General features: G+C 37.1%; 1 protein-coding gene across 1 annotated transcript; it reads left to right on the forward strand.

The window, feature by feature from the left end:
• The first annotated feature begins 18,513 nt into the window (after positions 1-18,513).
• ST6GAL2 (ST6 beta-galactoside alpha-2,6-sialyltransferase 2) lies at positions 18,514-58,600 on the forward strand. The gene is made up of 6 exons (XM_007437246.3): positions 18,514-18,693; positions 25,426-26,419; positions 35,176-35,273; positions 37,657-37,758; positions 43,218-43,392; positions 51,137-58,600. Exons 2-6 carry the CDS (start codon positions 25,483-25,485, stop codon positions 51,397-51,399), a joined length of 1,575 nt encoding a protein of 524 aa, XP_007437308.1. The 5' UTR covers positions 18,514-18,693; positions 25,426-25,482; the 3' UTR covers positions 51,400-58,600.
• Positions 58,601-72,089: the final 13,489 nt, after the last annotated feature.

Genomic DNA, 72,089 nt, shown 5'->3' on the forward strand with positions numbered 1-72,089 from the left:
ATGCTGAGCAGGCATTCTTTATTACCCTTTTGCAAAATGACTTCAGTTTGCTTTGGTGAAGCAGTTTGTGTCATGGAAGAGACATAATTTGCTCCAACCTGATTCATCTTAGTGAAGCAATTCAAGTGGCCCCAAACCACTTCAGGTCAGAGCTGCAACAAAAGGATTCTTCAGCCTTTTCTCCAGTGTTGGCTGAAGTGCTTCTAAGATAGGCAGTTCAAGACTGTCCAGTGTGCACCAAAGCAACCCAGCCTAAAAGATCTTCACCTGAATGGACTCCTAGTTTGAGCAACTGCTGCGGGCCAGTTGCCTTTGTCAAGTGTAGTTAAGGATATACTGCTCCCTGCTCTCAACTCATTCACCAAAGAGATATGGTGGCTTTTAGTAAGTGGTCTGAGGATGCTCCAGGCTGAGCAGCTTCAATGTATGTTGCTTTTGAAAGACCTTTGGACTGCACCAAGGTCAATCCTGGATAGCCGTCTTCAGTGCATGCTGCAGACATTCCCACAGTGCTTAATGAAGCTGCAACATTTTGGGCAGTGCTGTAACAGAAGCTCTTCTCAGCTTATTTAGTCTCCTCAGAACAAACCTCGGAAGAGATCTGAAGCAGAGCAAAAGGATGTAAAACAGTTAAAAGTGAGGAATCTACACTGCTTCATGAAGCAACTTCAGGTTGGAAGCTTCATACAGTCCTGTTAGTTATTTCCGAGTTTATAACCTCTTTTCTGCCAATAAATGACACTCAAAGCAGCAAATCAAAAATTTATAATAGATATTAATGGCATATTAAAACATAAAAAAGAGCATAAGTATACTATTAATTTTTCTGGGTTTGGTGGCAGGACTAAGCCTTCTATCTTCTAACATAATATGCCATGATTATATTATGCTATGTTTATTCTGGATGTATAAACCCTCCATTTTTGTTAATGTCAATACGTTTTTATTCTTGTATTATAATTTTGAATTTTTGATTTTTTTAAATGTGCGTTTGCATCAGCTGTACCACCAGAAAACCAGAGCATAGCCAGAATAATAAAAGTGAGTGAGTGAGTGAGTGAGTGAAAGAAAGAAAGAAAGAAAGAAAGAAAGAAAGAAAGAAAGAAAGAAAGAGAGAGAGAGAGAGAAAGAAAGAAAGAAAGAAAGAAAGAAAGAAAGAAAGAAAGAAAGAAAGAGAAAGAAAGAAAGAACGAAAAAGAAAGAAAGCCTCCACAGAATTTTTTTCCCACTGAGAGCTCATTCATGCAATGGGTTGATGCTATATCTACAAAAGAGAAAACAAATTAAAGGGATCCGACTGAAAATGGCCATAGATGACAATTCTCCCTCATAGCAGGTAAGTTAATGGAGGTGTTCTCTAAGTAAGTAAGCTTTGAGAGATGGGTCTATCTACCAACCAAAATTTATTAATATTTAGTTTTATAAATTGATAATTCATTTATCATTTATGGTATCTCAGAGTTTGAAAATCTCTGGACTACTGGATTGGAAGGATTTGCATCAAATCACACCATTTTGAACATAGAAGTTCAAGAGAGAGAATTTAATATTATCTGTCTCCAATATAAAGAAATAAGCCCAATGGAGTTATGTCATTTTGAACTGATGACTCCAAGTTTGGAGGTATAAGTGCGTGTTCATTAATTTAGTAATGGGGAACTTCTGTGGGAGAAAAAGGTTACCCCAGATGAACAGTTAAAACTAACAACAATATCACTACTAGTGTTGTTCTTGTGCTTGTTCTCAGAAGCTGTATGCATGTGCCATGCAGGATTCCACATATGAAAACTCATTAGGAGCCTTAAGTCAGTCCAGCAACTGAAGGGTCAAGGCATGCCACACTTAAGCCAAGTGGAGAAATCTTATATGACTCCGTGGAATATCCCATGCGCTTTGAGCCACATGAAAGTGGCTGACTATGCCTCCTGTCTGTTTTCACTCTTTGGAAATATGAGAAAACTGTGCGTCTGCTGTTATTAGATATTATTCAGTGTGTTGAGCACAAGCTCAGGAATAAACATGCTGTCTCCAGTAAGAAGAGCAGAAAACTTTGACATCCAAGTCTTCTTCCGTCATGCATTGCTGAAAACATAAAGGAGCACATCACGCATTCCACTCTATCTGGTTTTGTTGCTAGCCAAGCACTGATGTTACATCGTTTCTTGCAGGATGACAGCAGGGGCATAGGAAGCAAAATGAAGGAAATGTAGAGAAGAGGCAATATGTTTTTCTCCATAGGCAGCCAAGCAGCCACCCAACACTGACAAGCAAAGATTTTCTCCTATTTAAAACAAAATGCCATCATCATCATCATCATCAAATGTATACCCCATCTTTCTGCTTTTATAAATAAATAAAATGGCTTATGTTCTTTACCATAATGCATGATACTAAACAGCGGTAACAACCGGCATGGAGATGAAATGATCAAAGATTGAACAGGAGTCTGCCCTTGTCATCCTAGATAAAAGTATATTGCTATTCTGGGATTGGATATCATAGCTCTCTCTGTTGCTTTTAAAACTCAGAATATAATTCCTATGTTTCAGCTTTGTTTCAGAGCAGTTGGCAGATAGAGTTCCTGCACTATGATAAATTTTCATCTCCCCAATCTTCCAGAGAGGGCACTTAATGGGATAAAGATACCTTTTGCATAATTTGTAACTTTGTGTGAGATATGCTTATGTTTCCTGAAGCTAAAAAGTTTATTGACAGCTTCATCCAAGAAGAAATATAATTACTAATACAATAAAGCTTCCTACTTTTAAAACCCCAAACACATTTAAAATAAGTCATGACTCTTAACAGGTAAAAAGCAGCTTAAAACCAGTATCAGAATGTGAGTTTAGCCACCAGTTTATTCAAAGCAAGCATATTGGGACTCCAAGCTGCAAAATGAGTCCATCAGAGTGTGCAGGTCCCTCGGAATCAGTCAGCGCATCCATCCATCCAGTAAGTCTATTTTCTGTTATCCTTTACCTCTGTCTTACATGGATTAAGTTTCAGTGTAGTTAATGATTGAAACAGCAGCAAGGAGAAGTCCAATAGTCCCTTTGCTTTCCCCTCCTAACTTCCCTGTTCCCAATGATTGCTGCTGTTGTCTGACTGATGCAATTTGGCTGCATGAATTAGAACAAAATTACAAGCCTGTTGGGTAAATTGCATTTATTTCATACCAACTAATGGAATTTGTGGAAGATACACCTGGATGAGCTTCATCTTAGGAAGACAGTGTACTTAGTCCATTGATCTAAAATGAATGAATCATGGACGACTCCTGTTCTCCTTATGCTGTTTTCTGTGGAGGAGGAGTTGTGGTTTCTACTTTTGTTGCTTCGGCCCTTTCCATCTTATTAAATTGTTGTTTTCAGCCATAAATTTGCTCCAAAATTGGCTTTGCTTAGATGGAGGCTGCATGAACGTATCGTATTTGTCACAATACTCTTTCCCGCTGATGTACTTGTTAGTTATCAAGGTGACATTTCATGACCTTGCTGTTATAGCTTCTTCCTTCATTGGGTCAATCTTTTTCTCTTCATTACAAAAAACCCAGGCGGCATGCAGTATTATTGCCATTTTTTTAAAAACTCTTGCAGGTGAATCAAATCTTTCCCCGGGAGAACCTGTCCTATATATGTTCTGCATACAGGTTTTATTTCAGTCATTGAGCTGTATAAGTGGTTGACTTTTGTGACTAGAATGAAATTGCTGTAGACCCCCCTTTTTTTCCCAGTGTGGTTTATTTTTTAGGTAACATTACTTGAAACTCTCTTGAGAACCCCTACAGTGTTTGTCTTTAGGAATGGGCTACTGTACTTATGTTCATTTTCAAAATAACTTGGATTTTTTAAAGCCAATTGAAAGCATGAGCATAAGTATTGATTAATCTTGTAAGTTTTAGAGGTTCTGCTGATAAACTTGTAATTATTCAGGAAACATTAATTAAAGGTTTTATGTCTATGCTTTTGTACAAATATAATATGGAATTAAACTTGCCTGTATAAGATTCTGGCCCATAGCCATACCCAACCAGGAGCTAGCATTTATAGCTGGACATTTATTTGTTTGTTTGTTTGTTTATGGACATATGTGTGCATACCTCTCCTACATAGAAGAAATAACAAGAAGCCTGTTAATGACCAGGTAGAATAATTTAACAGTCAGTCCATTAAATCAAAATTGTATTGTACTGTATTGTATTGTATTGTATTGTATTGTATTGTATTGTATTGTATTGTATTGTATTGTATTGTATTGTATTGTATTGTTTTATTTATTTATTTATTTTAATTTTTTTTTTTTTATTTATTTAGCTTTTGAATCAATGTTGACTCCTGGCAACTGCCTATACATTACTGTATGTATTTTCACTGCTTATCTTAGGGCTGATATTCAAATAGTGGATATAAAACTTTTGTAAGCTATCTTAGGAAAACTCTTGTTTTAAGGGTTGGCCTAAAAAATAAAAGTGAAATAAATGGTGACCACAAAACTTACGTGAAGCAATTGATTCTGCTTATATTACTTTAGACACTTGGAGAAGCAGTCAAGATAACAGCTGTAGTAGAAAAGAAAAGCAAGATTCTAAAGTGACTTTGCCAATGGTTTAAAAGTTTGCTTTCCCCCAATACAGCTATGATATCATGCTCCCATTTTTTCCAGCTGCGAATGAAAATGAAATTCTGAATCCAGTTTTCTGTATCTAATTTGGTCTCAGTTCTTAGCCAATATTCTCATTCATCATTTTGAGTTAGCCATTTTTCACCAACCTGGAGTGGTTCTGATCTTCACAAGTGCTTCAATCTTTGATGTATTCCCTCATGATTTCATGCCTCTAAACAGCATTTGCAAAATATAAATTTGTAATAAATAATGCCATAGTGTCAGCTGTGATTTTGCTGGGAGGGCTGAAGTCCTTCATTTAAAAGGGAGAGTCACTATGGGGGATCAATGGGGTAGATATAATTGTGGGTGTTTCTTTTGAAAACTGAGCAAGCCCAAAGTATCTGCCACCCCATTCTTCTGGGTCTGTGGCTGAAGAACCCGATTCACTACTAGTTGCTCATATTTCCTTGCTGTTGTTTCTTCCTTTACATTAGCTTAAAAATGTACAAGAACCTGAGTTCCCATATCAAATAGGTATTGTATTGGTTCATTTTACTAGCAGATCGCCTATAGACATAGACTTTGTATGGACAAATATAATGAAGTATGGGACTCATTTATACAGAATACAGTAGATTAAAAAAAACAGGATAGTCATATAAATATATTAGAAATATATACATACTTGAATAATATTTGCATTAGATAAGTATATATAGAATTGTAATTGTTTATTGTTATAATGACATATTAAGATTTTTTTTTGTATTTCACTTTTTTGTTAAAGCATTTTCTATGTGTTTTTTCTTCTTCTCAATAATAAAAAATAAATAATACAAAGTATTCTGGTTCATACTGAAAGCAATAACTGGCATTTTTGCTGGGGCAAGCAAATAACAAGATTAAAATGGATACAAAACATATTGCAGTCTGTGTTGAGAAATGCCTCTTTGAACTATACAGTAATTAGTGGTTCTCCTAGGAACTGGGATTGGGTAAAAATTATTTCAACATGGGGAACTTTGCCTGAACTACTAACATAGCACATTGTGAGCAATAATGACTGGATTTGAAAACGGGAATACTGTTCTCTTCTGAGACCCGTCATAGTTGTATGCTTTAAATGCAGAAATAGTTACATAGTATTTAAGCCATACACAGAAAACATCTTTGGTAAATGCATCATTAGTTAAACAAGAGATGAGATAAAGGTTTTGCAGTTTATTCTTTTATATAAGTAATGTGAATTATATGGGTTTTGTAGGCTTTGAGACATACATTTAATATTATTTAAATGTAAGAATTTCTTGAGCGTGCTCAACTATAATAGTGTATTGATTTTTGAAAATGCAATAGATAATTGCAAATACGTCTGTGTTATTTTCCTTTCAATGCATCTTGTAGTATCCATCATTGGCAATCATGCATGCATGGATTTGTAAAGAATAGGAACCTTTAAATCTCACATTTTTTACTATATATCTGCCAAAATGAAAAGAGAATCTAAATTAAAATGGAATCTGAGATTTTTTTTGTCAACTGATTTTCTCTGTACATCCTAAATGGGTAATTCTTAATTTTTTAGCTGTTTTCCTTTCACCTCTACTGCCTTTGTTTGGTGAGAATTGGGAATGAGGGAAAATTAATAGTTACTTGTTTTGATGGTTGTATTAACAAACGGACACTATTTCTAGATAATCTTTTTCATTTCACTGAAGCTCAGAATTGTACATATGAGTGTTCTAATGGAAACATACACAATGAATGGATGACTGAGGAATTGTTTGTTCTAATAGAAAACAATGCTGGTTAGAACAGGATGAATCTTAAGACGTTTGCTACCAGTTTCAATTGTTTTATGATTATGTTCTCTTCAGCATTGTCTTTTGATTTTTGTCTATAACTGATAGAGCAGTCGTTAACAAATCACATATTAAGGGAAATAAATATCTGCTGAACCCAAAACATTTGCAAAGGAGTCTAGCTGCTTAATGTGATATATTGCTGCTTTAGTATACTTCTGTCTAGTCAGCCTTAGCTGGAAGCAGGTAATTCTATTACTCAGATTCCTGCCCTTAGAGAAGGCAGCTTAGGTTTCCCCAACCTAAATGCCTTCCAGTCAGTTGGACTTCAGTTCCCAGAATTCTCAACACTGGGAATTCTGGGAATTGAAGTTCCAGATGCTCTGGAGAGCATCTAAGTTGAAGAGTTAAGCTGTTCCCTCTGTAGAGTAGGGAGGAAAATGCCTTTCTTCAACAATTAATATTGAAAATAATGAAGCATGCAAAAATGCAAAGCCAAATTCTACGGTAATTATTTCTTTGCACTTTAAGAAGGGTACTATTTGGATTTATTTCTTCTGGGAATTTGCACTTGATGTGGATAAATCACAGTTTCAGATGTATATCAATGAGTCATGTGGGCTAAGTGACATAAGCTCAGTTGGAGCCAATTCTAGATCATATCTCTAAGAAGCATCTGAACTTCAGAGCACTGTAAAATGACAGTGCTCTTAGAAAAAGTCCTTGGAAACTAGTGGAGAGGGAAGGTAATAGTGAATTGAGAGGTCATTAGATTACCATAACTTGGGCTGACCCTTCAAATCAGGGACTCCTTATGAACAAACTGAAACAATTTATTTTGTGCTTATGCTTTCAATAAATTTGTTCTGCAGGTGATTTATTGTTGAATTTCTTCTGGTCCTTCCTGCTTCAGCCCCTTTGGCCTTTCAATCACCATCCAGTTTGTTTGATAAATGCAATCAGAGTTTTCCCTTATATTCCACCGCAGTACCTGAGAAAACCAATTCCACCACATTCCAAAATGGACTTAGGGATATTCCTTTCCTTTGCAAAAACTCAAACAAATAAGCTTCCAAATGCTCTCTGAAATATGGCATGAGTGTTCCCTATCTTAGAGTTACTGTTTGGTGCAGTTGTCACCAAATTATATCCCAGTGCCACCAAAGCATATCTTGGAAACACCATCACCAATTTGGTGAAATTTAGCAGGCTAGTTCCTATTATAAAAATGTAGTCTGCTTGCAATAACAACAACAAACCAACCCTTTGTGTTTCTCTCATGCTAGATAATGAACAAAGGTTTCTCTGGATTCAGGCAACAAATTGGATTGGAAAATCTGGTTCAGTCCAGAGTATATTAAACTAATCTTGAAGCTTTGAATTGGATCTTTTAACAGTTTTAACTAGTTGGTCTGGTGGTTCTCTTGTGATCAGTTTGGTCTAGTGGTTAAGGCACCAGGCTGGAAAGCAGGAGACTCTGAGTTTTAGTCCTGCCTTAGGCATGAATGCCGTCTGGTTGACTTTGGGCCAGTTACTCTCTCTCAGCCCAACTCACCTCACAGGGTTGTTGTGGGGAAAACAGGAGGAGGAAGGAGTATTAGGTATGTTCACCACCTTGAGTTATAAAAATAATAAAGATGGTATAAAAAAAATCTTTAAAAACCCAGAACATTGAGTTTAATGCACAGCAACATTTTATTTCCAATTGGAAGAGTAAATCTCCAGTAAATATGTGGTTCTGCAGTCCTCATAATTGGCAGGATGGGACTGATGGGAGTTGGGAGTACAAGAGTGTCTAGAAAACTCTTGGTTTCCCACCTTTCTCTCTCTCTTTCACTGTACGGTATTTTGAAATAATTTCTGATTATGTCACCTGCTGTTCTATAGCAAAAATTCACAAAGCTTACATTGTTAATGGTCCTTTAAAGCCAGGAATTATTTTTGAAACTAAAAGTTATTCAAATTTGCTTAAATAATAAGGGCTTGGTTTGGCCTTAGATAAATATATTTAGAATTGAAGCTGGGACATGGAAAAGGATTGATTGCTTGCTTATGTGCCATCAAACCCTTCTCAATTCCTAGTGACCACATAGATAGATTTTCTCCATGACTGAAAAGGAGCAGAGAAATAATAGAAAGGTAAGGAAAGAGGTGTTGGGCAGGTAAAATATGATCTGCAGAGCAGTGTGGCATCCAGCTAAGATTCTGTGGCATGTATTTAAGCATCACAAAAATTCAGTTACTTTTTGCTTTCTGAAATTTTGTTGACTATACTACAGTTTTTAATCGACAGTAGTCTTTATCTTTTTTTTTATGAGCACTTGAACTATTTATTGAGATGAAAGACAAAATCTACAACCTCCCACCACCTTTCCAATTGCTGCTGAGTCTGCAGTGGGGTGGGGTGGGGTGGGGTGGGGTGGGGTGGGGTGGAGTGGGAATGGAAAATGTGGTTCAGTTTGTAGACTACAAATTAAGTGTGGTTTCATTATTTCAAGACTATTGATGCTTCCCAAAGGGATTAAGTCTACTTAATGAACTTGAGCTGTCACTTCATGCTATGGATTGACTGTTCAAGTTCTTTTCAGTCAGATAATGACCATGATAAGATCCCACTGCTGAACAATATAGTCTTTTTTCCTATCCAGGTGCTATAAATAAATAGATAAATAAATTATATGGTTATAGTCTGATTATTTGGTGGAAGTATAGTTTTTGGATTTGTAATTATGCCTATGAAATATTAGAGGAGAGAGAGAAGAGATGGGGAAAAATTTGTCTAAATTGCCTAAGAACCATAAATTCATAATATGCACAAATAACTTTTACAGTATTGGTGTCGGCAATAAGGTAGTGTTTATACTGCTTCAGTAACACAACACAGTCACATTAGTAAGTATTAGATGTTGCCAAGATAATTTTAAAACAAGTTTTAATTTTTTCAGCCAAATCATTTTAAAGTACAAGCCAGTGAAAATTAGGAAAATATCCAAGAATTGAACACCTCATATTCTGGAACTCTTTTATCTCTGGAATGCTCAATCCAATTTATCTCAATTTGAATAAGTAAAATGAAACCCCAGCTCCACCTTGGCACAAAGTTATGTCAGAAACTTGACCATATATAAAATACACCCTGGAAGACCAACTTGTAAGCTAAGGTTCCAGCAATTTGTTTTATCATGGATTTTGCAGATTAAAACTATGGGTTTATTAAAGAATTTATATCCCACTTTTAAAAAAAAGCTTCCTGATAATAGCTTGCAAACTTAATAAAATACAAATTAAAATAGATGTATGAAAATAAAGTAGTAATTGCAGAACAGCAAATTAAATCTGAAAAACATTTGCTTCCCACAGATATCATAACGAAAAGAAGTTCTCTCTTTGGTTAGGATACCTGATGAAGAGCTTCTGACAGAGATTTTATTAAACAAGCTTACTGCTGATAACAGATTTATACCAGTCTGTTTTGGCACATTTTGGTTGGTATGTCACCAATCAAACCCCAAGCATGCTCATGCTCTTGTCTGGAAACTAGGATCTCTATTCCACAAATTACCTGTCAAGTCAGTTATATTGTTGCTTGCATCCCATCAGCTCTGAGGTACATACAATATATTGACATACTCATTAGTTTAATTATATTAATATTAATTTGATTTTAATTGTATTCCTTTTTTGATTGATTGATTATGCACTATCAAGTCATTGATGACTCTTAGTTGTCCACATAGATAGATTTTCTCCATGACAATCTGTCCCTAACCTGGTCCTTCAGGATTTCCAACAGTGCACTTCTCAGAACTGTAACTGAGTATCTGCCTTGCTGCTGGTCATCCTCTTCTTCTCTTTCCTTCCATCTTCCCCAGTATTAGAACCTTCTCTAGACAGGTAATATGTCCGAAGTAGAATAATTTGAGCCTGGTCACTTGTACCTCTAGTGAGAACTCTGGGTTGATTTGTTCGATTTATTTGTTTTCTTGGCTGTCCACAGTATTCTCAAGAGTCTTCAACATCAAAGTTCAAAAGCATCAATACTCTTCCTACCCTGTGCCTTCAAAGTCCAACTTTTGCTTCCATAGAATGTCACAGGGAATACCGTGACTTACACGATTCTGGACTTGGTAGGCATTGTTGATCTCACAGTCAGCCAGAAGTTTAGACTGGATTTGGCATTTTTATCCACCTATCGAGTCCTTCCCAAGGACCTGGAATAGGTAGGTATTGTTGTTTGATGGTGTTAAAGGTATCCTCGCAGGATATAAGCTGTTCCAAGTAAAGCTGCCTTTTGCAATTGACTGATGGTGATTTTGTCAATGCTGATGGTGTTCAGGGGGTGCTCCAGTTGTTTTGGGATTGCACCGAAAGCACCTATTACTATTGGTACTGTCTTTTTTCTTTTGCCACAGTCATTCTACTTCTATTTGCAGGCCTTTGTATTTTGTGATATTATTATTATTATTATTCCAGTGGACTCTGGGCAGCTTACAAAATATAGACACATCATGGCATTTGAATATATTTTCCAAATTTCATGGCTGCTCTACCAAGTCTGTAGCATATTTTATAGCTCTACCAAGTCTGTAGCTTAGTCTGTAGCATATTTCTTGACTGCTTGTTCTTTTACTGTTGATGGTTGATCCTAAAAGGCAGAAGCTATCCACCACTTCGATATCTTCATTGTCAACTCTAAAGCTAGCTGTTGTATCTGTTGTCATTGGTTTTGCTTTCTTTATATTTAATTTTAGTCCCATTTTTTTCACTGTGCTCCTTGACTTTTATAACTAGAGTTTGTAGATCCTTTGTATTTTTGGCAGTCAGAGTAGTGTCATCAGCATAGTGCAGGTTGATGTTTCTTCCTCCAATTGTAAAAACACACTTATCTTCTTCCAGTCCAGTTTCCCTTAATATATATTCAGCTTATAAAAAGATGAGAGTATACAGCCTTGTCATGCTCCTTTGCCATATATATTGATTATTTTTATTTATTTATTCATCAAGTTTGTCACCGCCCATCTCATTAAATGACTCTTATAAGTCACTTTGTATGCTTTATGTATTCAATAATAATTTTATAATTTATTGCTAGAGTTTCACTTCTTTTCAACTCCCTTGCTGTTTGTTTAGGAGGTTGATGCAATGTTCCTATCTCAAGTTATTTTCTTCATAAGTCTCAGAACCAAGGAGAAATATTGCAGACAGTGGGCAAGGGGTGGGAGAGAAGAGGATCAAGCTTTGCATAGCTTGTGGAGAAACTGAAAGGTGCTTAATTGAGGAGCGAGTGTAGCAGGAGCTTATACAGAGGCTGGGAAATCACTGCTGAGCCACCCTGCTAGAGTTTAAAAAGGTTTTATTATATTATATGGGCAGACATGCTCCGGTGTAATGTCTATAAAGAGTAAGCTGATTATTTGTTTTTTGGAATTAACATGATTTATATCCCATCTTGCTTCTAAGGGCTAAAAGCAAAATACACCCCCTACCCCCGGTTTTTCCCCACAACAGCAAGTTTGGCTTTGGTATAGTGACAGGCCCAAAGTCACCCAGTGAATTCCCATAGTTGAGGGTGGATCTGAAACTGGATCTTCCTGATCCTAGTTCAATACCACTTTGGTTCAAATAGCATCCTCTATGGTAGGGAAATAAGCTTCCTTTTTTCCATTCATTGAAAACCAGAAAGATCAGGCTAGGTTTATTAAAAAAAAAAAAAAATACACTTGCTGTACTTAAAATAAATGATACCTGATTTATCTTTTAAAACATTCCAAAGTGATGCACAGTTATACATTGTCATCTATATGTGCTAGTGCTTTTAAGATGAACACAGATACTCAGTTTCTGATTCTCGTAATCATATCTCCTCCACCCTCTTCTCTTTGAAATGCAATACTTTTCTAATCAAAATACTTGTTCGCTTTTTTTTAATCCTTGGCTGAAAGATAAGAAGAAAATAACAAAGTGCATGACATGAGATATTTCAACTATTTATAAAATAAAAATAAACTATACTTTGTGACTGACTAAGCTGAGGGTTAGAAGTGTCCTGATGGCTTCCTTGAACCCTACTTTTAAGTTGTAATTTGAAGCCAAACATATTACCAGTAGAAAACTGTTTTGACGATATGTTAATGAAAGTCAATTTAGTACAGTGGTTAAGCCACCAGTTAGACCAAAGTTTTAGTTGACTCTCAGCAGTAGAAGCTCACAGGATGACTTTGGGCCAGTCGTTCCCTCTCAGTCCAGTTGATTGTTGGAAGGAGCAACCTGAGGAGGGAGCGCCCTGTACATCTAATAAGCAAACAAATAAGTAAAATTTAGCTCTGGAACACATACTATTTTTAAAGAAGTGTATTAGAGCACGTACAACATAATTTTTCTACCAATACAAAAAGCCTCCAAACTTCTTTTCTTAGGAATAAGATGATGGTATGATTTCCATGTCAGGTAAGAACAAATGAAGCTGTTAGAACATTGCTGCTGCTGTCTCGGTGCTCCCTTGCAAGACTATCCAAGGTTTTTGTCAGAAAATGTGAAATAGCTGTGACTGGGGTAATAGATGTCAAACCTGATGTTCTCTGCATGCATGGTACTTTCCATTATAACTAGAGGATAATAGTTTAGAACTTTAAGGCCTTATACTTTAACATAGTTTCTTATTTTTATTGGTTGTGGATGGGCAGATGACTTTCACTCTGATTGTGAATTTATCTGAGTTAGTAAAATGTGCGTTCCTGGCACGTGCAGTCAGTATGTGCGTCACGTTGTTGATTAATTCTCTCCATAGAAGTTATGCTGGCTAGGCTCAGCAAAAGAAATCTATTACAATCTCATATTCTTGTTATAAATTGAATCGACAAATTAAATAATAGATGTTGTAAAATTCTTGTATGTTGTATCAAGTCTCTTGGAGGAATTTGTGGATTAGACAAAGGGAAAAGAAATAGCCCATTCTAAAACAGTCATGAAAGACATTTCCTGATTCAGGCATGAATGAAGTTGCCATGTTGTGCCCCCAGGAACACAAAAGCATATTGGTTGTGAAGCCAGAGAATGGGCACGTGTAGTAGTACTAGGATGCAAGAAAAGCCCCTTGAGAATATGTCCCATGCTGGTAGTTCTTCTGACCAGTAGTGTGCTAAAGATGATCATCTGAATCAAAATGAGATCTTTCAGGCCATTGTCAGTTATTCTCTCTTTGTGTTTGATCCATGTCTGATCTTGCTGTGCTGCTTAGCATCCTGGTACCTTAAATCATGTTTTGGAGCCTAACCCTGCTAATTTGCCTCCTTTAATTTAAAAAGCTATGAGGTTTGACTGTGTGCCTTTCAGATTCCTGGTGTTTGACACTACATAGCAGGACACAGCTAACTGTAACATTTCTCATCCATTTTAAAAAACATGTAAGTTCTACAAGTTAGGATTGGAAGTGAGGATGAATGTATACCTTCCTGTCACTTCCCACTATGGTTTCACCTGGCCAGCATTGCTGACTATTGCTATTTTTCCACCTGTTTTATGAGATATTTTAAGGCTTTGATTTGCCAGAGGCAACCAGGGACAAAACCACTGGATCTTAGTATACTAAGTTAACAAAAGAAACTATTGTTTCCCAGATTGGGAACAAATAAAACAGGGATATGCAACCAATGTTGGACTGAGGACTTACCCAGTCATTGTGGCTCATATTGAAGGCCAAACTTTAAAAGTTGAATGCAAGGCTTAAAGAATGTAAATCTGTAAATATTTTAATAGATTCCAAAGACAGGCGCAAGACTCAAGGCCCTATTTTCTCCTTCAAAATCCAAGAGGGGTTAAATGTTTTTGACCCCAGCCATTTTGGGGGTCTCTGTTAACTTCAAAACAGAGAGTCTGATAATCACATTGTTCCAATTCAGGTATAACAGGAAGCTAAGGTTAATAGGACTTCCTGATTTATCATGGAGAGCTGAAGAGGGAAAGCTTAAGCTTTTGGGCACAAGTCTTATGTGTAGTTCACCTTATTAAGAATAAATATTTACATATCATCTGTTCCATGGACTGCAAGAGAAGCTAATTTCTACAGTCAAACATCTACTGTAGGTAGATAATCTGGAAAAAAATAGTATATACACAGCCCCACCAACCTTTGCAACTCAGCAGTTCAAATTTTTGTGGTGTTTCATCATTCTGATAGGGGGGAAAAAATCTCTTACAGATCTGAGCTAAAACTGTTAGTTCAAATTACCAGAATTCTTCATTCCAGGGCCTAAAGTCATTAGAATTTTTCATTAATAGGAATTATCATTCCACGCTAAGCATTTATTCTATACATCTTGGGATCAGACTTCAAATAAACTTTTTTGAACATTTGAAAGGAAATTACAGATTGTCTCATGGGCAGGGAAGAATGTTAGCTGTAGAACTCAGAGACCCAGGTTCAAAATTCTTTGTTGTTATGATTAATAACACAGCTTTCTGTGTTACTGCCTTTCTGTTTAAGCTTTCTCTTTAGATTTGTAGGCAGAATAAAATAAGAGATATTTTAACTGTTTTCTGGCTCAGTAGTACAGTGAGGAAATACTGCTAGTAAATTCAGAATGAAGATTTGCGTGGTTCTGTGTGAAAATGGGGAAGTGTAATGGTATGTGGAAAAGACCTTGGGAGATGGGATGAAGAGATGCAACCTAGGGAATGGTCAGATAAGAGAGAGCATAGCCTGCAGCTGCATAATGGGTAGCGCAAGAGGCTCAGGAGGGACCCTCCCTAATTTTGGGGGATGTAAAGGTGATGGCGGGAGAATTGTACTTTCAGACTTTCAAGATTCTGTTAATGTAGCTTTACAATAAAGTAGAATTAGTTCTTCTGGTCGTGTTTCCTGTCTGGTCTACTGGTAAGGCTGACAGGAAGTAAACTTACCAGCCAAAATACCTGGTAATAATTTCAAATGAAAATAGTAATTTCACATCCTGATACAGTCCTTTTATTTTCAGCACTCCTTATTCAACATGCTCTTGTATTTTGTATGGATTGTATATAATGGATATAGTTAGTGTACTGAGGATAAAAGAATAAGCTTTAGGAATTAAAGTAGGGATAGACAGTGCTTGCAAAATTATGTCCATCAGCTCACAAAGAATTGGAAGTGACTGAATGACTAAGCAACAAAATAATGATACATATTTTTAAAGCCTCCCACAGGAAAATGATTTCTTTAATATATGATTTAAAGAAAAATGCTGAAAGTAGTATATATTAGAGAAATGTCTAATGGATCAACTCTTTGTTCAACCAGAGTGAAGTGAAACTCTCCTTTATACTTTTTGTGATAATGATTTATAGACACACAGTGTAAATACAGATTTTTCTAGCCAAGTAAAACCCATGACTAATTCTAGTGTCTAGATGCTAAAAAAAAAAAACCCCAAGCTCTTTTGATCAAACTGACTTGTCTCAGCTGAACATGAAAACGTCAGAAAACACATACATTATTTTATATGGAAAAGGTAATTAAGTTATCTTGTTTAGAATTTATTGGCTTGTCAGTGAACCATGCAAACTAATTTCATATTGTTTTTGTTAAATCATGAAAGAAAAACAATACTGATCTAGGAATTTCAGATTGTAATTGTTACAAATTATTCAGCTTCTAAACAGGTTTTTAAAATCTTAGTTTGTCACTTTTTCTCAGAGATGGCAATATTGTAGATGAATCTTCAGTCTCAATACAACTTTAAATTAAATTCCCTGAATAAATTTAAATTCCCAGAATAATTTAGGGATATACACCACCACCAGTGATAGTATCATATCTACAAAAATATGAATGGCAGCCTGTCATGGCATTTTCAAGCATATGATAGCTAAATAATATAAATATATATCTAAAGCTAGAGTAATAAACATTTGTTATGAGTTATATCAGAGGATGAGATGGTTAGATAGCATCACTGAAGCAATGAGCATGAAACTGAGCAAACTCAGGGAGGCAGTGAAGGACAGGAAGGCCTGGCGCAATGGTTCATGGGGTCATGAAGAGTCGGACACGACTTAACAACTGAACAACAACAACAATGAGTTATATTTTCTTTAATATGATTACTATGAACATTCAATAAAAACTATATTCTAAAATGTTATTATGACTTATGCAACGTAGGTTTAAATATTTTATGTTGGTTGGTTTTCTCAGTATTTCTGAAAATATCCCCTCTGAAGTCATTTTAATACAAAGGAAAAAAAAGGTTATAATTTTTCCAAAATTAAATCAAAATGAAATATCAAATATAATCTATTAAAGAGAAAGAACACAAGTTAAAAAAGAGCATGAATATAGTATATAAGGCACATGCTATAATTGCATATGCTCATCATTTTCTGTTCATAAACAATAGCAGTAACAATAGTCCTGTATATGTTTGGAACTGAATCATAATGTGTTCAGTGCAGATTTCTCTGTGCAAGTATATTTAGGAATGCTGCCTAAATTTCTAAAAAAGGGGGGGAATGTCATGAGCCAACTGACCCTAAAACTTTGTTTCTTAATGCTAGGAAATATATTCAATTAAGCTGAGTTTGTTCAGTGATGAAGTGAGGTTACCCTTCCTCAGGATGAGGTATAATTTTAATTCCTTCTTGTTAAAAGCAAATATGGGAAGACTTAAGTATGTTTTACATTAAGCTTGAATGACATATTTTGACTTAAAAATAGCTGTGCGTGTTTGTGTGTGATGTATCAGCCATGGCACACACATTTTAAATTTATTTATTGTACAGATTAAATAAATTAAATGGCGCAGGGCAGTTTATAAAAATGTAAACATTGAAGCAACATGGTCAGCAGCATAAAAAAAAAAGTCTTATAATTCTGAGCGTAAAGGAATATTGAGCCTTCTCCTAAATTGTAACGAGGACTGATCAGCCTTAAGAGCAAGAGAAATTTCTTCCAAAATATAGGAAAAGGGTAAAACCTTGAGTGTCGGTGCTAAAGATACCTGGCAGGATCTGTAAAACTCCATGGAAATTGACAGCTGACACTGGAAATGAATTCTTTATGCCTTTATCATTGGCAGAATTTAGTTCTTCAACTAAAGACAGATTTATCAACCCAATTACCCAGTGGATTGAAGACCTGATATAAATGTGATAGTTGCCTATAGACGTAGATTAGGCCGGGGCAATGAAATATGGGTGTATTTTACTGAAACTGTTACATTAAAAGGTATAAAATTATATATATTTCACATATACATATGAAATAGTTCTGTTTGTTTGTTTGTTCATTTATTTCCTACCTTCTTTATATAACTCAGGGCAGTGAGCAAAACTAATGCTCCTGCCTCCTATTTTCCCCACAACAACAACCCTATGAGGTGGGTTGGGCTGAGAGAGAGTGACTGGCCCTAAGTCTCCCAGCTGGCTCACAGTCTCCTGATTTCTAGGTCAGCACCTTAACCACTACACCAGACTATTATATATATATATATTATAAGCCCTTGTCATATTTTATTTATTTATTTAATAACGTTATATGGCCACCCATCTCATATGCATGACTCTGGACAGCTAACCGTTAAAAACAGTAAAAATAATGAAAATTAAAAACAACATAAATAACATAAAATAACATAGCAGCTGAGAAAGCTCATGACATCCCATATTGTCACCCACATTGTCAGGGCCCCATATCCTTCTTGTTCTATAGCATCCTCCCTCCCTCCCCCTCCCTCCTCCTTCCTTCCTTCCTTCCTCCCTCCCTCCCTCCCTCCCTTCCTAAGGAAAATAAATAAAAGGTGCCCCATTAAGGATTTTCAAGTAAATAGTTAATTAATAACATTTTATTGCACACACACCAATTTTGAAAAGTCAGTTCTATAATGAAAGGTAACATTTTTTTCTCCTCATTCTTCTCATGCCTACAGAGGTAAACATGAGTTAAAAATGTCCCAGGTGCCACATATAAATAACAAACAAAATATCCAGGGATGTTTGAATCTTCATACAGCTTTGTGCTATCTATACAATAATTATTCAGTGTATAATTCCAGACTTAATACATGGTCTTATATATGTCTTTCAGAAACCTTATAAGGAGAGTTATTTGTATTCCCATTTTACAGATGGAAAAGTGAAGTTGAGAGCAGTTTACCCAAGGCTTGGGGATGAGTCCTTGGCAGAGGTTTGCTCCAGATCCAGTGCTTCATTTTGAACCATCAGACTGTAACTCATATTCTTTATGCTAAAAACTGTTTTCTGCTGGGAATTACTTCAGATTTATGAAAATTATGACTCAGCTTTGTAACTAAGGGTAAGTAATTTTTGATGTTACTTTATCTGTTAAAACTTAGCATGTGTTCTCAATTTAATTTCTAGTTTGCCAGTGTAAACAAATTTAGCTGCAAGAAAATGTATATATGAAAACATACATAAAACAAGTTTATTTTGTCATATTTCTGGTAGTTATGTCATAAAATTAATCAGAAGTGTGCATGTGACTTTTAGAGACTGCAAATTATTTATACTTTCAAAATATTTTCAACTTTTAAGATCTGTTGTTAATTCTGTTTCCTTAAATATAATGTCTGGAGTACAGTTGAAAATCCATACCTAGTTTATATATGTGCATTTCTGCAGGTCTGGGAGAAGGAGGGAAGTGACAATAAACCCTTTACTGACCTTAAATTCATTTATTCCACAAGACATCTTTCACAGGATCTCTAGTCCTAATATACCTAGCATATTCCTGCAATCATATACAGGAATATACCGTATCAGAACAGGAAAGTGCTGCTTTGAACCACAGTTTTTAATTCATTTGCTTTTCTAAATTGTGCTAATTACCTTGTGTTTCATTTCTACCAGCCACAAAGTGCTTAATAACACCACCGTTAACCTTTTAACTAATATGTCAGGTTGTAAGAAAGGGGACATTTTAGAAAACAGAAGTTTAAAATTATGACCCTTTTGTTCTTCCTCAGCAGACATAATTATTCATAGGTAATTTTAGGATGATGATGTTAGCACAGCAGATGGTATCTATTCATATTACTGACTCTCACACTTCTTGGGGGTTTGCTAATAGGATAGTTCTCATTTTAAAGCTGGAGGTTTTTCATCTACTTTCCTCTCTGCCTAAGCTAAAAAGAATAGTATCAGATTCTGAAATGTGACAAATAATCTGTCTACTTGACTAGTTGTTTTGGCACCACAGAAGACTGGGTGGGGTACTGGGTTTTTTTTTCTTTCCACATATAATAAATACCCATGTAGTAAAAGTTATTTAGCCAGCTAAGACAACTTGTGTGTAAATTTCTCCACACCTACTTTTAGAAAAGGTTATTTAGCAAGCTTATCTTATATTGTAAATTACTCTCCCTGTAAGCCTTTTATCTGTATTCCTACTTGTAACAATTAAAGAGGACAGCATGAACTCCCTAATTTAACACCTGCTAAGCAGAGGAGAGCCATGGCTGCACACTAGAAACTGTGTTTCCTACAAAAAGAGTCACTTACCTGGGATCCCAAGTCAGTGGTTATGACCAAGTCAGCGATAAGATGTACTACTAAGCCATCTCTATGTGTTTAAATTCTCTGTGTCTCAAGAGAAGTATAAAAAGGTGGTAGAAGTGCTCACACAGGTTGAACCTCAGAGTAGACAAAAGTCCTAAAAAGAATAGGGGCTGTGCAACTCCTGGGGTCTGCCCTCTACCACTTCTGGGGTTTCTGGTAAACCAAAGAAATGGGAATGGGCATATATTTCTCTAACACTTTTAATATTCAATTAAATCCTTTTTTCCCATTTCACCTGGTCTCAGTTTACTATCTGTGAGGTCTGAAGAACCTGCTGTCTCCCAGCTGACCACCATATAGCAATACATCGGTATAACTTGTCACCATTGCAGTGTAGATAGGTGTCCATGTCTCATGATCAGGTATGCAGAGTTTACGCACTATAAATGCACATGTCACTGAAATATTAGCCATACAAATCTGCATTCAAGAACCTTGAAACAGATGTTTATACCCAAATCCTACAAAACGGTTTCCCTGCCAAGGAAAGAATTACTTGAAAATGAGTTCATTAAATCTCTGCCTACATTATTCTCTTCTTGCTTTTTCTCCAATCATTTTCACAGGATTTGACTAAGACAATTATATAGTTTAGTCTCATAGTTATTATTTAAATGTCTAGGTCATCTCACTGACTACAAAATACTGTTTACATTGTTTACTGTTTTCTTTATTTTTTGCCTCCCCCTTTTTCTTCACATGTGGCTTTAAGGCTACTAAATGGATAAAAATATTTTTGATAGATTAATTAATATATAATGGATGATTATATAGTTCCTTAAAAAAAAAAAGACAGCAACCATTTGTGGACATTCCAATTTTTGGAGGAGGGCTGATTCATACCTGTATGTAAATTAGTTAAATTGTGTCTTGTCCCTTGATTATTCAGCATGTTGGCAGTTTACAAGCTACCTCACTTAAAAAATGTTTGACGAACAAACTTAGGTTTATTATTTTAGTCTGTATTGATTGATTCATACATGCAAAATAAATAGCTATCAAATTATGTTTTAATAAAATGCATGTGTGTGTTTCACTCTGCACTCACTGCTTCTAAGTTCTAGCCCTCACTTAAAATCAGTTCATGTATAGAGACTTGGTGGTATTGAATTAGCTTTGATGTACAGGTAGTCCTCATTTAGCAACCACAGTTGGGATTGGCAACTTGGTTGTTAAGTGAAGTGGTTGCTAAGTGAAACTGCCACTGTGCTTATGATCTCACTTCAGCTTTCCTTTGCTTTACAGACCTGTGAAGCTCATAAATGTGAGGATTGGTCATAAAGCTACTTTTTCATCACTGTTGTAACTGCGAATGGTCACTAAACGAGTCAGTTGCTAAATGATGACTACCTGTACTGCAGATGTTTTCAAAATGGATTGAGCACTTGTCCCATTATTACTTTTGTGTCTTTGAGTTATTGCTTAATTACATCCGTAGTACTTGAAACATACCGTAACACTTTTCTTTACAATTCTTCATCTCTTAAATTTTCTAAGGTTATATTTTGTGAACAAAATATTTGAATTATTTTCATTCTGTTTAAATGTTGTTCCTGGATTTTCCTTTAGGCAGGATCTGGATTTTTCTTGAGAGAAGGCTTGAGCTGTTTTCCATTCTATTGTGTTAAAGTAAAAACACTGACAAACAAACAAAAAACCCTTGACAGTTTGTGTTTTGTGCTTCTGATTTATAGCTATGTTGGAATCCATAATCACTTTTTTAAAAAATGTTGAGGGAGAAGCAATTAAAATTATAGTGAGCTAAAAGTTGACCAGAGAGGGCACTGATTTACACATATGTCTGGGTTGTAAATTATCAACCCAGTGGCACTAAGCAAAACAAATTTTTATAATATTAGTTCCAAATAAACCTGAATGTTGTTGTATTGATTTATTTATGATTTCTTTGTTTAATTTTATTTCCTGTCCTCTGTATCCTTACAGTAATCTATTTACAATGTTATATTTTTAGTCGTTTTTTAAAACTCAGCTATTTTTAAATAATTCATATACTTGTATGGGCTGTATACATTTTGTTGTAAATTGACTACATAAATAGGACAGCAGAAAAATTAGCTTTCTGTGTTGTGCATGGGTGATATTGATTACGCGCCAATCTAGAATGCCTGACTGAGGGAGAAGGAAGGATAGATTCATTTTTGTTATGTTTTCACCAGGAAGCTTTAAAAATATATCAGTGCACATATCAAGTTAATATATTCTCATTGTTGGGTACATTTTTTAAAATTGATATTGTGGTATTTGTATTTTTTATTGATTTGCTAATTATAATTAGAGAGTTTATCTGAATATTATTTTCTGCTGCTTTGAACATAGCTTTTAGTGGAAATTGGGATATAGTAATAATTGTGTTTATACCCAAAAATGTTGCAAAATGCTTCATTTGTCCATCTTCTTGTAAACTTGTCAGTATTGTATAACCTACCTTTGTTAGCTTGAACACAGCTATCTTGACATGGCATGGGCCGATGACTTCTAATCTTTCTATCTCCAATAGGCTTTTTATGGATTTGGGGATTAAAAGGGGTTAAAGAGGGAGGGGAAGGTGTAAGATGGCAACTATTCCATAGAAAGAAGTGAGGAAGTCATAATTCTATTCTATTCTATTCTGTTTTCTCTTTCTTTCTTTCTTTCTTTCTTTCTTTCTTTCTTTCTTTCTTTCTTTCTTTCTTTCTTTCTCTTTTACTTCTTTTCTTTTTTCTTATTTTCTATCTTCTCTTTCTCTTATTTTTCCTTTAATGTTTTGTAGTTTCATTGCATTCAAAAATTCTAGTACTGAATAAAACAATAGGCTTCTTTAGTGGGAAAATTACATCAGTTTAAAAAGTTAAAATCACTGTTAAAAGAGACCTGTAGTAAAAAATATCTGATTAGTCTACTTTAAAAAAAGCACTTCTATTAGATGGAAGCAAAATGACCAAAGTAAGTAGTACAAAGTATGTGCTTGTATGGGAGTATGTATGGAAGCTTCCTGCTCTGTCCTGAAACCCAACCCCCCCCCCTTCCCCATGATTGGAGAATCTAGGCTGGGCGAGTCAGCCCCATGTGTAGCCATTAAGATCTCTAGAAGGACACTGAGCCACCTGTAGATGGGTTGGTGTTGGCACTGGTATTGGAGGTGACAAGTTCAGGATCCAGGCAAAAACGCCAGCCTTGCACAATGCAGCTAGATCATTTGTATAGTTATATGCTGGTCTACATGGCATGTGTGACTCCCTGTTCTGAAGAGAAGCTATAATTCACTTTGTGCTGAAAATATTTTTTAATTACTTTGCTCAGCTAATACTACTAAAACATTTTCTCTACTTAACCTGCTTAGGCTTCACTGAAACTTGCCTTTGAAATGTCTGTAACAATTCAAGATCCTTACTAACCTTGGAATGAACTTCTAGTTGAAAAGCTTAGGATGGAGGGGAATCCATCCTTCTTTGACTTAACACTGCCTAAACGTGAGCTCAGATTATCCTAACTTCATAATGGTTGTCTTTTTTTTAAAGGAAGCCTAAGCAATAGGAAATAATGAAAGATAGAAATGCTTGAAAAGAATAGAGATGCTTTTTCCATTCAGTTCTCCCATAATAAGTAGAAGGAGATCTAATTTAGAAACCTTCAAGTGCCTTTTGTTACAAAATAATAGGAGGTTTAGCAGAGGGCTGTACTTAGCTAATGTAATATATAAAATACAAGCCTCCTTCAGCACAACATGTTTCACCAGAGAATGCTCTTTGTAAATGGCGACTTGCATGATCAGTTCTGGGACTCTTAACTGTCATGTGACTTTGTTACATTGCAGTTTAAGTGCAAGTAATATAATTAATAGTACCATTTATATAGAGCTTTTAATTATTTAATAAAATTGCTCCACAACTTTTCAGCACTGCTGTAAGATAGGCCATATTATACTTACCTTTCAAAAATAGGTGTGGAGAAGGGATAGGGAGAACGGCATATGATTATGTAGAAAGCTAATTGCCCAGCAGATGTTTAAATATTACATGCCTGGTCTATTCTTATCTTGAATCTATATAAATTTTGAGTTAATGTATTAGGTTGCATTGATGATCCTCTCATGATACAGTATATCAAAAAATTAAATATCAATAAATTAAATTAGCATATTTTAGCTCTTCCAGATCTTTAACAACTGAAAGAAGGTCTCATTGAATTATGTAGGACACATTCCTTAGTAGATACACATAAGATTTTGCATTACATCTCTTTGTGTATTACATCTCTTTTTACTTCTGAGTAAAACAATTTAATTTTGCTGGGGTTGTGTGATTCTGCCACTAGCTTATCAGCCACAGTTTAGTTATGGCATAACAGTACCCCCTAAAAGCATTTGATAAATTACCCTATGCTGAATAGATGGAATTCAGCTTTCCCAAAATACAAAGGAAGAATAGATGAAACAAGACCATTCCTGTACAATTTCAGCAAAAGTCTTTGGGATGATGGATTTAGTCTAAATAAATTCTGATCTGCTGGCTAAACTCAGGACATCATACACAGATTGCCCTTGATTCAGTAAAGCACCAGTGTCCCCAGAGAGATTGGCTTTCACTTCACTTAACTCTGCCCCAGTCTATAAAACTGAGGATAAACATTCAAGAGAAATTAATGAGGAACATCCAAACAGAATGGTCAAATAAACTTTTTCCAACCATTCTTTCTGCAATGAATATGTGCTAAGAACCAAGAGCTTATTCAAGGAGATAATAAGTAACTAGTTTAGCTAGATTTGACCATATTTTTCTTATATTTGGAATTATGTTTGTGTGTCTGTTGTTTTCCTCTGTTTCCATTTCTATTTCCCTTTCCCCAGTAAATATATATATTTTTATAACTATAGATTGACCTGATTGGTTTTAGAAGCTAATTGCTCATTGAAAACTTTTCTACATGCAAGACTGTATGATTATGTAGCTGCCCCTTGCATTTCAGAATTAGCACAAGGTTTGTACAGTTCTCTGTGACTCTTTGTGTGAGAAGATCCTTCCTTTCTGTTTTCTAGAATTGGGCTAAACAGAACAGTCCTGGGTAGAAAAGATAATTGTTTCCCATTTGGACAGACTGAGGGATGTCAGGAGGTTTGTCTGACTTGTAGCAGCCTATTGTAATTATATTTTACTGGAGAATCTTTGGAAGAAGGGATCTAGTAAGGAGTTTTAAATTATCCCTCCTCCTGATTTCTAAGAAGTTAATACCACAATGGTTTACAGAATGTATATATCATAAAAAGTATTTAAAAACTGATGGTTATATCACAAATTACTTGACTGTACTGTGTAGAGAAAAGCAGTCTATCTAACAAGTGTTAGACTAGCATTACACAGATCTTTCAGAATGATTATCACATGTAGAGTTATTTGGTTTTGTGCAAAATATACTGCTTCTCTGCTATCTTATGAACATTTCAAGAGTTTCATTAATATTATATTTTTTCCAGGTTTTATTTCTTTTCATAAATCCTTTAAGGTGTAGAGGAATTGTCACAGACATTGCCATGAAACCCAATCTGAAACAATGGAAACAAGTAATGCTGTTTGGAATATTTGCCTGGGGCCTCCTGTTCCTATTTATCTTCATATATTTCACAGATAGCAACACCACTGATGCAGTTCCTAGTTCCTTCTCTTATGTTGAGACTAAAAGACTCTTGCCCATTCAAGGCAAACAGAGGGTTATCATGGGAGCAGTACATGACACACCCTTCTCTGAAACAGGAAATGAGATGCTCCTCAACAAAGATGTCTTAGATTCATTTAAATCAGAGACTGGGAACATTAAAAAGTGGACTGGCTTAGATGATAGTTTTGAAAGTGAAGAATTTTTTCCTTCTCAATTAAGAAGAAAATCCAAAAGTGACTTTCATCAGAGGAACAGTGATTATTTATTTGCTGCTGGTCAGCCTCAGTCACCACGTAACGTTCAGCAAATAGTGAAATTAAACTCTGCACAAAGAGAGGATCAGAAGAGGAATGTTTTGCAGAATAATTGGTTCCCTCAAAAGAAGATAAAGAAAAGACATATAAATCACAGAAGAAGAGAATTATTTGAAGAGTCCCATGAATGGAATGAAATCTATTCCACAATGTCAAAATCGTTCCTGTTCAGGCTTTGGAGAGGGGATGTCTCCTCCAAGATGCTGAATCCTCGCCTTCAGAAAGCAATGAAAGATTACTTGAGTGCCAATAAGCATGGGGTGCAGTTCAGAGGGAAGCGAAACTCCCAAGTGACTTCAGAACAGCTCTTCTGTGAACTCAAGGCACGCGTAAACATCAGAACCATTGATGGCGAAGAGGCTCCCTTTTCAGTCCTTGGTTGGAAAAAACACGTCCCTCAGACTTCACTGAGTAAACTCCGTCCTCATGGATTTGGAAGCTGTGCTGTCGTTATGTCTGCTGGTGCCATACTGAACTCTTCTCTGGGGCATGAAATAGGTGGGTAAAGATGCTTAGCTTATTTGAGCCCAGGTATATAGCTGGAATCCAAGTAGTTACACGTGGGCTATTTCTGTACACTTTGGCCAAGATAAGATAAGATAAGGTAAGCACAGAGTTAGACCAAAGGTCTAAGATAGCATCCTATTTCCTATAGGGACAACCATATCCTTTTTCTGGAGCCAAACAAAACAGCATTTTGCAACAGTACTCCTGTATTGTTATTCCCCAGCAAGGACACTATAGCAAGGCATACTGCCTCTGAACTCGGAGGTAATGTGTAATGACCATGGTTGAATTTATTGTCCATGAATCCATCCAACTTGGTTTTAAAGCAATTAGCTAGAGAGCATCATCATATCTTGTGACAGCTGAATTCTGCAGGTTCATTGTCTTGTGGTTTTAGGCATCTATGAATCTCCTTCCCATTGCAAGACTATGAATTTATAATTATTATGAGAAAGGTCTTTTTTTTTCCTTCCAACACTTAGTTTCCCCTTTTTATATGAACTTTCCCATCAACCCCCCCCCCCAAAATGCTTTTGTGAGTCAGACCTTTTGGAACAGAATCCAGAGCCCAGCAAGAATATACAGTGGGGTGTGCAAATTGGCAAGATTACTATGAGTATAAGGTTATATAGCTTAAGGCTTTTTGTATCTTAGCCAATAAAAATGGAGTGTATTTGACATGACTGACCTCTCAGTACAGCATAATAAATGTCAGGTTTTCTTTTTATAGCTGTTACTACAATATAAACCATGATACAATTTTGTTATGCCTGCCTTTTGGTCAAGCTCATATGTGTTTATGTGACCAAAAGTAGTCTCAGAACCTGTTGGAAATGGGAAAAGACACCAGTTAAAGGATATTGACTTCATTTAGTTTTATCTTTAGACAGCAGGCTGTAAACACTCCAGTTCTACTGAATATAAGAATAACAAAAGGACAAAAAAACAGTAGATTTTGTTTTTTAATTTGAAGGGACATAACTCATATGACCTGAATCAGTGTAGAAAAAAATGCATATTGAGCTTTTCTGAATTTTAAAAATATATAGCCCACAAATTTAAAAATTTGTACTCAAAAAATAATATATTAGGGGAAAGGGTTCACAAAATATATGTATTAGGGAAATACATACGGATGTAAACACAATTTTGGCATATTTTGCTAAGCGATTCAGAAGTAGGACAAACATACTTAGGCTTTGAAAAATTAGAAATTAAGAGAGACCAGCTTTACAGATTTATCCATCTCAAGTGGAAATATTATCAAACGAGGTTGAATACTCAATTTATAGTATTTTTGATCATATAAATGTATGAAACAAAGTTCTCATTTATTTTCGTTTTCTTTTTCCCTGTCAAATAATTGTTCAACTTGAACATAAATGCCATATTTAAAACTCAAGGTTGGAGAGATTTATACACACTTGCTTAAAATTCCAATAATTATAAACAGTTGTAACATTCCAGTAAAATAGTACAGGGATCAGTGAAACTCCACTGTCCATTAAATGCATCATACATCTAATCACAAGAGGCACTGGGGTGTTAATTCAGCCAAAATTCCATTACTGTATGGAAATAGAAAAGTTTAAACAATGAATTAACTATAGTAATAGATTTTATGTAAAGGCTAAATCAGAAGTCTGATCTTGTTTCCCACCAGATGTTGAACTGCAACTGTCAGCATTCTTTACCATTGGTTGACTGGGGCTGCCAGGTATTGTAGAACAGCAACATCTGGAGACCCCAGGCAGTGGTATCTCTAGGCAAGTGAGTCATTTGAAAGTATGAAAGGACATTAAAGTTAAATATTTTTTAACCCTATACATGAAGTTACAATAAGAGTATCAGTAAATATATCATAATACTTTCACTGAGGTTAATTTTAATGCAGAATTATGTTAGCTACTCTATTATCATTACATGTCAGTACATGAATTTGAGTCATGAACAAAAGAGTCACTTCTCTCTATATAATATACTTAAATAGAAATTGGCAAAAATGCTAATAAATTATATGTGTGGTGAATTGGGATAGCCCAATATTGATTATAGACGGATGAATTATTAACACATATTGATTAATTGTAGCCATCAATGGGATGGCTCTTAAATTCACACAGTGTTTTTAATAGTTTTAATCTAATAAAGCAGCTCATCATTAACAGTGTTGCAGGGTTTGTGATTTTTTCCCCTCGTGTGGTTTGTAAGTTCACAACACTCAGTCTATTTTTATACAATAGGACATTCAAAAAGTAATATAATTTTTTTCCTGCTTTTTCAGATGTTGTTTGTTTAGGACATTGTCACAGGCACTTCAGTAAACCAACTCTGAAAATAACACCATTTCTGTAGCATAAATCATTTGGCATCTGTGGTTAAAAAATTGCTGGGGTTCATCTGTATTTGATTTGGTACACAGGTAGTCCTCATTTAGCAAAACCATGACTGTGCTTATGATCTTACTTCAGCTTTCCTTTGCTTTACAGACCTGTGAAGGTTGCAAATGTGAGGATTGATCGTTAAGTTACTTTTACATCACCATTGTAATTGCAAACGGTCACTAAATGAGGCAGCTGCTAAACGAGGACTACCTGTACAGTTGTACCCCTCGCATGACTGACTTGCAAAACACCCTCTGTTGCAGTGAAATATATTCTTTTTTTTAAATTAATTTTTACAGAATTAATGTTTACAGAATAAAAACATTTAAAGGAAAAAGAAAATAAAGGTAAATAAAAGAAATGTTAGAAAAGAATAGAGAAAGAGAAAGGAGAGAAAGAGAAAAAAAGACAAAAAGACAAAACATAAACAAATGGCTTATGTTCTTCTTTACAGCAGCTATAAATGCATTTGAATTTTATCCTCTCTCTCTAAGGTTACATTATAACTTGCTTCTTTCCATAATCTACCCTTTCTAATCATCAAACCCATAAATCACATTTTTTTCCATTTTCAGCAAAAAGTGCATTAAGGGTTTCCAGTCACTGACAAATGTAGTTACTGTCTTTTCTCTAATTAAACAGGTCAGTTTCGCTATCTGTACAAATTGTGTCATATTCACCAACCATTCCTCTATTGTAGGTATTTCAGAGGGTTTCCATCTTTGTACATATAATAATCTTGCTGCTGTTACCATGTACATAAACAATCATCCATAAGTCTTTTCTAGTTGTTTGTCCATTAGTCCCATCAAGGAAAGCTCTGGTTTCTGTTGAATATTAGTCTTTAAAATTCTTCATATTACTGTATGTATTTGGGCTCCAAATTTTCTAACTTTTTTGCAAGTCCACCAAGCATGATAAAATGACCCTTCACGTTTTCCACATTTCCAACATAAATTTGAGGTACCTTTATACATTCTAGAAAGCTTTTCTGGTGTCATACACCAATGTACATCATCGTTTAAATTGTAACAATGTAAATTTCAGTCCTTTCAACCACATATTTTCCCATTGATCCATCTGTATATTATATCCAAAGTTTTTAGCCCATTTTATCATACACTCTTTAACTTGTTCTTCTTCTGTCTCAAATTTCAGTAAAAGGTTATACATTTTAGCAATTACATGTTCATCATTATCACATAATTCGATTTCAAATGCCGTCTTATGTTCTTCAATTCTGAATGTTATTTTACCTACTTTAAATCTGTCTTTCAAGTACACATATGAGAACCACTGAAAACTAAATCCTTCCTCAGTCAATGTTCTTTTGACTTCATCTTACATTCTCCAAGTTCTTGTTCTAACAACTTACAGTGAAATATATTCTAAAAGATGACTCAACTTGTTTTGCCTGGTTAATCTAAAGGTCAGGATATAACGCATTCAAAGATTGTTTTAGGAAATTTGAATTTTTTTCAGCATTTTTACCTCTTACAACTAGCAGTGTTATGAATTATGAATAGATTAAACCAAAGGCCTATCTAGTCCAGCATCCAATTTTACAGGCTGGCCCACCAGATCCTTTTCTGGAAAGCCCACAGATGGAGGATGCTTCCTCTCCTGCTGTTGTTAGATAAACTTGCCTCAGAGCCTGGAAGTAGCTTATAGCAGTCAAGATCAATAGCCACTGATTGACCTGTTGTTCATAAATGTACATTTTAAAGCCATCCAAGCTCATGGCCTTCATCATATTCCAATAAACAGCAGTGCTGTTCTCACACTCTTCTTAAGAATACTTGATAGTAATATAAAAATGTGTAGTATTTTGTAATAGTTTTTAATCATGAAATTTGAGCTATTTGCTTTAGTGGTGTCAAATGTCCACCTTGTTGAATTCTGCAGCGCAGAAAAATCCAGCATGAACTAACAAATTCTGGGACTTGATTCTCAAGTCAAGAGGCCCATTTCTTAAGAAGGCACACCATTCTCATTTCCTCTAATAAGGAATCTAAGTGTCAGGATAAAAACCTGTAATAGGCAGAATCACTCACCTCTCCCTTTCTGCTAAATCTCCTTTCCCCCACAATTTTTCCAAACATAATTTAATAATTTCTGTATCATATTGTAATAGTAAGCAACTGAAGTAGCAAAAACTGCCTCCCTTCCCCTATTTTTGGTACTCCTCTCCAACTTTTAAAATGGCTATGGGTTTGGCTGGATTTTTACAGAATTGTATCTTATTCTTTGTGTAAAAAGTTAAGTGTTGAAAAATGTTAACTAGCTAACATCAGAAGTTGACAGATGAAAAAGTAATGAATTAATCCCCATGACTAATGAACTCATGTGTCCATAGAAACCTGTTTTCTCTTGACATCTACAAGACAAAACTCTTAAGCAACATTTCATGTGTAACCTCAATAAGACATTTTATCTTCCACTTCAGACATGAAAAGTACCCTTGATGAGTGCAAAACAAATTGCAAAGAACTAAAATACAAACACTTTTCTCTAGGGATAATGCAAACCCATGTCTGTACCCATGCAAAATTTGAGGGCCTCTAAACCACGTGGTGCAGGCAGTTTTACATTCACCACTGACCACAAGTTCCTCAATCCTGGGCTAAAAGGAGAGTGAGAGAGAAGAGTTCTATTGTTAAAACTCTCAAATACTAAGTTTTTCTATATATTTAAATGCTTTTTAAAGATAGTCTTATTTTCACATTGAACTATCCTACTTTATCTTATTACTTGTTATTCCTGTCTCAAAAACTAAAATGGATTCACTGTTACATCTCTGTGAGGATTGAAAGTGCTATCATTATCCAGCTACTTCAGTAGACATCCCTGCTCAGCATTAGAGCCATGCTAACCTTACACTGAAAATCAAAACTGGGTAATGCCAAATACTAAGAGAAGTCCTACTGGTTTCACAACTTCTGTGGTGAAATAGCTTAACAGTGTCCCCCTTTCTCACAGTGTGCTGCTGCTGATAATAAAACAATTCAATTTATGGATTTTTTTAAAAGGATGCAGTTGCTCGCTGTCTCATTTTTACTTTATGTCCATACACCTTGGAGATTCATTGAATATACATTAGTCCAGTGTTTCTCAACCTTGACAACTTTAAGATGAGTGGACTTCAACTCCCAGAATTCCCCAGCCAGCATGGGAGTTGAAGTCCACCCATCTTAAAAGTTGTCAAGGTTGAGAAACACTGCATTAGTCAAAACATTTTCTAAGCCATGTTTAGTTTTAAGGATTTTGAGGGCACAATGACCTTTACCATGTAAATGTATGTACCACTTTTGCAGCTGGCTTTTGTCTTTTAAACAGAATTAACATTTTTTGTCTCCAGCATAACTGTCCTACAGGGCACAATCTTTCCTTCCATTTAGTGTGGGTGACTAGTACTTTATTGAAAATGTTTCCCCTGTCTCTGTAGTGGTAACACAATTTTCCCACCTTCAAAATATTAAACATTCCTGTATATATGCAAGTATAGATCTACCGGCTTGCTTATGGAAAAGTTCATCTTGAATAATACTATGCTGAAATATTTCTTCCAATTTCCTGAAAGTTTTCTTCTTCTTTAATAAAAAAAAAAAAAAAAAGCTTCTGTTTTGTACCTCACTCTCAGATGCATTGGCATTTATTTTGATTATATTTATGAGCTTTGCTTATTGTTGTGAAGCAGTGGGAGGTACTGAGTATCATTCTGCGTGTCTCTTATCACTCTGTGGCCCCCTGGCTGTCGTCCTACTTGTTCTGAGAAATTCCTATGGGAGGAATTGCCTCTGAATGTCTTCTTCTGGGAAGTATTTGAAACAAGGGAATCCAGGGAGGCTGCAAACTACAGGAAAGATAATTTAGCATGAAAACAGGACATTCCAACACACCTCAAAAAGCAATTTCTTTCCCATTAATTTTAATGAGATCAGTAAAGAAACAGAAGAAATTTCTAACGTAGTCTTAACCACGATAATGTCTGGGAGATAGGCACTCTGTGGATGATATCTAGCCTTAATCTAGAATATATGACTAGAAATGTGTATCTTGATGTGGTTGTTTCTGTTTTACTACTGTTGCTAAGTCATTAAGCACCACTTATACACTTATACATTTGCCTGTTACTGCAAATACAAGTATTCACCATGGAATACATGTATTGTATTTTTCTAGTTATTTTACTATGTCTGCCTAGCCTCCTATGGGACTTGCTGATACAGGAAGTTCAGCTTCCAGTCAGATGCTTAGGAATGGCTTTCCTGTAGCACTTACTATGAGCTAAATATGTGTCTGTGTGAAACCATGATAATTTTGCAAACAATTTGTAGTCATGAGAATCATGCTACCCTAGCTTGTTCTGCTCTCTTCTTCTATTTTAGCAGAGTCCTAACTTTCATTCATTTATAAAAAGTGACGTTCTCACTATTCTCTCTGCCCCCCTCCCCACTTGTCTCTCTCTCTCTCTCTCAAAATTGTGTTCTGTCATTCCAGACCTAATGTTTCGCTCGTTATTACCTGCTCTGGAGTGTTTCACTTATATGCCTCTAGGCTGATGATGACAGCAATAATAATAGCAGTACATATAATTTTATCTGGCATGTTTCAGAAGTTCAAAGCACTTTTGTGATACATTTGTCTCAGCAAAGAATGAGACAAACTGCAAAATATTTAAGGTTGATTTTTTTGAATGGCGATCCATACAATAGTCACTTCTTTCATATTTCTTTTTTCTTCATGAACTGCCACCCTTTTTCTTCCTTTGTCGGCTCAGTTTTTATTCTCTGAGTTTCTTACACTGGGGCCACTGTTCATTCTTTTCCCCTTTAGTTACTGAGAAAGGAATGTACAGACGGAAAAGACAAATGTTTTATTTCTTAGTGCGTATATATTTTATCTTCCTGCCTGCACATGTGTTACTTCTGCTAATACTCACTTTATTTTTATTGTTTACTTCAGGCATCCTGCTTTATACCACATCAAACCTCATGGGGCTTGCTGTCATAGACAGGTTCAAAACTTACAGTTTCAATATGCAATATTGTACCATTGTGTTGGTACTTACAACGAGCGGGCCCCTCCTTTACTAATCCAGTTTTTTCTCCTGTTTTGTGGGAGAGGAAAACATGAAGGATAGATGACAAAACATGAGAGAAAGGGCATAGAAGTGGAAGGTGCTGTTATCTAGACCTCCTATAGAATACCATGAATGAGGCAATATGATGACATAACAAAAAGCTTTTTTGAAAACTCCTTGTATCTCACAGTGGAACCGTCAGCCCTTTGAGGTAGTCCAGACAAGAAACCGATATGATGAGTACTAATACTACTAATTCACCATTGCCCTGGCTGTGGCTCTTCCTCCTCCTGTCTCTCAAGGATATTCCGACAGACAGGAACATTCTTGCTCCTGACAGCTCCATTAGATTGATTTTGTGCCATCAAGCTGGTGACAACCCTTGGTGACCAAATAGATTTTTCTCAAGGAGAATCTGACCCCAGCCTGGTCTTTCAGGTCTTGCAGTGGTGCGCCCATTGTCACTATAATCAAGTCAATCCACCTTGCTGCTGGATGTCCTGTTCTCTTTCCTTCAACCTTTCCCATTATTACAGACTTCTCAGATACTATTTAATCTGGGCAATACACATATTGTAAAACTCCAGGCCTTATCCATCCAGTATAGAAACGTATCACAGCAGAATGACAGCGTGTGTTGTATGAATAATTTTTGAACCACAGCTGATGAGGAAATCAACATTGCCAGGGCATTTTCACACTCTAATAATCTAAATGTTGGCACAGTAATCCAAATGACAGCAAAAAAATGTATTTGAAGATGAAAACACAAGATGCATAAAAATACACAAAGTGTATAAACTTTAGGAAGTTCATTACAGCTGAGTATACTGTATCTTCAGAGCATAACTTTTAAAACAATAATGAAAAAGGAAATTGAAGGGTGAATAGTTCTGCAACTAGGCATTTTCATTTATTGTCTCTTTGTGAATAAAACATTTATATATGACAATAGAACAATATTTACAAGGACTGTTAATTTTTCTGTTCTAATTTCAAAAGTTTAATGAAATTTCTACTTACATGGACTGCTCACATTTCCATACTAATTTTAAAAGCTTAAATATTTGTCTTGGCTTAGATTGTTCTCTGTACTGAGTTTTCAGTGAATTTAAATAGTGTAGTAGAATATAATAGAAAATATTTGTGGTTAATAAGCTGCAGATCAAGCACATTTATTGGAATCCTTTTTGAAAATAGTGGTATCTACTTTTAAGTAAGCATCTATGTGATTGCAGATGTACAAAACCCCAACTAAATGTAACTTTCTTTTACTTTAGATTCTCATGATGCAGTTCTACGATTCAATTCTGCTCCAACAAAAGGGTATGAAAAAGATGTTGGAAATAAAACTACTATACGCATCATTAATTCCCAGGTAAATCTGTTGAAGATCCATAAATGTATATTATTTTCTAGTAGATTTTGACTTTTTTGTTAGCGCTATGAAACTTAATGAACCCATTTCTAAATTTGTACATGTATCTATCTGTCCCATTCTCCATACCTATACTCAACAGGATTTTTTACTACTCTATTACATAATTTTAAAATGTATCATCTAAGTTACTGTAATGGAAGGCATGTGCGAGGAGGATACTGGAATGGAGGATCAAGGCTATCACGAGGGAGGGAGTGCATTCCAGGAGAGGGTAGAGGGCAAGCGCTTTCTCAGCCCGCAGCAAGACGGTGAGAAGAAGAGGAGGCTTAGGCTAGCCTCTCCCTAGAGTCTCACAGGGTATATCCACTAGTTGCTGTAGCATAGAGTTAGCCTGGCGAGATTCTGTCTTTAAGGCGTAAGCTAATAAAGGAATTATACTGGACTGCACTGCCTCATCGTTGTTTTTGGGCGGGGCCTGACAGTTACTAGATTCTACTGTTTGAGTAACCCATATTTTATTTACTAATTAAAAATGGCTTGTTGCTCTTAGATAGTTGATAAGTATCAACCAGCATGTGCTTCATTAGCTTCAGTGTAAAGTTCTGCGGTGATTGTAAATAATAAGATTCTAGCTTCATAATATATAGGAAAGTTTTTTTAATTGTATATCCTAGGGATCACATAAAAAGACAGTGGTGGAAAAGAAAACAGGAAAGCCTTCTTCATTGGCTTTTGTTGATTTCTCTGTCCCTACCATCTTTATTGTTTCATTCTTTACAATTGTATCTTAAGTAGATAACTTCATTTTGTCTGCATTTTAAGAGTCCAAATTTGTACTTCCTAGGCAAATAATCAGGTTAGAACAGATCTTTTGGATTGTACGTTTTTCCACATATGTAATTCTCATCTTAAAAAATGCATGCAAAAATGTTTTGGAGAAAGTTGTGTTTAAAATGATGTTCGAAAGATATTCATGCAGAAGTAAATCCGAATTTTTGAAATTTAGAAATGCAGTAGGATGTGGAAATCGGATGGAATGGATGTAGAATTTAATACGTATGGTACTGGCATTGAATATTCGGACTGTTACACCATAGTAGCCAATGGAAACAAAATAAAATAGGAGTGACATAAACAAACAAAGAAGTAGAGATTGGAATGAATCTAAATGCTGTAAGGATTAGAGATTCATCTCCAAACAGAATGTACACTCTTTTTTAAAAATCTGCAGCGCCCTCTTGTGACAGATACATTGTTCACTCCGAAACAAACTTTTATTTGTAAGCATTTTGAATTTTAGTTTTCTTATCTGTGATTTGCAGCTAATAACTCCCCCACTCCTCATTCCATAATGCTGAAAAATCACTTTACATTCTTTTGCATGGGATCTCACCACTTTTTGGCATACAGGTAGTCCTCACCTACCAATCACAATTGGGACCAGCAACTCCATCACTAAACACTGCAGTCACTAAGCGAAACAGCACGTGACACACCGGACTTACAACGTCACTTCTGCTTCCGTTGTAAAGCAAATCACCACAGTCGTTAAGAGACATCACATGACTACAACTTGTGATTTTACTGCCAGCTTCTCCTTTGATTCTGCTTGTCAGAAGCCAGTTGTGAAGCACTCAAATGACGATCATGTGATTGCGGGATGCTGCAATAGTCGTAAATGCCCACTGGTTGTGAAGCACCCACATGTCAATCACATGACCACAGGAAGTTGCAATGGCCATAAATGCAAGGATTAGTTGCAAAGCTGTTTTTTTAAACCATCGTAACTCTAAATGATCACTGAACAAGGCAGTCAGAAAGCGAGGACTACCTATATTTTGCACCCTGTCCCAGTTGGCAAAGCAAGTCTGCTAATTTGCTTTTATTTGTGTGAAGAAAAGCAGAAATATAGATGCTTTTTCCATTCAATATGCTGGACAGTACCTATATTTACATAAAAACCCAGGCCAATATCATAATACTGTATCTTTGGCTGTTGTGGCTTATTAATAGCTAGTATTATTTTAACAGTGACAATTATTGATTGAAACCTACACAGAAAAATAAAACCCATTTTATCTATTCTTTATAAACAACAGCTTGCTCTTTGGTAGAGCCATTCGCACTATTATTCTCTTCCTTGAAAGTGGTATGAGAAAACTTAGCTTTTTCTCTATAATGGTATTCTATATATGGCATGTACAAGGGTACTTCAAATTTATTTCCAAAAGTGGGTGGAGGGGGCATTTAAACCTGGTGACAGAGGGTTTTTTGGTTTTTTTGAAAAAGCTAAACTGGCAGCTAATGGTAGGAGATAGAAGGAAAATAAAGTTTGGAAGATTTTTAGTAGATACTGTATGTGTCTCTTTGCATTTAACAGATTCTTACTAATCCTAACTACCATTTCGTCGATAACTCCTTGTATAAAGATGTTATTTTAGTGGCCTGGGATCCTGCTCCCTATTCTGCAAATCTGGATGTGGTAAGTCATCAGCTAATGTGTTGACACCACTGTTTAATTTCTTTATTCAAAAGAAATGAGCTTCACAGTCTTCTTCAGGGCTTTTGTCAAAACAGATCTCTGAATGTTAGGAATTGTTAAACCATTTAAAGGTGTAGATTTGAATTTTCTAAGTATTGAAAACCAGCATTGTTCTCCATATCTCATTAAAATGTATTCTCAGAGCAGAAAATTATTGACCCTAAGATCTGCCAGTACATAGTTGAACTGTAACCATCTTTAAATTTCTAGCTTTGGGGAGTTCTCTGTATTTCTAACTTTTTTATGTTCTCTGACTCATACATGCACACATACATGAACATTCTGTACTTAACCCACTATTCTCTTTCAAGGTAAGCTAAGTTTAGAAAAGGAGTAATAGTAAGCAAAAAAAAAAAAGGATGAAATAGCCAGGAAAAAAAGTAAGACATGAAATAAGAAATGAAAATGAAACAACACCATTCACTATAGCTCTCACTACTATTCTATCATCCGTTTCCACCCTGTTTCGTTCACTGCCTTGTATTCTTTAAACTTCTCCCTTCTCTTGTTTTTAGGATATTGATTCAGCCACAACTTTCTTGAACTTTCCCTTCCTCTCAGTCCATTTATTTTTCCTTCATGTATCTCTTTTATAATACAGCCCTTATTCATTCTCTCTGTTTGACCAACCCCCCTTAACATACTTCTTCTGTACTAGTCACTAACTCTTGTATTCAGTCTACCCTCATTCAGCACCAATTCATTTTTACTCTATCTCTTTTTGTTGACCATTCAGGTTACATTCAGCTTTTATGTTTTTCTTGATGTACCAACTCACACTGCCATCTCATAGCTGTCTACCACCATCACATTACTCAAAATATCTCCATCCATTTTCCCAGCTTCAGTAAACACTCCATCAAATTCATCTACTTACTCTAGTTTTTTGCCATGCATATAGAAATACATTCATTCATTCATTCAATTTGTATGGCTGCCAATCTCAAATTAATGACTCTAGGTGGTTAACAAGGTTAGAAATATCAAAACAGAAAAAACAAAAAACAACACACATAAAACAGCAATCAGGGTAAAAACAGATCCCTCAGTAACAAATAATATAACCAATGCATGGGTTCAACTCCACCTTCTGACCCCTAGGCCCAGTGACAGAATCAAGTCTTTAAGGCCTTACAGAAGGCTGACTGGGTCAGGGCCAATCCGATCTCTGGGGGTAAGATGTTCCAAAGGGTAGGCACCATGACAAAAAAGGCTCTCCTCCTGGATTCTGCCAGATGACACTTCTTAGTAGATGGAGCGTGTCTCTTCTGCCAGATCTAAGGGGCAGGGATACATAATCGGGGAGAGACAGTCCCTCAAACAACCCGGCCCCATGCCATGAAGGGTTTTATAGGTTACAACCAGCACCTTAAATTGCACCCAGAAGCAGACTGGCAACCAATGCAGCTCACAGAACAGAGGTGTAACCAATTGAGGAGCACAAATAATTGCCTACAGTGCCACATTCTGTACCAGCTATAGCTTCTAGATGCTCTTCAAGGGCAGTTCCATGTAGAATGCATTGCAGTAGTGCATTTGGGAGGTGACTAGAACACGAGTGACTGAGTAGGGCCTCTCAGTCCAGGAAAGAGAACAACTGGCACACAACATGAAGCTATGAAAGGCCCTCCTAGCCAAGGACGCCACCGGTTCCTTGAACAGGAGTTGTGAGTCCAGGAGAACTCCCAGATGTACAGTGGTTCTGTTTGGGAAGTGTGACCCCATCCAGAACTAAAGATGGAAAGTCCCTAGGACCAGGGAGCCCTAACATCCAAAGCCATTCAGTCTTCCTAGGGTTGAGCTGTTGTTCCCCATCCAGACCCCCGCAGTCTCTAGACACCAGGACAGAACCTCCATGGCCTCACTTGGATGGCCAGGGGTGGAGGTGTAAAGCTGGGTATCATCAGCATACTGATTATACTTCACCCCATGCCATCAGATAACCTCACTCAGCAGCTTCAGGTAGATGTTAAACATGAGAGGAGAGAGAACTGAGCCCTGTGGGACCTCACAGAGCAGTGGCCATGGGCTAGACCGTTCCTTCCCTATCAACACCAACTGGAATTGGCCCTGGAGAAAAGAAAAGAACCAGCACAATAAAGTACCACCCACTTCCAATCCCTGGTGCTGACCCCGAAGGATGCCAAGATCGATGGTATCGAAAACTGCCAAGAGGTCAAGAAGAGCAAGGATGGGTGCACTTTGATTAATCAAGGTTGTTAAATGGTTCTTTTTAGTACAATACAGAAGGTATAGACCAGGCTACAGCCTTGGTCATTGCTAATAGCAAGGACAGTGCTAATAAGATTTCACACATTTCGCCCAATATATACAAGAGCAACCAAAGCCACGTTTACTGGCACACTCATGCCATTTTACGCAAGCTAGTAGAGTTAATATAGACAATCCTATAATCAAACACATTGCATGTTGCTTGCATAGCACCAAGTAGGAAGTATATGAAGTACATTGGCACACACATAAAATACATCCTCTGACTCAAGTACAAATATATAGAAGACATGGGGGGGAAACACTGTAAATCCTGTTTGCCCACAAAGGTACAGGGAGGAACAGTCATAACATTTTACATTATATCTGGGATTTTAAAATGTAATCTGCCAGGCTTATTAAATAAATTTTCATCTCTTTACGATAGAGGGAGATACATATCATACATGACCAAATTGTGCAAGTTTTACATATTGCTATAACCAGTTCAGTCATAAATCAAAATCTAGAAATAAAAATGTGTAGCCCTCATAAGTACAGAGCAAATTTTGAAATGATGAGGTAAATGTCTGATTAAGCTAAACTAAGGAAAAAACAATAAAGTTACGTTTTAATCATTCTCATTTTTCTTGAATACTTTTCAGGATTCCTGTAATATTAATTCTATCATTCTGGATTCCTGAAATCCTTTACCCAAATATTCCAGATGTGTTTACAGGTAGTTCTTGGTTAACGACCACTCATTCAGTAACTGTTCGAAGTTGCGACAGCGCTGAATGAGTGGCACTTACAACTGGTCTTGAAGTTCCAGCCATTGCAGCACCCCACAGTCACAATTCGGGTGCTTGGCAACCGGCTCTCACATTCAACTGTTGTGGCATCCTGCAATCACGTTATGAACATTTGTGACCTTCTCTGCTGGCTTCCTTCAAACAAAGTCAATTGGGAAGCTAGCAGGGAAGATAGCAAGTCACTCCCAACACTTTTTCTCCCAAGGAGCCCACTAGTGCTGCAGGTGGGCATGTGTTATGGAGTATGAGATCCCTGGGATCTCATACTCCATAACACATGCCCACCTGCAGCACCCACCCACCCATACTTAGTAGCCTACACATGCATGCCCAGCTGCACCGCAACAGCCCCTCCCTACCCAGCTGTATTTGTGCAGTACCACAGTGCCCCCCCCCACCCGGCTGCATTCCATAGCACTCACCCACCGGCCGGTCTGCTTATGAGCTGCCCAGGAGTTGCAATTTCCTGCCAGCTTCCTCATTGACTTTGCTTACTGGAAGCTGGTAGGAAGTTGCAAGTCCTGGTCACGTGAGGTCCTTGCCCAATGACCCATGATCCTCGCTTAACAACGGCAATGGGGACTGCTGGGATTGCCGTCGCTAAGTGATGTGGTCATGTGACATTGCACTTTAAAACTGCATCGGTTAGCGATGGAAATTCCAGTCCCAATTACCATTGTTAAGTGAGGACTACCTGTATATAATGAAAATGCTGCAATGGGGATTAGTTATGAAAATTTAACAAACTATAAATGCCATTTTCAGGAACTGGAAATATACAAACTAATTTGTCATATTTGGACCCTTTATTATCTTACCCATTTGTAAGGTATCATTATAGAATCTTGCACCAATAGGGGAAAAAATGCTATATTCCTTTTTTTTTTTTTTTTGGTAATAATTTTATTAAACTTTACAAATATGAAGAATACTAATACAAACTAAGAGAACTATAGAAAGTGAGGAAAAGAAAAGTGCAAAAGAGAAAGAAAAGAAAAAGAAGAAATATAAAAGTGACTCCCTTCCCGACAAGCACAAACACGTCCTGCAACTTAGCACCTTCTCTTGTATTTCAATTGTAAAAAAAAATCTCTTCTTCCCATAACTCATCTCTTATCAATAAACAAATTATAAAAACTCATCATTTAATTCTATTCAGCAAAAGTCCATTAAGAGCTACCAGAAATAATAATATAGATATATATATTTTAACCATAATGAAATAAATCCATTTTGTGCTCCAACTTATCACTTTCTCTAAGAGATAAAGCAAAAGAAATCTCTCCCCAGTTGTAAACAAATCTTTAAAGCATCATCATTCAATCCTGGCCATAAAGAAATTCCATTAACAGTTACCAGAAACCACAATATATATGGAAATAAAATGCTATATTCCTGATGTAGTATAACTACAATCTCTATTTTTGTCAGCATATTACCCGAATATCTGCATTTGTGTTTGTGTATGTGTGTAGTAAGATAATTGTTTATGGAGCCCTAGAGATGGCTGAAATGTACATCACATTAAGAGCTTCCTAACCAGTCCTCCAATCTATTACCATAAATAATTACATGCATGGGGACACAGTGGCGCAGCGGCTTAATGACGCTGAAAGTTGCCGGCCAGGAATGGTCGACGCTTCAGCGGTTTGAGCCCAGCTCTGTGCGGCAGAGTGAGCTCCTGTCTCATCCCCAGCTCCTGCCAACCCAGCAGCTCAAAAGCATCCGTGAGTAGATAAATGGGTACTCTCACCCCGGTGGGAGGAAAAATGCTGGTGGTGCCTTGCACGGGAGACGGAACCAGTTGCTGGTAACGCGGAAGTTGTGTGCGCCCGAAAACGGCACGAAGCAACGGAAAAACCCCACCTCCCTGCGCTCACCAGCTGGGCTCCGCTCTAGGAAGGAGGCAATGGCAAACCACTTCCAAAACACCTTGCCATGAAAACCGCAGGGACTCGTCCAGGCAGTCGCTGCAGAATCAGCCACGATTAAGTGCGGATTAAAAAAAAAAAAAATTACATGCAACGTTTGGAGGCTTATCTATTGGGCTAAAGTTTTTCCTAGATTCTTTAAGGAAGAGGCCTAAAAGGGCTGAAGTATCCAATTCAGTTCTTTAGAAATTAAGTGCAAATTTCAGATCATAGGCTGAAATATTCTAGAATTAACTGGAAAGCATTTCAAAATCTCTGCTCATTTTGCAGTCCTTCATATCAGAACAATCTAAAATAACAATTGTTTTTTAAGTAAAAAAACATAGCATTCTGCTATGCTATGCCAGGGTGCATTCATATTTACAGAGATGACAATGTGATATCTAGATATGTTTTGATATATATTGAGCACTCCAACAAATTACGTTTTTATTTCCCCCACCAGTGGTATAAGAATCCAGACTACAACTTGTTTACTCCATATGTACAACATCGCAGTAAGAATCCAAACCAGCCATTCTATATTCTTCATCCAAAATTTATATGGCAGCTCTGGGATATTATTCAAGAGAACACTAAAGAGAAGATACAACCCAATCCTCCCTCTTCAGGTTTCATTGGTAGGTATCTGATGGTAGATTTACTCATGAGTTGTGTCTCTGTAATAATTACTTGTACAAGTTGAAATCTTGCATATCAGCATGGTAAAAATAAAAATATTTCAGAGACTGATGGAAAGCATGCTCTTCAACAGTAGGTGCCATATCAACTGCTCATTTTTCCTAATTTTTCCAGGACACCCTGGGATTTCTGAAAAAAACATTTTATTATTGAAGTGTCCTCGAAAAATTATATCTACAGTAGACAAGGAGCTATACTTGGTTTTGTACAAAGACAATATATAAAACTAATGAATAATGACTAAAGTCATAAATCATCTTACCAAGTCACAGTTCAACTCTGGATATGAAAGCATTTCAAGATATGGCTGCACTGGCCCTTGGAGATTAATGGAATATTTTAGCTCAAGGAAATTATAAATAGCTCAAGCTGAAATTATAAATAGTTTGGCATAAAGATGTTTCAGTGATATTTGCATAAAATATCAAAGAATATATTAAACGTAATGTCACAATCCAGAGGATACAGACTAAAATACAATGGCTACTTTCTAATATCATAACGAGGTCATCCAGCTGGCTTTGTGCCAGAGGTGGGACTAGAACTGACAGCCTCCCAGTTTCTAGCCTGGTGCCTTAACCGCTACACCATCCTGGCTCTCTTGCCATTAGTTGGGTCATCTTTATATTTCATCTTAGTCTTATTTTTTCACTATGTTCTGTGACTTTCATTACTAGGGCTGGCAGATCATTTGCATTTTCAGCTATCCTAGTGGTGTAATTGGCATAGCATAGGTGTTGTTTCTTCCTCTAATTTTAAAACCACACTCATCTTCTTTGAATTCTGCTTCCTTCAATATATATTCAGCATATAGGTTGAATAAATAAGGAAAGGGTATACAGCTTTATCTCACTCTTTTGCTGACTTGAAGCCAGTCTGTTTTGCTATATTCTGCCAAGACTGTGGCTTCTTGTCTGGTGTATAGGTTTTATATGAGGACAGTGGGATGTTCTGGCATTCCCATTTTCCTAAGTATATTCCAAAAGTTGACGTGATCAACACAAAGGCCTTTCTATGCTTAATTAAGCACATATTGACTTTTTGGTATTTTGGGGGTTTCTCAATTATCCAGTGGGCATCAGCAATAACGTTTCTTGTTCCTTGGCCTTTTCCAAACCAACCTGAACATTTGGTTTTTTCTCTTATCACATAGGGCTCTAATCTTTATTGCAGGATCCTAAGCATTATTTTGTTAGCATATGAAATTAAGCTTGTTGTACAATAGTTTTCACACTCTGTTAAGTCTGCTTTCTTTGGTATTCGTATGTAGACTGAGCTCTTCCAGTCTGTTGGCCACTGTGTCATTCTCCAGATTGGCTGGCACGGTGTGATTAGAACCTTTACTGATTCTTGCCATATTTCTGTAAATATTTCATCAATTCCTATAGCCTTCCAACTTGGCAGTGACAGAGTGTTAATCTAACTTCATCATCTAGTACAGTGGTACCTCGGGTTACGAACGTAATCCGTTCCGTGACTCTGGTCGCAACCCAAACTGGTCGCAACCCGAAGCAAATTTCCCCATAAGGTTCAATGTAAATACGGTTAATCCGTTCTGAAACATATGCATTTTATTTTTAAACCAGAAAAACATGAAAAAAAGTACAGTACAGCACAGTATGAAGAGGGAGAATGGGGTGGGGAGGCAGTTATTGTTTGGAGGGAGAGTCCCCCTCCAAAAGGACATCGGGGAGATCTCCTTCAGGGGTGCATTTTCTTTGGAGCCATGCTGACAAGCACACCAAAAACCTTCCAAAACGCCACAAAACACACCACAAGCCTCACCGAACGTCTCCTTGCTACCGCGATCTCGCCCACAGGAAGCCGCGACCGCGTGGCAGCAGGGAAAATGGCCGTGGATCCGGTTCGTAACCCGAGGTGGAGTTCGCAAACCAAGGTAATTTTTTGCGGCCAAAGCTGGTCGTAACCCGAAAGTTCGTTAACAGAGGCGTTCGTAACCCGAGGTACCACTGTACTAGAAATTCTTACAAGTAGGGAATATCTTCTAAGGTATCTTGGATGTTGACATCTCTATTGTACAGAATTTCAGTGTATGCCTATCTTTGGTTGATCTGCTTTGAGTCCGTTGAGTCTTTTAGCATACCAATTTGAGATTGGAAACTCCTTCTGAGTTCAGAAATATTTTGAGAAATTTTCCTTATTTTTCCATGTTAGTTCCCATCTTCAGTGTTTTTATAGATTTCACTGAAATACTGTCAGAATCCTCGCAAATATTTAATCATGCTAATTGCTGGCTTTTTTGCTTGCTTCAGTTCTGCCATTAAAAGACATTGGGGGGGGGGGGGCTGGAAGGTTATGGGAAGATGGATGGATGGATGAACTGGCCGTTAGAGGCAGATGGGCTCTTATCAGAGACCATGGAATGCTCAAGGTCGTACCAACGGGAGAATGTGAGAAGAATGGGGCGTTAGGGGGGTGAAGGGGAGAAGAAGGAAAAAAGATAAAAAGCAACTTTTGGCAAGCGCAGGCTCAGTCTTAGCAATGCTTTGGAACTGTATGCTTATTCTCAGTAAATGACCTTTTCTTTTGAACCATGACTGGTTGCAAGGAGAGTTACTGTAATTGGGAGCTGTGAGTGTCAGGTGGTTACAAATACTTCTTTTTTCTAACAGCCTTCTGTAGTCCTTTTCTGAGATCTTTGTCTTTCTTGGCATTGACTTTTCTCTCTTTGGCACTTTTCACTGTTTGTTCTGACATCCAGTTTACTCTCTTTTGTTTCTTAGCCTTTGACAATCCCTTTTTACATCATGCTTAACAACTTCTTTGATTTATTCCACAGTTCCTCTGGTTCCCTGACAATGAGGTTCAGAACTTCAGAGTGATTCTTGATGTTCTTGAAAATGTGGGTATATGCTCAAGATCATATCGTGGAAACTGGATAGTTTATTCTTATGCTTTAGCTTGACTAGGAACTTGGACATAAGCAGTTCATGATTCCACAGTCAGCCCCCAGCACATCTTTGCTGTTGGAACTGAGCTCTTACACCTCCTTGTACTAATAATATAGTCAGTTTGATTTCTGTGTATTTCATCAGCTCTTTTCCAGTAGCCATCCGACCTGATGGACCCATCATCCAATGCTGTATCGTCAATCACTTTATCTTGTCTATCCATGTGGATTTCTTGGTAAAACACAAAAGTGGCTTATCATTTCTTTCCTCCTTTGTAGGATGAAATGATGCCTTTGCTGTTGTTACTAAAATGTTCATCTACCTCCAGCATATTCCTATATTGCTGCCACTCTGCTTGCTTTAGCTGGGCAGCTGAGATGATTTTCATGCCTTGAGTGATCCTGCTGAGAATATATACTCCTGGCATGTACTCCTGGTGTTCTTTGCTCATCGCTCCCCAAAAAAACCCTTTTTCCATGATAAGGCACCACAGCAAGACTTGCAGGGAGGGGAGGATCTTGAAAAATAACATGTCATTATTTTCAGTTCAATTCATCATCCTATATTCTTTCTTAGTCCTTTATTTATCAAGTTTTCCCATCCCTACTTTTCCTTCCAACTTTTCACAACATGTATGTTATACTGCAATATTTTATTTTGTTCAGAGATGTTCCAATTATACTAGTTTTTACTTCTTCTTCAGTCATGTCTTTATCCCTCCTACAAATCATTCACTAATGAATTTCAGTTTCTTTTACTATGTGTCAACCCTTTGAGGTAGATCAATCTAGGAAACCAAAGTTATGAATGCTAATACTACTTATAAAGTTACAGTAACAGAATCTTGCAAGTTTGAATGCACTTCCCCACTCCCTCCCTTTATCTTCATGAGAACAAGGGAGCATCATGTCTGAGATGCTTTCTCAAATTACATTTCTGCCCTGGACTCAGATTTCTTTTATTTGACTATTGCCTTGGTTGCAGCTCTTCCTCCTGTTCCTCAAGGTTACTCTTACAGCCCATTACAGTATGCAAAATTGTAAATCACGTTGGTGTACATTTGTCTGATTTGTCTTTGGCATAATAAGTAGTATTCCCACCCCACTAACCCACTCTGGTCCTATTTTGGCCGTATTGCAAAATAAGTTAATAAATTGGGCAGTGTCAAGGGAAAGAACAAATATAAGGAAGATAGTAGTAGGATTCTGCCAAGTAGTGCTAGCTATTTATTTATTTATTTATTTATTTATTTATTTATTTATTTTCAAAATATAAACAGAAGAGATACTAAAATTAAGCTCATCTGAGCATAAATGAATTTGTGTAAAAGAATAATAATGATGATATTGTCTGCCTTCCAGGGACACCTTATAACATTGTCTGCCTTATAACATTCTCAGTTCTGTTGCAAGTATCTACTACCTCTTTGACAGGTCAAGGACTTATTCTAGATAATTCCATCACCTACTGCAACTAACCATTAAAAATTAAAAATGGCAATTAAGTCTATTAAAACATGCAGCTAGGTACAGGTAGTCCTCATTTAGCAACTGCCTCATGCAGCGACCATTCGCAGTTATAACTGATGAAAAAGTAACTTTGCAACCAATTCTCGCATTTACAACCTTTGCAGGTGTGTAAAGCAAATGAAAGCTGAAGTAAGATAATAAGCACAGTTGTGGTTTCACTTAGCAACTGCTTCATTTAATGACCAAGTTGCCAGTCCTAATTGTGGTCGCTAAATGAGGACTACCTGTATTTATTTGTTTGTTTATTATTACAGTGATATGCTGTCTTTCCTCTAAGGAGTTTAAAGTGATATACACAGGGTCTCAGTCATCTTTATCCTCTTAAGAAAACTTTGATAGTGAGTGACTCAAGGTGACCTAGTAAATTCTGGATGAGTAAAGACATGAACCTGAATTTCTCCAGTCTCAATCCAATAGCCTATTATATCATGCCAGGTCTGCTGCCAATAGCTTTAGGTCAGGTTTCCTTCCACTTCACTACACTACACATTTTGGTGCACTTTCCCATGTTATGGTGTACATTTATAATTTTCTCTGTTCATCACAGAGATTTGGGATAAAAGTGAGCAAATGGAGATGTGATGCAGTACACCGCATAGCTAAATGGCTGTCTGGCAACACCACTTGGAGCCTTTTGGGGGATTGAGAGGCATATAGTTTTTGCTTGCAAATCTGCAAAGAAACGTGGAAGTTAAGACTCTTCATTTTTCTTAGCTATGATAACTATATGTACCTTCAGGATACAACGTTCCTCTCGGTGCCAACAAGCGGGAGGGCAGCTATTCCTTTCATGTCCTGCTTTTGGATGTTACCACTGGTACGAACAGAATGTTGGACTACACAGGCTGTAGGTGTCAACCAGAAAGGAAGTGGTTGTGTCCTTAAACCAGTCCTGACCCAGAGAGCTGTGTAGTGTTTTAGATTTAAAGAAATGTGATTTGAAACAAGCAGGGATGTAAATCCAGCCCCTGTCAGAAACACCTTAAGGCAACTGTGCTTGGTTTAAAGCATTCTGATAGGTGCTTTGTCTGTGCCCATGCATGTTCCAAATCAATTTCTCCCTTTGATCCTAAAGTACTGTTCAGCCCTACTGACCAGAACTGCTACTACAGTGATTGCAATGAAGTTTTCAGCTATTGTTATGGGTTTCTAACTTGGGGCCCATATAATTGACAAATTATAATTATAAATATGTGATCTTTAGTACTTACTGTGTGTTTGGCCTGAGTGAAATGTACTAAGAGTTAATTCCCTGTTTAAAAAGAAAGGAGCAAGGATTGCTGAACAATTATGCCCCCAACATTAATGAAATTCCCTCCTGGTTCACGTACTATCCTTTAGCGTAGGGGCTGGGAATTTTTGTCATTCCAAATACTGCTAAACTACAATTCCTAGTCTTCCCCAGTCTGGGGCTGCTGGGAGTTACAGTTTAGAACATCTGGAGGACCACAGAGTTCCATTTTTGCTTTAAATATCCATTGCATGGTTCTGGGATTGACCAGAGAACCTCCAGCACACAAGACCTCCTTGTCAATTTTTTCCTCTCTTTAGTCTTAACATACAGTAGCTAGGAGAGTCCTGGTTTCTCTTTCAGCTGTGCACGGCTAATAATTTAAGTAGCATTTAGCTAAGCAGATACATGAACATACGCTCCCCCCATAACTCTGTCTTACAGCTCCGATGATATTGTATGCAGTAAAAAGTAGGAAATCACTTTGTAGCTCTAATTGCTTTCCCTTCAACTGAGGAAGGAATTGAAATCCAGAAAAGGATTTCTTAAAGCAGTTTCATTTCCAGCTGAAAGTCCCATTTCCAGCTGAAAGTCCCATTTACATATGGGACTCAAGCAGTTTAAGCCTGCAGTGTAGAAGACCCCTTAAACAAAAGGATTGCCTTTCTGCAGCTTACAGAGTTTTTCAGACTATCATGATGCTCCTTGAATTCCCCAATCTTAGCCAATCTGTAGCCTTGGCAACAAAATCTAACCCTGAAACATTGTCATCTTAAGGTAGATAGGCTGATTAAGGCAAGACCCAGATAGCCCTCAAAGATCCTCTATCCAACTTTTGCAATAAGTCCTGCTTAGCCATCTACCCTGGAAGATAAGGAAGAACCAAAGAAGCCTTGGAAGTCAATAAATCCATTCATTTAGAGTTCATCCCAAGGAGCAAGAAGAATTGGCTCCTCTAAGCATGGAGCCTGCAATCCCAGGTTTTGTCTCAAAATCATTATCAAGACTAATGTCTGGGTAAGAAAGCCGAAGGTCTGAGAGGCATACTAGCATAAAATTTCAAAGAATTTTTTCCAGAGGAAAATAGTCAGTTCAGGAGTCACTATTGCCTGCATTCTGAATGAATGATATAGGCTTCCCTGTACAGTTGGTTGGCTACTGTGAGAGCAGACTATTGGACTAGATGGGCCAGAGGTCCAATCAAACAGGACACTTCTTATGTTCTTATACCAGCTGTCAGATATGGATATGCTCACCAGCTGAATTGCTACAAAGAGAGCAGCTGTTAACAAGTTGCATTCACTTTCAGCAAATGTATTCTTAAAGAAAAGGCAATTCAAACAGTGTTTTCCATGTCCAACTAGATTATAGACAGAAAGGTTAAGCTTTATCTTTACGTATCTTTGTTTTTATCAAAGTTTAAGTTCAAAGCAGAATTGTTTACCCATTCAAGGAGATTTTATAGGCGTTTGAAGGAAATGCATGTATATAGAGTGTGCATACAATGGGGAGCATTATGTCATTTTCAAAAGTTCAACATTTCACTGGATTGAGTTTATCCTTAAAGTCAAATGAGAAAACAGAACGTCCTGTAAGTAAAAAATTAACGCAGAGAGTTGCTACATTTGCTTTAACCAACCAAAGGATTATACTTAAATTGTAGCACAGAATATAGTGCTATATTGCTGCTCTTCCTCTTTGATACACAATAATGTTATTTTCCTGTTTATGCTGTACTTCATGCTCCCAAATTTAGCATCATCCATGTGTTGGTGACTCTAGTTGCTGTTCTAACATAATGAAGGGCACTGGGTTGGAGCGTGCTTTTGTCCTGGTAGTTGAACTGTATATAAAATGTTTTTCCCTCAAGTTTGTGAAAGCCAATTACATTTAGCAATGTTTGACTTGACATGTGTATATGCAGCTATTAAAAGGGAGAGGGAAGTTGACATTGTAATTGTATACTATGGCCTGTGGTGAAACTGCAATTACGTATGCACTTTATTTTTAGGGATTTTCATCATGATGTCCATGTGCAGTGAAGTGCATGTGTACGAATACATTCCTTCCATCCGACAAACTGATCTTTGCCACTATCACGAACTCTACCATGATGCAGCTTGTACCTTGGGGGCTTATCACCCACTGCTTTATGAGAAACTGCTGGTGCAGAGGATGAACAAAGGCATCAAGGAGGATTTGTATCGGAAGGGGAAAGTGATTTTGCCAGGGTTTAGGTCAGTGAGATGCCGGCGACAATTCCGATTCCCATAAGAACGATACTTTTCTCAAACAATGTGCAATAAGGTGCTATAGTGCTATGAGAAATAGCAGAAATACTTGAAAAATGGATCCTAGACCAACCAAGTCTTGAGTCTATAATCTGTAATTAAGTAGCAGGCATGAGGGAAATTCTTGTTTCTAAGGCCTCCTTACTATTTCTTTGCAAGCTTTTTTAAGATGTAGCTCTTTGAGAAATGCAAAATACGGCAAAGACAAACTTGAGTATTTATATGTGGCCTGCCAGAAAGCATCAAACATTTCTACCACATGTGTCAGATTAAGGCCTTTTAGATGAAGCATTTTATTAATTTAGTGTGATCCAATAAAACAGTTCTTAGAACAAAAATAAAAACAAACATTAGAGAAAAATTCATAGCCTAAGATTTCTGTCCTTTTCCTCTTATAATTTTTTTTAAAAAATAACAGTACTGGATGTGTACTGAATACAATGAGCCATATTCTTTTCATTTAGGAACACTTCATTCAACTCTTCTAGTGTAGAACTTGGTGTCCTAATCTTAACAGTGTTTTGTGCTAGTCTATTCTAAAATGCATTAAGACCATTTGTATTTGATTAAATACATAGATAGATTTTATGTATAGCAAAGGGTGATGAAAGAGAAACTATCTATTGTTTCAGAAAACAGCATATTAAAATTTGTCCTGATGCATTATCCTGATTCTGGTGCCAAAGGAAAAATGTTGGTTGGCCTGCTATGCTGAGCCAGATACTCACAAATGCAGGTTTATAGATTCTTACTTTGTCCTTAACCATCATTTGATTATGTTGGAGCTTTGACCCACATTGGCATTAACCCCTTGATAAACTCTTGTTGTGTGCAAATAGTTGTGTATGAAAGCATATATCAAGCTATTGGAGAGAACTTCTGCCTGTAATAGCTATCCAACCCAGCCTCTGCTCTCTGTCACTACTGTGTGGTAGGACTGGATCAAAAAGGAGAGGGAAAATGAGTCTTGTTCCTAGAACAAAGGAGGTAGAGAAATGTACGGAAGCAGAACAGGTAATTTCTAATCCTTTTTTGTTTTATAATGGACTTCCATCATTTTTCTTCTTGGACTCCCAGGATCCAGGCACAGCATCATTTATGGGAAATTGTTTTGACCATTTGAACTTACAATCTTCTGATCAGCTATGCCCATGATAGTAATAATGAATAACTGAGAAGAGGAGAAATAAAAAGATGTGAGAAAGCTAGAGGTTGTTGGACAATAGCTGGAGGACATTTATAGGTTGTTTTCTTAGCCAAAACCACTAAAAAGCAGCGGGTGGGGGGAACCCTGCTCAGTGGAAGAGAACATGGTTTGCATGCAGAAGATTCCAAGTTCAATTCCAGCATCTCTAGCTAAGGTTGGAAAAAAATCTAGCCACTGCCAATCAGTATTGGATTAGATGGATCAGTGGTCTGACTTGGCATGAAGCAAGTTGCTTGCTGTAAAGCAGCACATCCTTATACTGATTGAGGAATATTCAAGTGCTGCTTTTGCCTTTGATAATTCAATTTCTTTGTCTAGGTTCCTAGCAAAGGAAATAGATATAGATACTGATACTAATATGAATCATAAAAATTATTTTATTAGAGCAAACTATGTCTAATTGATCCTCCATTTTTATTCCAAAAACAGACAAGCTGATGCCTCAGGGAACTTCAGCTGCAAAGCATAAAGATTATAGACCCCTAAGGAGACAGAGACTCCCTCTGAATCCAACATTTGGGCATTGGATATCCATTATCTTAAGCATGAAGGTTCATTGGGCTGCCTTGTCTAATTGCAAGTGAGGATTTGGCGTTACAAAAATACTTACTTTGTACTATGACTAAAATTGTAATGAATTATTTAAATTAGTTTAGGTCAAGATGAACAAACCTGATGCTTCAGAACTGCATAAGATACACTCTTTTTTTTAATTTGGAAACACTACTATGCACTAACTAAAATAATTTATATAGTGCATATTTTTATGGTGTGTGCTGAATCACAAGCAGCCCTGGTGAAAAGAAATGGCCAACTGCATATTCTATTCTTTAGATTAAACACATTCTTTTTAATATTTGCACTCTGCTGTGTTTGGAAAGAGAATTTCCATCTGTGTGCACCTGCTTTTTTTTTTTTTTTTTTTTTTACAATAAGCAGCCGAAGCATGCATTATTTTTAAAAAGACTATTGTTTGATACATGGCAGTATGCCTTGAACAGTCACTTTAACTAAATGTCATTTGACATTTCTTCAAGGATTTTTACTCAATGTACGGTGCCAAATGGTCTTTTCCTAAGTATTGCCTGTTTGCAAATATTAACTAGCACAAACTTCTTGATGCCACAGATCCTACTTTTAAAATACACTTTGTTTCTTATCTGGCAATTTTAAATATTTCAACACAACCACTTCTATCATTTAAGTTGTGGTTGTTTATTCTACTGATTACAATAGCCTTAGACTGTAAACTTTAGAAATATACACATATTCTTGGCTCTTCTTCTGAGATTATTGGTTTTGCAAGAGAAGAACTCCTGTGTATTTTACTCCTATGTAATCCGAGGGAAGAAATAAGAGGAAAAGCAGGACAATATTGGTATGCCACTCTGTTCTTCCTAATTCTGTCTTACTACTTCTTAAGATGTCATGAGTAGAAGAAAGCAGAATCAATTTAGTTTATTCCATTTGAGACAGTAAATGAATGTGTACTAGGTGTTAAATAGAATCTGTATATTTTTAGATCACCTTACTATATATACAAAGAGAGAGCACGCATTTTAGTCTGTCTATAAATACTGCAGTAACATTTGTAACTCCTACTGGAATTCAGTGAAGAATCTCACAAAAACATGTAAATTTTGTTTAAGAGTTTGCTTTATTTGCTGGTTTAAAAAGCAAATAATGTTTTTAAATAGGCAGGGATTGATTGGAAAGGATAGTTTCAGTTGACACAAAGATACTGATAGCCTCACTCACCTCTGTATTGATAGCTATACAGGTGAAAAGCTGCACTCAACTCTTTTGGTAAACAACTCATTTTCTGTTATTGTTATGATCCATACTTCCCACTGTGAATTTTTAATGTGCTCTCTCAATTTTTATATATAATGCCTTCAAATGGTGAAATTGAAATGTTTTTATGTATATTGCAGGGAATTAACTGTTGAGCCAATTTTTGGTTACTAGACAAAAACACAATATTCACTTAGTTGTATTCTTCTAATCTTATATATGATTTGAAGGCATATTTAAGCTGTCATTGGTCTTCCCATTAATCTTGCTTTCTGAAATCTTAGTTTTTTTACCAGTCTTAAGACAAGTTTATATCTAACACATGTGCTCTGATTCTGCAGAAGCACTTAAAAAGAATAGAACCCAACTTTAGAAGTAGAATCCAGTTTCCTATGAATTTCAGATTTTATGATATTTAAAGGTAAAGTTCTAGCTCTCATGACGTTCAAGATATGTTGAAAGTGGAGTCACTGTTGGAACCATAGAAATCAGAAGGTCTCTAGATAAATTGTTCAGTGGTCTGGAAGAGCCATTCTGTGCTCTGTGTGGCTCTTCACAAAATCCATAACCTTGCTTACATAAGTCTTTGGATTCAATTTCTCTGATGGAACCTGAGTTGACAATTTAATTACTTTTAATAATAGGACAAATAGCCCTATTCATACACACACACACACACACACTGCCTTCTTATGAACGTGTACTCAGAAGAAAGTTTTCCTGGGTTCAACTCTAAAGACAGGATAATGTTCCAGTACTCTCAAAGGGATTTACTTTCAAATACGAAGTTAATCTTAGTCTTGAGGCAATTACAAAAATGGGAAGATGAAAAGTATTTAGTATCACCTCAATTATATAATGGTGGGATTTGGTATAGAAGGTCCCTGGATGATTTTGGGCCAGTTGTGAATCTCAACAGGGCGGTTGCAGAGGGAATTAAATTGGAGAACGAAGCTGTTGCCTTGAATTCCTAGAGGAAAAGATTGGTGTGAATGTAACAAGCAAACATAACACTTATGCCATACTTTAAATTGGGGTGCACAAATGTTTTTCAGGTCAAAAAATATGCTTGCCCCTTGAGTTGGTATGCTAGGACCAGCCTTCCAAAACAGTGGGCAGGGTTAGAACAAAGAAATAAATGGATGAGGATGAGGACAACTAAATTTGCATTAGTTTAATTAAAATTAAATATAGTTAATATGATCACATCTCATGTACATAATAGACAGTAATGAGCCTTGGCTTTTATGCTGTGTTCTCTTTTCTTCTGGCATACTGATGAGATCACAGCTTTTTACTTACAAGACACCCTGGTTTGTCATTACTGTACATCTGTGCATCTGAAAAGTGCAAATTATTGATAGTTTTAAATTATGGATAGTTGCCACAAACCAGGATCAAACTGTGATTTCAATCCAGGCTTATTTTGGCCACCCACAATTTAAATGAAGGATGGGCATTGCTTTGAAACCACTAAGATGATGCAGAGTGAGTAGGACCACAAATGTATAAGGACAGAACAGGGATGTTCTTTGTTCTTTTTGGAGGAATCTTTTTTTTAAAAAAAATTTGATAATTATGTGAAACTTACTTTATAGCTTATGCTATCAGTGCATAAGCAGCAGGAAACCAGAACACTTTTTTTTAGCAATTGTATTGTCCAAATTTAGGCATCTAGTTAGGACAACTCAAGGGGCCATGAAAAATAGCTTTGTGGCTGCAGGTGACTATCCTAGTTTAAATTAAGCATAAGTGATCCTTTGGTAACATAATAAAAAAGTACACTGGGGATGGGAAGTGTCTTCATGCCCAAATATAAGCAGCCTCATTCCAGTAAATTAATCTATGGTTAGCACAGCCTTCCTCTAACAAATGCCATCTAAGTATTTTGGACTCTGGCTTCCATCATCTCCAGTTACTTCAGTGGAAATGGTGAGAATTATACTCTAAACCATCAGCCAAAATTAAAAGGGTTTAATCCAAGTGACTGAACTTAAACTTTAATGCATACATCTAAGCACACTTATTTAGAAGTATGTTCTAGAAGAATCAGTGATATTTACTGCCAAAGGTAGGGCTGAGTTGTAAATATGTGAAGTGAGACGAAATGTGTGGTTGCAATGCTTTAGTCTTAGTTTTCCTCGCAGATGAATTATTAAAAGCCAGCAGAACAATAATTTTAAGGCCATGATAATAAACTGGATTTCAGAATGTAAAGCCTTGCTGAAAGAGGTTTTGAAGCCACAGAGCATCAGACTTATCCTTCATACTCAGCACCATATTTAAATTGGGCCACCAAAGATATCAAGTCAGCCCTGTGGTTGTGTTATCTCTCATCCCTAAGTCAAAGTTGAAGCAGATATTAGTATTATGTACAGGTTGACAAAAAGATATGCATTAGTAATGAAAATATATGCATTAATAATGATTAGTAAAGAAACTTACTTCAGCTTATTAAATATAAAATATAAATGGGCGTACAGGTAGTCCTCACTTAACAACCACAATTGGGGCCAACAACTTCGCTAAGTGATGTGGTCATTAAGCAAGACAATCACATGACCACAACAAGCTTACAACCTCAATTCCACCACGGTCATTAAGTGAATCACCTGCAGTCATTAAGCGAGACATCACATGACTGCAACTTGTGATTTTACTGCCAGCTTCTCCATTGACTGCTTGTCGGAAGCCGGCTGTGAAGGTTGCAAATGGCAGTTACGTGACGGTTGTAAGTTCAAGGACCAGTCGTAAAGAAAGCAGAAGGCTGTAAGTTCTAGTCTCACCTTAGGCATGAAAGCCGGCTGGGTGACTTTGGGCCAGTCACTCTCTCTCAGCCCAACTCACCTCACAGGGTTGTTGTTGTGGGGAAAATAGGAGGAGGAAGGAGTATTGGGTAAGTTCGCCACCTTGAGTTATTTATAAAAATAATAAAGGTCGGATAAAAAAATATTTTTAAAAAGTTACCTTTTCAGCATCATCATAACTTCGAATGGTCGCTAAACAGGGCAGTTGTTAGTGAGGAGTACCTGTATTGGAAAATATTGAGGCTGTAAATTATTCTTAGCTCTTGAAAAAATATGCTGGTTTGAATTCTATTCAAAAAGGTTTTTCTAACCACAAAGAAAACTTTGACTAGGTAATGCAAGTCAAAGTTCCTTATTTAATTTGATTACAGCCCATAATTTTTACCAACTGAAATACACAGACATGTATATGTAAAGAGTATGCCAGTAAGGTTTTTCTAATGTTTTAGCTGAGCATGTATAAGCTGACCATGGAATTTCAGATTACTACTTTTTGTAGACTTCAGAAGTTCAGCCACCTATGACTTACAAAGGTGAATTAAGTATGAATTGAATTTTATTTAAAGGCCAACTTTTTTCACCTGATATTCTATAACCTGGAAATAAATAAATTTCACTGTATGCAAATTTTAACAAATTCCCTTACAGAAATAGATATAATACTGTCTTCAGTGTAGCAAAATTACCTTAATAGCTCTTTAGATCTTCAGTAAACCCTGCTTCTTGAAAGTTTATGGAACTAAAATGCATTTTTTAATATCACAGATTTCTATTGCTTAATAAAGGACTATATCCTATGTGGTTATGTCAAGACCGGTTCATGCAACAAACATTCCCTTCCTCTTCTTTGAAAAAAAACCCAAAAGGCCTCACCCGTGGCTGGATATACTGAGCATGGTGGATTGTATGTTAGGAGAATTGCCCCATATAGGGAGTCTTTCCCTGTTGAATTTTCCACTTCCCACTGTGACACTCCAAGATGTAGCCCATCATATTCAGTCAGTTTGCCACTCTGTGGAAAGGCCTTTAGGGGGAATAGAAAACTGCAGCAAGAAATAAGAAAAATGAGTTGCACAAAGCCACCTTTCTGTTCATGCAACATTGCATACAACGCATGAGTTGATATTTGTTCTTAAATTATTATCTGTGTACTGGGTTCTTTAAAGCTGTAGTTGCTGAGCTATTCAGTAGAAAACTGTGTACTTTTTAATAGCCTTGAGAATTATTTTGTATGATGATTTTTAAGTGAATGTGCACTCTTCAAGAAATGAAAGTTTGAAATTTTCCAGGAGTCATGTTTTTAAAAAGTGTTTGTATACATTTTAACACTTTTGTATTTTCTATTTTGGTTTTATATATTTTTATGTATGACTAGTGTACAGACTTTCTTGTAAATAAAGTTCTTTTTGTAAATTAGAAGCATTGATTGTTTTCTTATTTACTTTGAAGGAATGAAATTGCCTGTGTTACAAAGCAGCTATTTCTGCAATCCTGTTACAGAAGCAGTAACAATTCCACCCTGCCCACCCAGTTCTGCATGGGCCCAACATTGTCTGCCTTCAGGAGAGCACTGAAGACCTGGCTCTTTCCACAGGCACTGGGTGAAGGCCTTTGGGGTACCCACTAGTGAGATTGAATGATAGGAGGGAATTGTCTGGGGTTTTGTTTTATTTTTACTCTGGCATGGTCATTTGAATTTTGTTTTAACTGTTCTATTGTTTGAATCCTTGTTAATCGCCCAGAGTTCTAGACAAATCAAGCTTCAATGATAAATTATGGTGAATGTTTCACTGAGTTACTAATTAGAAGTAATTAACAACAAATGGTTTGGAGACCAGTGAGCTGCTGTTTTTTCTAAATTAATTTAGGTGCAATAGCATTACTGTATATACTTGCATATAAGCCCATCTGTGGATAAGCTGAGCCTCAAATTTTTAACCAAAATACCATGAAAAATGTTCCACCTGCAGATAAGCTGACCCTCAAAATGTTTGTCTTAATTTTCAAAATTGGCTTATGCACGAGTGGCATATTTTTTCATGGTACTTTGCTTAAAGATTTGAGGATCTGCTTATCCAGGGATGGCCTTATCCATGAGTATATATAGGACATATGTGTACTTTTAAAAAGCTGAGGGAAAAACCTACCATATATACTCATGGATAAGCCCATCCCCAGATAAGCCAAACTCAATTTTGGGGGTTTATTTTGGCACCTAAAACCGTATCTGCAAGTATATACGGTAATGATGAATGGAGCACTCCTACCTGGGGTGGATGGCCATAAAAGTTGAAATACTCAATTATAGATAAGGTATGTGGATGTCCTCCTGCAGGGGTGAGAAAAAGTGTTGGCTTTAAAGGGGGAGATCTAGTCTTGATGCTCCTCACATAGCTCCTGAAGAAATCTCAAGAACTCATTCCTCTCAAATAGTGGATCCAGTCTATTCTAGGTCCCTTATATGCCCACAACCTGTCAGCAGACTTACATCCATTCTGCCTTCACTGAAACCAATGGGAAGGATAATGATTGTTATTAACAGTAGTACTAAGTTTCTTTCCACCTTGCTGGCTTGAGCCAAATAGTACTATGAGAACTAATCTACTTAGTGATCTGCTTCTGGTACAGTGTTTCTCAACCTTGGCTGGCTAGGGAATTCTGGGAGTTGAAGTCCACATATCTTAAAGTTGCCAAGGTTGAGAAACACTGCTCTGGTAGTATTGCTCCATTAATCATTAATTCTATTGCACCTAATTGAATTTGGAAAATGAACTAGATCATTGGTCTCCAAACCATTTGTTTTTAATTATTTCTAATTAGTAACTCAATGAAACATTAACCATAATTTATCATTGAAGCCTGATTTGATTGCCTCCTGCCTACCACAGCTGATGAGGACAGTATTTTAAAATTTAAAATAGAACATTCAGTAATAGTCCCTAGTGTCAAAAGATATTTTCCCTTCTGCATTGTAACTCAGTTTTCCTGCAATGAATGGTCTTCATAATTCCTCATGAGGTTTTGTTCTATGTTTAATACACCTCAGAATGCCATTTCAGCAAATGCAAAATGCTTGTCAAAGTAAAATTTACAACTCACAGGAAGCAATAATTCCCCTATATTCTGCATTGGTTAAATCTAATCTCCAAAATTGTGTCCAATTCTGAGCATTACACTTTAAAAAAGATTCAGGGAAATGGGAACAAGTGCATACAAGGGCAACAAAAGTAATTAGGACAGTGATTCTTAAACTGTTTGACCCAATTACCCCTTTTCCAGGTCTCGAATAATGTCATGATCCCCACACTCCCACACAAAAACCAGACTGTTCTTTTATCCCATGTCAGCCCTCCAAGGTAGACCAAACTTGGAAACCAAAGGCACACAAGCTAAAACTACTTTTATTATAAAACTTTTGTAACAGAATCTCACAAGTCTGAATGCACTTCCCCCTTCCCTCCCGTTATCTTCAAGAGAACTAGGGAGGTTCAAGTCTGAGAGGCTTTCTCAGATTACATATCTGCCCCAGACTCAGATATCTTTTATCTGACTATTGTCTTGGTTGCAGCTCTTCATCCTGTTCCTCAAGGTTATTCCTTCTTCCCATTACACACAAGCATCTCATCAGTGGCAGTCCCAAACTGGATCCTTGACTCACAAACAAGCAATTACAAATTTCTCCATTACCCCCAGGTAATTACCCCCAGTTTAAGAACCAGTGGATCAGGGGATGAAAACAATATGTTACAAGGCAACATGGAAAGACAATCTTCAGAAAATAGAATGGAGAAATGATAGCACCTTCAAGAAATAACATCCAGAAGGTCAAGAATTGTTTTCTTCTGCCCCACAGTGCAGGACACAGAATAAAGTTCTTGAGTTACAGGAAAATAGATTCTACTTGAATGTTAGGAAAAACATTCGAATAATAACAGCAGTTCAGCAGTGGAATGAATTACCTCTGATGATGGTAAGTTCTTCACATGATAGTTGAAGCATAATGTGAAGAAGTATGTGTCAAAGATGCTTTAATTTGCATTTCTGTGAGCTCAGTGCCCTATATGGCTCCTTTTAACTCTGTAATTCTAACAAAAGGAACACACTACAGAGGCCTGCATACTGTTGGAGGCATATACACTAAAATGTGAACAGGGAGAGTAGGTGACATGCATTTTAGGGCATGGTGGAAATTCTTAATATGGGGAACATACTTGATTCGGAACAATATCAGCACACAAGACTTTATGTGGCTCAACAGGCATAAACTAAACTTTTTAGTTTTCAAAAAGCCCCTATTTAAAATGCCATGAAACTAGGATTTATTAAAAAATAAAGCTACACATGAGAAGTAGTCTGGTTTATAAGGATTTTGGTTTAATATCTTGCATACCCTTACATTTGGCATCTGGAAACTATGTTTTAATCTCACATTACTTACCAAGATATGAAATCAAAATCAACATTTGATTTTATATCCTAATTACTAAGGATTTTATATCCTACTATACTAAGATTGTATCACAGTGCTGGAGGTAGCTATGAAGGAAGAATAAACCATGGTTGCTACAGCTGTGATTATATCTGGATCATCTATATTGCTCAGCTTCTGGAGATCACAAAGAAAATCTACATTTACTATTACTTGCAACATGACCACTGATACTATAAGGACTGCACTACAATACTATCCATAACAACCAACAATCTTTTGGGAATAATCCCTCTAGCCAGAATACCTGAATTTCTGCAGAAAGGATTAGAATCTCTTTCGAGTCAAAAGCGTTGTTCATGCTTTTGACATTTCATATCAGCACTTTCATAAAGCAAATACCCAGTCACTTTTTTGTCCAGGGTACCTATTACCCTCTATCATATATCATGTCTTGATCATGCTGTATCCTTTCTTGTGATTGTTCTATAAGTAGTGAAGATTACTGAGTTTCCATATGTTGTTATGCTCTGTTCTTGCTGAGAGGGCAGCACAGTGAGTAGTGCATGGAAGGACTTGGTAGGACACAATTTAGACACTAAAAAGCAGGTGAAAATTCTCCAGGTAGGTTTTCTTTCACACCTCCCTTTAAGATCCTGAAATAGGTCTTCAGGACTCTGTTCAGTCATTTTCTTAAGTAAATAGAGCCTTCAGCTGGGGCTGAAGCAGTCAGTCTTCCAGCTGTGGGAAAGATTTAGATATCTGGTGTTTCATTATTCCACATCATAACTGAGAGTTGCTAGCTAAGGGATATATGGAAAAGCTAACAACGTACGAAAAAGAGGAATCATTCAACCAGAACTAGACTTTACTTAGCCAAAATAGTAAGAAATCAATTATTAATATGACTCATTATCCAGATGCCATTTGGAAAGCTATTTTTTTCTTTTTAGTGTTTGCCCTGCTTAGTTGCAGGATCTGCTTTTTTTTTTCTTTTTCTTTTTGCACTGCACTTGTTTAGTTCACATGGTGAAGGCATCAGTGCAGAGCCTGATGCTGGTTTTGGGATTGAGGAGTGACTGGCCCAAGGGAGAACTAGAATCTGGGTCTCACCACTCATAGTCTAGCACCCTAACTGCAATTTGTTCACAGACTTTACTTAATCAGACTGTAGGCCAGTGTTTCTCAACCTTGGCAAGTTTGAGATGGGTGGACTTCAATTCCCAGAATTCCCCAGTCAGCTTTGCTTTGCTGGCTGGGGAATTCTGACAGTTGAAATCCACCCATCTTAAACTTGCCATGGTTGAGAAACACTGGCCTAGTCACTGTACAGAAATTACAGTAAAAATACAATGATAATATTAAAATATTAGAATAATATAATACAATACAATCAAGCTAATCTTGGTGATGATGGCTCTTCCAAAAGAGCCAGATTTTTACCAACCTCCAGAAGGCTGTGAAAGTGGGACAATTCCTGCCTTGGAAGATGTGCTGTTCCATAGGACAGGGACCTGGTTTTGTGGAAGAACTTCTCAATTATCTGTTTTGTGTGCAGACCAAGTGCAAAATATTTCAGGACCATGATTTTGCATAGTGCCATCAGTCCTAGCAAAGCACTAAGTTAATGACTACTGGAGTTCCTGAGTAATTGTGGCCAAACAACAGGTAAACCACCTTTCTGGTGCCTGCTGTGGTAGTCCGAAAAAAAAATGTAATATACTTGACAGATATCCACAACACGAAGAATGCTGAAGTGATTCTACATGCTAACAGCTACAATCAAAGTATCTGTAAAAGAGCTGTACACTTGTCTAAAGAATTGTAGGACAATTAATACCTTAATTGTCCTACAATTAAGGACAATGGGTAATCTTAATACCCATTCACTGTGTTGTAGCGTAAGCTTTCATCTACTCGAAGCTATTTTATGAGATGTGTGAATTATAATCCCAAATTGGCAGAAAACCATATACACTTGGTTGCTAGGAGAGACAGAAATCAGGAGGCAAATAAAATACAAAAAGAACAGACCATGATAAATATAAACAGAAAAAAACTGAATTCTGCAGTAACATATTATGATATAAGAGCATGTGGACTAAAGACCACTTCACAGATATAGACCACTTCTATAAAAGCTTCTGTTGTAGGACATCTATTACTTCTTAAATTGCTGCAAATCTCTTGTTTTTTGCTCCAACACACTAACTTTGAGAAATAAAAGCAAAATAGTGATAGTAATTATTAACAAAGTAGTGGCAAGCTAATTAACACTTAGTAGAATAAAACCCTATAATCGCTTTCAGCTCACAATTGATAGAATTGAATTACTGGATAAACAGTAATTCAGCAGTTTCCCGGTAGAATTTCTTTTGAAGTTACTTTGCTCAGAAAGAATTATTTTAAGCTTCCTGGGCTTTTGTTCCCTTTTTTTTTTTTTTGCCTGCCAGTGAATTCTGTAATCCCAACAAAGATATATTTGAATGCATTCTACATAATGTATCTGTGTAATATTTGTAGAACTAAGTTGTTCATTAATAAAAGTTCATAGAACCTGCCTGTGTGAATTTATCTGCCATTGGACAGAATCTTTTTGGGTATGAGATTTTATTACTACTGGTGGTCCAAAAAGGAACCACAGCTATTCCCACTGATTTCTGCAAAAAGCCCCAGTAATATGTGTTCATAGCACAGATCATGTTAGAAAATAGTTTTTAAATACTCCTGTTCCTTATTCTGTATTTTTCATGACTGTTGTAATGGAAAAATAATAAAATAAAGCTGCAAATTCCCCCATTCCCCCTGCTTTTCTTTCTGACCCCCCCCACGCCTTTCCTGTTGCAAACTTTGCCCCATTTCCCTCTGCTGTTTCCTGCCCCCCCCACTTGCACATGTAAAACAGGACCAATCCCAGGCTATTGCAGGACCCAAGGATGACCATGTCTCTGCTGCTGAAATAGCCCTCTTAATATTATCTCATTAAGACAAGGAGAGGGCCATCACCTGCCTGCTTAAGGATTTGTCCAGGGGGCAGCCCCAGTGAGGAAGCCTTTGTTGACCAGGTGAGAATCAGCAGGAATTCCATTCTTTAGCCTGCTTTTCTTCACCTTCCATTCTCCTTGACAATGGATTCCTTGACTCGGCCGACTTGTTACAAAAGCATGCTTTCTTGCTTTCTGTTTCACCGTAGAAAAACACTCATCCCCTGTTTAACACCTATCCAAAACTTGCCTGCCACTCAGATCCCAGAGATTTCCTGCCTCTCAACCCCAAAGTGTATAAGAATCTCTGCCTTTCTATTGTTTGGGGTCCCTCTTTCTTGGAAAGCAGGCACCCAAAGATCATTGCAATAAACATGGTTCTTCTCCTCAGCGTTGTGCTTCTCTCTTTCAGATATTTCAAAAATTCCACGACACTGTACTCATAGCTCTATCTCAAAACTGACATAATTATATTGGTATTGCTCTATGAAAGGCAGCTAACTCATTTTTAAAAGAAATTGGGAAGAAACTGGACAGCTTGACCAACCAATTTGGATCTTTTGCTTAGGTTGAGGAACCTTGGTGACTTGAAGATGTGTGGACTTCAACTCCCAGAATCCCCCAGCCAGAAGCCTACACATTGAGGAACCTTGGCTTAGGTAACAGCCTCTGGAGGAAGATGTATTTCAGCAGTCCTCCAATACATTGTTTCCCGGGTAGTGCTGTTCAGGATAATGGCAAGTGAGATAACTGTTATGCAGAGTGCAGCTATAAACACAGTTCATGCCAAAAATACACACCAGCGTTAGAGAGACTGAAAAAATGCAATGTCCTTACCTTGTTCTCCAAAGAAATCCAGCCAGAAAATATAAAATATCTGGTTGTTTATTGAGAAAAATGCATATCTACATAAAATACAAGTTTCATGCAAAATCATAGAAAAAATCACTTCTTCTCATATATGTGGCATCCAAGACTTATCCACTACACAAGTTTAACAAAGTCTCTAGCCAAAAACTCTCAGAGAAGAGGTACACTACTTGATTATTAGTTACTACTACATAACCCATAAAAACTGATTACATGATGGCTAAAATTCTACTGAGCAGCTGGGCATGTAATCCTCCCGTTTTATTGCCACCCCTTGAGTAAGTAGCATACAGATGCCAATTTGTTGTTTAGTCGTTAAGTCGTGTCCGACTCTTCATGACCCCATGAACCATATTGCGCCAGGCCTTCCTGTCCTTCACTGCCTCCCTGAGTTTGCTCAGTTTCATGCTCATTGCTTCAGTGATGCTATCTAACCATCTCATCCTCTGCCGTCCTCTTCTCCTTTTGCCTTCAACAGATGCCAATAGGTGGCAGTAAATAGCAGTATATGTGCAAACTAATAATAATAACAATTGCATCTGGCCTGCTTTTCTAGCCTAAACAATATATTTTGAAGATAGCAAGATGCACTTCTTCCCATGAGAAACTCATAACAATAACATTTGGAGGCACTAGGATTAAAGAGGAGGTGTTCGAGAAATGCATTTTCTGTGTAATTGAAAACCATGGGTTAAAAATTAATATTTGGATTTGTAATTCTTCAAACACGAGACCCATGTTGGAGTAGTGGCTAAGGTGCTAGACAAGGTATTGGGAGACCATGAATTCTAGTCCTCCCTTCGGCATGGAAACCAGCTGGGTGACCTTGGGCAGTCATTCTCTCTCTCCACCGAACAGGGTTGTTGTGGTGGAGAAAATAGGCAGCAGCATTACTTATGCTGCCTTGAGTTGTACAAAGTAAAGATGGGATATAAATTTAATAATAAAATAAACCATGCTGATTATATTGGTTGTTAATTGGATCTTCTTACCCCTATATCTGTGTTAAGTGCTGCATGTCACACTTCAGGTATACCTGTAGGCAACATTACTTAAGGATTATATGTATTGCACTTCATATCTATCTATGATAGTAATGCTCTGGAAGCAGCAGGTTCTCAGCTTGTTTGTCACAAGGAAAAGATATCATAGGTCTGAATGCTTGCATTTTTAAAAGGGTAAGCCACTTGCCCTTCGCAGAGAACACAGCTGTGAGTTCCCCAGTTTGAAAGAGGTTCACAATCTTGACCACGATACAAGTTTCCAGTTGAAAATTTTCCACCCCACCCCTTTTGTTCCTATCAGGAACACACTCCAAATCAGAGGTTTAAAATAACTTTTTCTTTAAAATAAGGATTTATTTATTTATTTAGTTATTATAAGCATGAATTATGTAGAGTGCTGGAATCTGGACAAGTTTTATAGTTTCTTTTCTTCCCTCTAATGAAGATGGTATCTATTAGAGGACATCTGACACACTGAGGCCACCAGCAACGTTTCACATGTCCAACTTACCCCACGTGTATGTTCCTACTGTGAGGGAATTTTTATTGTTCTGTATGCTTCCTACATGTTCATATCAAGGTTATGATGGCCCCTGAATATCTCTGCTTTGCTCACAAAGCAAAGATCAATGTATCTAGCCAAAATAATCTTAATTGCTGAGCCATCTTTCCTATATGCCTTGACTACTGAGCTACATATATTCTCTTCTACTGGTTTGACTACTCCCTCATGACATACATCCTTCCAGAGTTATGAGTGGCCTTTGAGTCACAAATTATGTGTCTCCATAAACTGCAAAATTCTCAAGGATACTAATAATGGGTGCATTTACAGCTCTCCTGTTCAAAGTGGGATGCAGTATCAGATTGTTAGAATAAGAATAAACTTGATTGCCATTCACACTTAGAGGCTAAGTATTCTGCATTACAGAGGGGGGTTTTTTCCAGATCACAGAGATGCCTAGATTCCTGTGCGTCCTTATCTATGCTCCTTATCAGTTGCAAAACATTCTTTGTCAATGGTCAAAGGTATGCATTTGCTCATCTTCAACCTAACCCTGTAACTCTATAAGAATTTGATTGATTGGTCTCTGGCACCCTTTGCTCTTAACAACAGAAGAACCAATCATTCACTGTAACTTGCTAGATTTAATAAAATTAAAAAATTGGACCCTCTCCAGTTGCTGGTAAGTTTTTCTACTACACTATCTTTTAAAGCAGAGTTTTTCAAACTTGGCCACCTGAAGTTGTGTGGACTTCAACTCCTGGAATTCCCCAGCCACCATGGGAGTTGAAGTCCACACATCTCCAAGTGGCCAAGTTTGAAAAACTCTGCTTTAAAGGTATGCACATGTTATGGGAGGAACCAGCACCTTTTAAACTGGAGAGTTGGTAGGTGTGGTATTTTGCTTTATTTTTCTTGCCAAGAGAGTTTGCAAGTAAGGCAGTGCTTGGTGAGTGCTTGTGGGGTAGAAGGAAGAGGCCAAAGTACTGGTGCAATGTTGAAGTGGATTTGCCATCAGGTGAGTCAGGATGGAGCAGGGCTGTCAAACTCATTGAAGACATCTAAGGGGCTGGAGAGTAGAGGCATAGGAAGTAGACAGTGGTGGCGCTGAGGAACAGGATTTCCCAGTGGGAACAGGCAGATACCTATGAAGATTACAGGGAGGTTGGGAAAGTAATGGAAGGAACAGTAAACAAAATCAAGACATAGACTGCCAGCTCATCTTAAAAACAGCAACTTAGCCTAGTGGCAAGGAGCCTGGGAAGAAGCACTTCAAATGTTCAAAGAGATTCCTGCTTAATGAACTTCCTATAAATGAGGGTTGGGAATTCCTCTTGCAGTTTCCAACAGTCTATATATACTTCAAGACTAGCATTAAAGATACCTTACTGGTCTGGGTAATTCTTGCTTCTTTGATCTTGCCCATATCTTATGTAGGACCTGGTTAGAGATATTATGTGGGGCCTGGTGGAGCTTGGGAAGGCAGGGGAACATCCATTACAAGCCTGCTGGTATTCACTCCAGGTTCACATACCCCTCGTTGTGGTCTTAGTAACCCACAACCAGCCAGGTAAAGACAGGCAGATTAAGTCTGGAGGTAGCACCTGGTGGAACCGTCAGTGAAGGCAGGAGAAGTCCAAGGACGGAATAAGGAACTAAATCTCCCCAAGAGATCCAGAAATGGAACCCAAGAACTGGGTCAAGATCAAGATCAAGATCCAGAAGCAGCAGAGTTCCAGCTGCAGCCCTTAACCAAAGAGATAATGCCTGAAACTGGTAGAGGGAGGAGAAATTTTGGGGAGTCTTCCCATACCACAGCTGGAAGAACTATCAAGGCCAGTATAGTCCTTGGGATTGACTTAGTGTTAAATGGGGGATGGTCCGAGAAATGTCCCAATATCAAGAAGAGGAGTGAAAGACAATCTTTAGGAGGGCCAAAGTGGAGAAATGTTGGAAGACCAAGAGACAGAACTGCTTTGAGAAGGAGAGATTGCAAAGCCATACCTGCTTCACAGAATTCAAGGAAATGTTGGCCTTATTAAAAGATACATGGGGGGATGGGGGAAGCAATGCTGTGGGTATAGCCTTCCCCCTGCCCCAGTGACAGCAGTGGTTCTCAGAACACCTAAATCCCAAAATTAATTGAGGGAAAAGATATTGAGATTGTTGTTTTTTTTTTGTAATGCTTGTTTTTGGTCAGAGGGAAAGTAGATAGCCCCATTGACTTTCAGCTTGACCAAAAAAGTTTTAAGAACATATTCCTGGCCCAAGAGTTGGGAAATAAAGGAAGTTGTACCTCATAAGCCAGAAGTGACTAAGGACATTTCCCATCAGAGGTTTAGAGAGCAGTAGCATGTCATCCATAAAGACTCTGGCCCCAGTTATCAGATCCACAGATGACTACAGCCTAAAAAAGGGGTTGTTGTTGTTGTTGTTGTTGTTGTTCAGTTGTTAAGTTGTGTCCAACTCTTCGTGACCCCATGAACCCTATCGCACCAGGCCTTCCTGTCCTTCACGGCCTCCCTGAGTTTGCTCAGTTTCATGCTCATTGCTTCAGTGATGCTATCTAACCATCTCATCCTCTGCCGTCCCCTTCTCCTTTTGCCTTCAATCTTTCCCAGCATCAGGGTCTTTTCCAAAGAGTCCTCTCTTCGCATTAGGTGACCAAAGTATCTGAGTTTGAGCTTCATTATCAATCCTTCCAATGAGCAGTCAGGGTTGATTTCCTTTAAGATTGACTGGTTTGACCTCCTAGCAGTCCAGGGGACTCTTAAGAGTCTTCTCCAGCACCACAGTTCAAAGGCATCAATTCTTCGGTGCTCAGCCTTCTTTATAGTCCAAAGGGGGTTAGAGGGTATTAGATTAGCTCCATCCCTTTTGATCTTCCAGAAATTCCTCAAGACCTGGTTATGTCACCAGGCCTAGGGTTCCCAGGGAACCAGAGACATGCTTAGATGGCTCCATTGTTGAGTTACCTTTCCTTATTCTTTCTTGCCTATAGTTTGTATATTTGTTTTTTATCACATTTATCTTTTAATATTGATTTTTATATTTTTATATTGATTGTTTATGTATATGTTGTTTTTATTGAATTGTTGTAAGCCACCCAGAGTCACTTTTCTGTGAGATGGGCAGCTATTCAAATTAAATAAATAAAAAAAAAAAAAAAGTGGAAAAAGGAAATATTGGAATGGTTTATACAAATCCTACCATGACTGTTCTGGTTCTGCCTGCAAGAACATCACCCTGAGATGAAAGAGTGGTGATAAGTTAATGGAGGACTACCTGGCAGCCTGTAAAGCTCACTGGTGTCTGGCAGACTTAGCAAGAAACATCCAAAGGAGAAGAACTCCTCCTTGGGGAAAACCCAGATAGCCAAAAGAAGGAGTTATTATGATGGGTGCCAGGAAAGCTGAGAGTCCAAGTCCAATTTGCACAAACAAAATTGCTAGAGTATATTGCAAGGCCTGCTATACACGTGAAAGTCAGGATACTGGGCCCAGTCTGAATAAAATCCAGAAGGCCGTATCTGTCGGGCAGAGTGCAAATCACAAACTCTCCTGTTTGTGCAGAGCGCAGTCAGAAAATATATACTAACTGGTGTTTATTGATAAAAATGCAAAATTCCATAAAATGCAAATATCATACAAAATATAAAGAAAAACACATCTTCCCATGTAATGTAGCATCCAAGACTTATTAGCAACACAAGCTTAACAAAATCTCTAGCTACAAACTCTCAGAGAAGAGGTGCCCTACTTGGTACTTTGTTACAACTACATAGTCCATAAAAATGATTACATGGTGCTATACTGAGCTCAAGCTATACACACACACACACTGAGACACACTGAGAGGTTGAACATTTTCCTCTCCTTATATTATAGCTCCATGCCACCCCCACTGGGTAACTAGCAGACACACACCAACAGGTGGCAGTAAATAGCACAATACACAACACACAATACCAGGTGTTTTTCACATGATCTCTGTAGCCAAAATATTATTTGTTATTGTTGTAAAGATAACGGGATGACTCCTTTCCCATGAGAAAGAAAATCCAGAAGACCATATCCTAGCTACTCAGTGAAGCCCTCAATAAGTAGTAGGAACAATCTCTATGAAAGAGCAAGGATGGTCAGTTCATACTTCCTGCCACCGAATTAGAAGTCCTCTCATTTCTGGGACTCGTGGGATACTATGGACATTTTATACCCACTTCTCTTATCAAAGCAGAATATCACAATATTATAGTACATACTTTACTAAGAGTAAACATCCCCAGTTTTACTGTGCCCCAGAACCTACCGGTGGTGTCAAGAACCAGGTCCCTTTCTTTGTATTCATATCAATCCACATATATGTAGGTCAACCTGCATCCACATAAATAAACTATATGCAAATTTGCAGAAATTTAACAAAAGTATTTTGCCATTCTCTCAATGATAATTTTAACGTCGCGCTATCCCTCATAATAAGTTCATGTTTTCAAGGACGCCTCTTCCCTAGTCCATAATAAAAGATGCATTTTAATCTCTCTCATCTCAGCAATTACCTCCCTAAAGAAAGAAAATACAATTATATTTCTCTCTCTTCTGTCAGCCCAAATAAGAAGATGAGGTGAAGATTTTATTTTCATTACTTTGCAAAGAATCACATTTATTGTCCTATTCAAGTTGAAGTTAATGATTTAGATTCATTATATATACTTATGGGAAGTTGAAATATATCCCTCAAGGTGGCATGGCAAAACACTCTGTCCTGTTGCCAAGGTCACTACGTGGATGAATCCATAAATATCTAGTTCAGTGTTTCTTAACCTCGGCAGCTTTAAGATGCATGGACTTCAACTCCCAGAATTCCCCAGCCAGCATACTAGCTGGGGAATTCTGGGAGTTGAAGTCCATGCATTTTAAAGTTGCTGAGGTGGAGAAATACTGATCTACTGTTGAACCCAACTCAAAGGAAAGTTTACATTTTTAAACACCAGGTGGCAGTGTGGGATCTTTCTTCATGCTTTCCTTCCATTTAGAAAGTTGTTTTTGGAATGTATTAGTAAAATATTTCCTCTTC

Source organism: Python bivittatus, unplaced genomic scaffold, assembly GCF_059951505.1.
Source record: "Python bivittatus isolate LINGU-HERP-01145 unplaced genomic scaffold, Pbiv_v1 ctg000060_np1212, whole genome shotgun sequence".
NCBI lineage: Eukaryota > Metazoa > Chordata > Lepidosauria > Squamata > Pythonidae > Python > Python bivittatus.

Bases quoted from the DNA above. Each gene is read 5' to 3' on its own strand.
- ST6GAL2 (XM_007437246.3), top strand. From the start codon at position 25,483: ATGAAACCCAATCTGAAACAATGGAAACAAGTAATGCTGTTTGGAATA. The intron at 35,274-37,656 runs GTAAATCTGTTG...TGCATTTAACAG, and splicing joins TACGCATCATTAATTCCCAG to ATTCTTACTAATCCTAACTA. The intron at 37,759-43,217 runs GTAAGTCATCAG...TTCCCCCACCAG, and splicing joins ATTCTGCAAATCTGGATGTG to TGGTATAAGAATCCAGACTA.